General features: G+C 36.3%; 9 protein-coding genes across 12 annotated transcripts in view; 6 read left to right on the top strand and 3 right to left on the bottom strand.

Moving 5' to 3' along the window:
- LOC113775761 (eukaryotic translation initiation factor-like) overlaps positions 1-2,140 on the top strand; it is a 7,123-nt gene extending 4,983 nt beyond the window's left edge. Inside the window, exons 7-9 of the mRNA XM_027320765.1 lie at positions 1-197; positions 297-539; positions 627-2,140. The exon at positions 1-197 is cut by the window's left edge and continues 154 nt beyond it. Of these exons, the coding sequence (XP_027176566.1) occupies positions 1-197; positions 297-539; positions 627-1,676 (1,490 nt within the window). The 3' untranslated portion in view covers positions 1,677-2,140. The remainder of the gene's footprint in view (positions 198-296; positions 540-626) is intronic.
- Positions 2,141-6,373: 4,233 nt separating this feature from the next.
- Positions 6,374-8,632, bottom strand: LOC113773255 (heat shock 70 kDa protein-like). Its single transcript, XM_027317860.1, has one exon. It carries the CDS (start codon positions 8,558-8,560, stop codon positions 6,593-6,595), a length of 1,968 nt encoding a protein of 655 aa, XP_027173661.1. The 5' UTR covers positions 8,561-8,632; the 3' UTR covers positions 6,374-6,592.
- Positions 8,633-12,179: 3,547 nt separating this feature from the next.
- LOC113775836 (translation initiation factor IF3-4, chloroplastic) lies at positions 12,180-17,482 on the top strand. Its single transcript, XM_027320862.1, has 9 exons — positions 12,180-12,533; positions 12,748-12,787; positions 13,120-13,179; positions 14,043-14,095; positions 14,570-14,625; positions 14,738-14,771; positions 15,392-15,464; positions 15,547-15,639; positions 17,114-17,482. The coding sequence occupies exons 1-9, from the start codon at positions 12,277-12,279 to the stop codon at positions 17,255-17,257; spliced, it is 810 nt and encodes a 269-aa protein (XP_027176663.1). The 5' UTR covers positions 12,180-12,276; the 3' UTR covers positions 17,258-17,482.
- Positions 17,483-19,139: 1,657 nt separating this feature from the next.
- Positions 19,140-25,154, top strand: LOC113775987 (cellulose synthase A catalytic subunit 7 [UDP-forming]). Its single transcript, XM_027321053.1, has 13 exons — positions 19,140-19,276; positions 19,388-19,583; positions 19,744-19,943; positions 20,131-20,230; positions 20,325-20,445; positions 20,792-21,058; positions 21,772-22,117; positions 22,214-22,477; positions 22,677-22,889; positions 23,064-23,274; positions 23,379-23,575; positions 23,844-24,197; positions 24,348-25,154. Exons 1-13 carry the CDS (start codon positions 19,202-19,204, stop codon positions 24,927-24,929), a joined length of 3,126 nt encoding a protein of 1,041 aa, XP_027176854.1. The 5' UTR covers positions 19,140-19,201; the 3' UTR covers positions 24,930-25,154.
- A 771-nt stretch (positions 25,155-25,925) lies between these two features.
- LOC113775660 (pentatricopeptide repeat-containing protein At4g30700) lies at positions 25,926-28,480 on the bottom strand. Its single transcript, XM_027320625.1, has one exon. The coding sequence runs from the start codon at positions 28,478-28,480 to the stop codon at positions 26,099-26,101; it is 2,382 nt and encodes a 793-aa protein (XP_027176426.1). The 3' UTR covers positions 25,926-26,098.
- A 12,872-nt stretch (positions 28,481-41,352) lies between these two features.
- LOC113776151 (secoisolariciresinol dehydrogenase-like) lies at positions 41,353-42,422 on the top strand. Its single transcript, XM_027321251.1, has 2 exons — positions 41,353-41,435; positions 41,526-42,422. Exons 1-2 carry the CDS (start codon positions 41,398-41,400, stop codon positions 42,298-42,300), a joined length of 813 nt encoding a protein of 270 aa, XP_027177052.1. The 5' UTR covers positions 41,353-41,397; the 3' UTR covers positions 42,301-42,422.
- Positions 42,423-46,331: 3,909 nt separating this feature from the next.
- LOC113773661 (secoisolariciresinol dehydrogenase-like) lies at positions 46,332-47,248 on the top strand. Its single transcript, XM_027318291.1, has 2 exons — positions 46,332-46,369; positions 46,474-47,248. The coding sequence occupies exons 1-2, from the start codon at positions 46,332-46,334 to the stop codon at positions 47,246-47,248; spliced, it is 813 nt and encodes a 270-aa protein (XP_027174092.1).
- A 13,435-nt stretch (positions 47,249-60,683) lies between these two features.
- On the top strand, positions 60,684-64,212 carry LOC113773019 (protein DETOXIFICATION 16-like). Of its 2 annotated transcripts, none has more exons than XM_027317532.1 (8): positions 60,684-60,977; positions 61,581-62,125; positions 62,216-62,302; positions 62,384-62,440; positions 62,920-63,158; positions 63,551-63,669; positions 63,797-63,883; positions 63,965-64,212. In XM_027317532.1, the coding sequence occupies exons 1-8, from the start codon at positions 60,810-60,812 to the stop codon at positions 64,019-64,021; spliced, it is 1,359 nt and encodes a 452-aa protein (XP_027173333.1). In that variant the 5' UTR covers positions 60,684-60,809; the 3' UTR covers positions 64,022-64,212. The 2 variants fall into 2 exon arrangements, with proteins under 2 accessions (XP_027173333.1, XP_027173332.1); XM_027317531.1 differs by having other exon boundaries at positions 60,685-61,076.
- Positions 64,213-64,393: 181 nt separating this feature from the next.
- LOC113775824 (AUGMIN subunit 8) overlaps positions 64,394-70,083 on the bottom strand; it is a 6,578-nt gene continuing 888 nt past the window's right edge. The window contains exons 1-7 of one of the 3 annotated variants that reach the window (XM_027320843.1): positions 69,251-69,619; positions 67,691-69,148; positions 67,299-67,418; positions 66,641-66,757; positions 66,478-66,567; positions 65,793-65,900; positions 64,394-64,755 (exon numbers count right to left, since the gene is read on the bottom strand). In XM_027320843.1, the coding sequence (XP_027176644.1) occupies positions 64,675-64,755; positions 65,793-65,900; positions 66,478-66,567; positions 66,641-66,757; positions 67,299-67,418; positions 67,691-69,007 (1,833 nt within the window). In that variant the 5' untranslated portion in view covers positions 69,008-69,148; positions 69,251-69,619 and the 3' untranslated portion in view covers positions 64,394-64,674. Of the gene's footprint in view, positions 64,756-65,792; positions 65,901-66,477; positions 66,568-66,640; positions 66,758-67,298; positions 67,419-67,690; positions 69,149-69,250; positions 69,621-70,083 lie in introns of those variants that run through there. The other 2 variants (XM_027320844.1, XM_027320845.1) reach the window with 2 other exon arrangements.

Genomic DNA, 70,083 nt, shown 5'->3' with positions numbered 1-70,083 from the left:
ATATTTGCCAGGAGGCCTTTGAGGGTGCTGACAATTTAAGGGAAGAGGTTAGGCAAATGACTGCTCCTGAGCAAGAGTTGGAGCGCAGAGATAAAGATAGGATGCTCAAGCTCCGCACTCTTGGGAACATCCGTCTAATTGGTGAGCTTCTGAAGCAGAAGATGGTTCCAGAAAAGATAGTTCACCACATTGTTCAGGTTCTAGATTCTCTCTTCATCAGAAGGAAAAAAATATAAAGCTGATAAAAAGTAGGTATGAGGACATATATTAATGGTTTCTGATTCACATATTAACAGGAACTCTTGGGAAAAGATACAAAGAGTTGTCCGGCCGAAGAAAATGTTGAAGCTATATGCCAGTTCTTTATCACCATTGGCAAACAGCTTGGTGAAAACCAAAAATCTCGGCACATAAATGATATGTACTTTAACCGATTGAGGGAACTAGGAACAAATCCTCAACTTGCCCCACGCCTGAGGTTTATGATTCGTGATGTTCTTGATTTGCGTACAAATAATTGGGTTCCCAGACGTGAAGAGGTGATTTTAGTTGGAAGCAGTGCAATTCTTTTTTATTGTGTTTGTGGTTGGTTTAATTTTAACTGTTTCTTTGCGCTGATTTCATAGGTGAAAGCAAAAAAAATTACTGAGATTCACTCAGAAGCAGAGAAGAATTTGGGATTGCGGCCAGGTGTTACTGCAACTATTAGAAGTGGTCGTGGCCCACCTTCTACTGGCCAGGGGAATATTAGCACAGGAGGTTTCCCAATAAATCGGCCTGGTACTGGTGGTATGATGCCTGGAATGCCAGGAACCAGAAAGATGCCTGGGATGCCTGGAATGGATAATGACAACTGGGAGGTTCCTAGGTCGCGCTCAATGCCAAGGGGCGATGGATCAATGATTCAGCCTGCTGGACGTGTTCAGCCGCCACTGGTGGGCAAGTCACCATCACTGAACCAAAGGTTTCTTCCACAGGGTAGTGGTGGGCTGATTAGTGGTAGGACTAGTGCCCTCTTGCAAGGTAGTGGTGCGCCTCCTGTCCGCCCGACTTATGGCTTTGGAATGGAACCTACACCAGAGGTTTCTGCTTCAGTGAGAGCGCCACCAACACCATCTGTGGCTGCAGTTGCTGATAAACCACTAGCTCCAACAGTAAGGATGAATGCAGATGAACTCAGAAGGAAAACAATCTCATTGCTGGAGGAATATTTCAGTGTGCAACTATTAGAGGAAGCATTAGCATGTGTGGAAGATTTGAAGTCCCCAGCTTACCATAGTGAGATTGTCAAGGAAGCCTTATCCGTAGGATTGGAGAAAAGTCCACCTTGTGTTGAACTAGTTGCAAAACTTCTGGAGTACTTTTTTACGAAGAAGGTTTTTACTGCCAGTGATATAACTCTTGGTTTCCAGCGTTATGCAGAAATGTTGGATGATCTTGCTATTGATTTACCAAGAGCACCTGCGAATTTTGGTGAGATTGTGGGAAGATCAATTTTGGCTGGAGAATTGGACTTCAAGGTGGTTTCCGAGATCCTGAAGAAAGTTACCGACGACTATTTCCAGAAAGCCATATTCACTTCCACATTGAAGGTCGTTAGCTCTAGTCCTAATGGGAAATTGATTCTGGATTCGCAGGCACTTGATATTCGGGCCTGTGAAGCCCTGTTCCAGTAAGCTTACTCCTCGTTAGCAGGAGTTATTGTTCTTGTACCCTCACAGCTAAATATGCTCATTCTCACTTGTCGTCGTCCCTTGTGCTTGTTGCGTGGGAGCTGAGCAACTGTATTTCAACTTGAAGACAAGGTGGAGCTGCGGGAGAACAGGTTATTTTAAGTGAGCTGTATATTTTCCCGAGGACATGGTAGTGTGTTCATTAAAGGAGAAAGAATCAGACATAAGGATTTTGGTCTCAAGTGTGGCCAATCATATGCCCTAGCAGCTTGAGATTAAGGGCCTTTTACGGGACCCAGCTGTTTTGTATTTCATTAGTTTTTTTATTTATTTTGATTTTGTTGACTAGTTAATTTAAATTTTTGCGAAACTTGTGAGCTTATAATGTGACTGTTGAAAATCGCTGCACCATTTTAAAGGAGGATGCTGTAGCATATCTTGCTTTTTTTATTGTCTTTCTTGCCATACCTTGTAGATTTTCTGTTGTTGGAAGTCTTTTTTTTATCGATGCATCTGTTGTTGGGTACCAAATTAATTGTCATGTTTGGCAGAAGGAGCTGCAGGGTTTTGTTCTGATGGGCTTGCTCCACCCGCATGCTTGTTAATCACTGAAGGGTTTGCTTGACAACCTGAATCTCATACCTACACAGAACCTTTTTCTTGAGCTGGGGAATGACAGTTTTTGGTGAAGTCATTAGTGATACTACTTGTCTTCAACATGGAACCGTTTCCAAAGGGAGATAGATGGTTCTTGCCGGTTGCATGTTTTACCGTCTGATTATATAATTTCAGCTGATAGTGGTCTTAGCAACAAGGCTGTGGAGATCTCTACATTAGTAGAAATTCGAAAAAAACTTGATGGTAACTTGGAACATCGATTCAAGAAACAAGATCTACCTACAGCGTATGTCAGGGAGAAGAGAAACACTTGACACTACTATTTAGTATTTACTACAAGCCTATGAATTTTGACTTTCGCAGACATCTCGAGCAGATTAAAGGCAATATTAATGCCAGCAAGTTTTTTTTTTGTATATTATTACTGTGTGGTTAACTACTGTTCAAGTTTTTTGCTACCATTGTGATCTCTATGTCATGCTTTTGTGCTTAGAAGATTGCTATATTAATCAATACGCTATTAGGTTGCGTGAACTTTAAAAGCCAAGTGTAATGGAATGGTTTTATTGTGAAATTGCTTTAGAAATACAAGGTAGTGTTTTGCTTCAACTTTTGTGCTACAGCTCGAGGGGGGAATCTTTAGCACGCTAAGGACTAGTGTTCCATTTGCTTAGGGAAAAACATTGAAACATGTTGCTCTTTTTTGTGTCAAAATTTCTCCATTTGTTAGCAAATCCGAGATGAAGTAAGAAGGTCAAATTTCTGCACCAGAAGATGAGATGTCGAAATGTTCTTTTGAATTGCAAGCATAGATTTTAAAAATAATTGCACCGTATAGTGTATGAAAATAGCATAACAAGTAGAGATATTAAATCAACAAATGTAGATATTAAAATAATAATATTTAGAAATACAATAAATTTTCTCTCTTATTGATATTTGTATCCAAAAATTTGCTCTTTTTCTTCTTCTTTTTTTTCGCTTAATTTACCATAGATCAAATGGATTTTTCATTTTTTAAAATGTTAACATCGTTGACATTGATTGATATCGATTATTATATAGTTTGAACATCTCAAAAATCAATATCAGATTTTATTTATACTCTTAAATCATGGGTTGTTTTTAAAGAGCCCAATCCAACTCGCCAAGATCCACCACAACTAATTGTGTTTTGATGGTGTCAGCAATTCCACAACTAACCATTGTAATGTTCATTATATTTAAATTACTGTGGCAAATAAATGAAAAAGGCTTCCCAGCCTAAAACTCTTTGTCTAACCTTGATTATATTTTTGTCAAGATTTCATATTTCAATACCAATATTTATATGCCAAAAAGATGCTCCTAATACTTATAGTACTTTTATGGAGACTTTTGGTACCAATATTGTAATTTTATTTCCGTTTGAAGTACTCTTTAAATTTGGACATTTTGGGTTGAATTCACCATTACTCAAAGGGATGTTTCGAAAGTAAATTTTAACATGATTGATATCGATTGGTATTGTAATGCAATGCAAATTATCTAATTATTAGAGAGGTGAGTAATTTGAGCTTCATAAAATTATGATCGAATTTCGGTTACAATCTTAATGACCAAGATTCATGGTACTTATATAGGGAATACAGATTAGATTAGACTGATCGATGGTTAAAAATCAATAATAGAAAGACTATTTATAGAGCTCTATTGAAAAATGCTGGAGCGACTTATCTTATCAGAGCTCTATACCAGATTCAGTGAGTTTCCTTCTAACATTTTGCAATTCCAAGTTAATGCTTTCACACAATAGGAATAATTTGCTTAGCACTATTCTTTTACTATTTATTCCATTCTGATACCTTATGTTTTTTAGTTTTCCACTCTCCTAAGTTCTAAAAACTATTCCTCCCTGTTAACTCGAGTTTGAATATCTCTTGAAACATTCGCCAGTCGCACAGGACTTACCTAGTGCCTCTTATCCCTATGTGTGGTTAGCGGACTATTGCACTGAGCGGAGCTTACTCAGTGCGAACTTTCCGATAGCGGCTGTGGGTTCCCTTGTAAAAAAACAAAAAAAAGTTCTAAAAGCTATTTAGTATTAATGAATATCTTGGAAAAAGCTTTTAGGTTCATAGAGTTTTGGGCGTATATTATTTGGTGCAAATATATAAGCTTTTAATTTTTCATTATGTAACACTCAAATTTTACTGAATTATGTACATTCCTCGTAAAAGATCATGTTTTGGCGTTTATGTTTTATACCATTGAGATTTTGTTTATCACATAACCAGATGTAGTGGTACTAGTCTTTTTTCTGGTCTCATGGATCACTAGATGATCCTTTTTTTTTTTTTTTAGCATTAAGGATGAGAATTTTGTGGTTAATTCATGAAATAAATCTGTTCCTCATTGTGATTATTTTTTAGAAGATACTTCATGTAGTACGAGTATTAATAAAAAAAAAAACATGAATGTATTTTAAAAAGAAACAAATTAAGAGATAATTGAAAGAAGAGTGCAACGAAGGCAATTTGTTGTTATTGTATGAAAGAATAACTTTAGAATTTGCAAAAATACTCCTCAGCTTATTAAATTGCTATGGATTTAACTCCCTTGCATTATACAATTGCTCAATACATCCCAATCATCCCAACAATTTGACTATCCCTATCCACTTAACTAGCTCTATCTTCTTTAGACAATCACCAATTGAACTCTGCTAAAAAATGCTGCTGGATCCTCCTATCAAAGCTCTGTGCCCTTTCCAGTTTCCACTCCCATAGATAAGGACCACGACCATATCATCATTTTGACTTGCCCAATTGGGCTTCTTGCAGGTGTCTGTTTGTTTCCTCATTCACACATTTCCTTTCTTCCCTAGCATCGTTTGACTGTTGCCCTTAATCCTTGTTGAATTTCTTGGGTCTTGCGACCTCACGAGTCAATGGTACCGCGGCTGACCTAAAATAAGCATCTGGCCACCAAATTTGGCTAAGCTAATTGGCCTCAAGGTTGCCGCAGCTTCCTTTGGTTGTAGGGTCCTGATCATTACCCAGCACATGACTCAGTTTAAATACACTTGGCTAGCTAGTAGTGGCCACGATCCAGCAAATTCTTCCGATTCAGAAAAAATGGCTCAAATGAAATGCTTAGTATCTCTGTCCCTCGTATTATCTCTGCTCTTGCCGTTCCAATGTTTTCTAACCTCAGCCCTTGATCAAACTGTCTCAGATTTACCAGATGAAGTTCTTGTCCATAAATCTTTAAAACAGCAGCGGGGAAAACAGCTTGGGATCGGCAAACATGATAGCATTGGCATCCGGAAACTGGGTGTTGTAATCAAAGCTAGGAGAGGACAGCGTTTTATACCTTCGGGTGGTCGTGCCAGTAGTACAAGATCATCAGCTGCAACTGGCAAGGAATTATCTCTGTCCAAATTGCCTGTTCTTTTGCTTCTCCCATTTTCTTGTCTGTTGTTCTTGCTCTAGTGCTTCTCATGCTGAGGTTAAATGTAGCCCTTTAGCTATCGGCTTCTCCGGAAAATATTTCCTTTATATTATTGTAAGATAAAAGAAACATTAAATCTCCTCTTGGACATTATTGTATCTTCAGCATTTTAATGTTCTCAGAATTTACTCGGTTGTACATCATTGAGGAATTACTTGCCATGTACTAATCGTTTATTGATTCAATATTGTGTGATAGTCAGAGAAATCTGGTATGAATTGTTTCGTGGCCTCTGCTGTGATGTTTAGGTGCTGAAATTGATAAGAATTCATTTAAGTAGAGGCAAAATATAATCTGAATGAAAGCTTCTTGCACAATCTTAATCAAACCGATACGTTCGAACAGGTGCTGCTGAGCTTCTCATTTAACTTCTTACTCACAATTAAAAACCAAAATGAGCTTCTCATTTGTAGTTAAAACTATGAACATAGTTACATGTAAATATTTCAGAAATTCCTGAAGATGGGAAGCACCAATCATTTTTTTTTCAAACATAACATGCATTCATTGTATTTAGGATCTAATTTATCTCAAGAGCAAGTGCACAAGTGCAAGTGACAAAGAAGATTGTGGCCTATTCCAAAGCCAGATTCAGAAATTTTAGACTACTGCTACTACCATTTGCTCAATTTACATGGTCACAAGCTCCAACTAAGAGCAGAAGAAAGATGAAAAAGAGAGAGGACATTCAGAAACTGATACTACAATCTAAAAGTGAACGGTACAAACCAAAGCTCACCCCTAGCAAAAGAAAAAATAACCCAAGGCAAAAATCTATGCAAAGCCTCTAGCTACTCCATTAACATCATTTAGTCAACCTCTTCAATCTTAGGACCAGCTCCAGTACCATCAGTAGAACCTCCACCAGCACCAGCACCACCACCATGCATATCATCTCCCATAGGACCACCACCACCACCACCTCCTTGATACACTTGAGCAATTATAGGATTACAAATGTTCTCCAGTTCCTTCAACTTGTCCTCAAGTTCATCCACTTCTGCCAACTGATTCCTGTCCAACCACTCAATAGTTTCCTCCACAGCTTTCTCAATTTTCTGCTTATCATCCGGTTTTAACTTGCTATCAAACTTCTCATCCCTCACTGTATTCCTCATGTTATAAGCATAATTCTCTAATGCATTCTTGGCCTCCACTTTCTTCTTCACCTCTTCATCTTCAGACTTGTATTTCTCAGCATCTCTCACCATCTTCTCAATGTCTTCCTTACTCAATCTCCCCTTGTCATTAGTGATAGTGATCTGATTCTTCACCCCAGCAGTCTTATCCTCTGCGGTTACGTTTAGAATCCCATTAGCATCAATGTCAAAGGCCACATTGATTTGAGGCACCCCTCTAGGAGCTGGAGGGATGCCAGAAAGCTCAAACTTCCCCAAAAGATTGTTATCCTTTGTCCTTGCTCTTTCGCCTTCATAAACCTGAATAAGCACCCCAGGCTGATTATCTGAATAGGTTGAAAAAATCTGCTCTTTTTTAGTAGGAATTGTTGTGTTTCTTGGAATCAAAACTGTCATGACCCCACCAGCTGTTTCAAGGCCAAGGCTTAGAGGTGTGACATCAAGCAATAAAAGGTCTTGAACCTTGGAGTCTCCTTCACCTGTCAAAATTGCTGCCTGGACTGCTGCACCATAAGCCACAGCCTCATCAGGATTGATACTTTTACAGAGCTCCTTCCCATTGAAGAAATCCTGCAACAATTGCTGAACTTTCTGAATTCTAGTTGATCCTCCAACTAGCACCACTTCATCAACTTTAGATTTATCAATCTTTGCATCCCTCAAAACCTTCTCCACAGGTTCCATACATTTCAAGAACAAATCCATGCAAAGCTCCTCAAACCTCGCCCTTGTAATAGTTGCATAGAAGTCTATACCTTCATACAGAGAATCAACCTCAATCGTAGTTTGTGTAGTCGATGAAAGGGTTCTCTTTGCCCTCTCACAAGCCGTCCTTAGCCGCCTCAGCGCCCTTGCATTTCCACTAATATCCTTCTTATGCTTCCTCCTAAACTCGGAAACAAAATGATTGACAAGCCTATTATCAAAATCTTCACCACCCAAGTGAGTATCACCAGCAGTGGCTTTCACTTCAAATATCCCTTCTTCTATAGTCAACAAAGAAACGTCAAAAGTTCCACCACCAAGATCAAAAACAAGAACATTCTGCTCACCTCTTTTTTGATGCTTCTTATCCAAACCATAAGCTATAGCAGCTGCAGTTGGCTCATTAATAATCCTCATCACATTGAAACCCGCAATCGAACCAGCATCTTTTGTAGCTTGCCTTTGAGAATCATTGAAATAAGCAGGGACAGTAATAACAGCATTATTCACCTTATGACCCAAGAAAGATTCAGCAATCTCCCTCATCTTTGTCAACACCATTGAAGAAATCTCCTCTGGTGCAAATCGCTTTTCCTCGCCTTTATAGGTGACAACAATCAGAGGCTTGTCACCTGGACCAGGAACAACTCTAAAAGGCCACAATTTCATGTCATCTTGAACAGAAGGGTCCGAATATCGCCTCCCGATCAGCCTTTTGGCGTCAAAAACAGTGTTGTGTGGATTCATGGCCACTTGGTTCTTAGCTGCATCACCAATCAGACGTTCAGTGTCCGTGAAAGCCACATATGAAGGCGTGGTTCTGTTGCCTTGATCATTGGTTATGATCTCAACGCGGTCGTTTAACCACACCCCAACACAGCTATAGGTTGTTCCAAGGTCTATACCTATAGCCTTGCCTTCCTTGGTCGCCATTGAACGGAGATTCTTAAAACAGAAAAAAGTACTCAAGAAAGAAAAGAAGCGTTTACTACTAAGGTTTCTTGGCACGGGGAAATGAAAAGGGGTGCTCAGAAAGTCCTGTATTTTGGTCGAACAAGTAAGGTTTCCTGGTTATATAAGTACTAGGAGAAGCTTAGAATATTCTAGGCTGATCTAGGCCTAATCGGTTGATTTTTGAATCTTGCTCATGTTTCAAGAAGAGCCATTGAATCAAGACAAATGTCAGATGATTCTAGCGGCGGGAATAGTGAACATTTTTACAGAAGAGACCTGATGTAACGTGGGATTTTACTGGATTAATGTTTGGATATTTGAGTGGGTAGAAATGGGGTCGTTGATGAGTTGCGAAGTTTTAACATGTTGGAGCATCAGAGGTGAAGTTTTCTTGGCTTTATCATAACAATTCAGACGGTGGGGGGAGGCGATGTGGGGGAGGTGCTACAGAAGTAATGATCTCAGAATTTTGATGAGGTGTCTGATTATAGGAGGTTTTTGTTACACGTAGCTGCAATTAATCTTCATGCAGAAAGTGCAAAATCGATTCAACTCTATCTCAAAAGAAGACTGGAGAGTCGCCTGGAACTGACAAACGAAACCTCGATGTTAAAAAAACAATCTTTCGACCAAAAAACAACCTACACAAACATGAAGAACCAGCAAGTTAATCTAAGTTGATGAGATACTTTCATTGTCAAACGATAGATAAGTGATGGTGTGACCATTCATCAGTCCAACATATTGATTGGATAACACATAATAATGTCGGCTCAATCATGTAAAATAAGTTGACAAACATTATATTATATTCTCCCATCCTCATCAGCTTTCTAAAGTTAATCTCCACGCTGAAAATAACTCTTGAGAAACTTTACCCGAAACATATACCTGAAATAACCTAATTTTAAAATTTATTACCTTTATAATTCTTTTTTTTTCCATATAGGTTGCATATGTGGTAGGATAAAGATAGAGGCACATTCTATCTCTCTTTCCCAACTAATATCTTCCCTGATTCTCTCTCTGAACCTTCCCACTCTTTTTTCCTTTATTATTTTGTGTCCTTTCGTTATTTTTCCTTGTCAAATGTAATTGTTAAAAGCCAATATTTATGTTAACAACATCTAAAACTTCATTATCATTCCTGATATTATATCTGTAGATGAAAATATTCTCCTTGAATTGATAATTTCAAAGTAAATGAAGATTATTCTCTTGTCTTTTTTATTGTGCAGTTTTTGGAACATTCCTATGGCCTTTAAAAAATTTTGAATACTAATTGTTTTAACAAATGATTTCTCACACCGTGTGTTTGATAAAATGTCTAAAAGGAAAACTACGTAACAACATAAATTCATGCTCAATATAAGCATGTTCATTTGTAGTGCCTCTCTATCACATAATCAAATAATCTCGTATACTTGAAGTATTTTTGCACATTTATTCAACATCAATTAATGGCTTGTGTTACTTTTGAGAAACTTTAGCATTATCTTAATTGCAATAGTTTGATTACTTTTTGTAAAAGTTCTTTTCGAGGAGTAGGAAGCATAACATAAACAAATATGATAGCCTTGAAGTTTTTGTAACTTTTTCTTGTTATTGCTTATAATGTTCATTGCAATTTTTGTATTTTGCAAATTTATTTTTGAAAAAATATATGCAATAAGCTTGATACATTTAAAAAAATTGCAGAGAGCAATAATAGCAAGGTCAATAATGGTAAAATTTATTTTAAATAATTATAACGAAATTATCAAAGTTATGTAATTTTCTTGTGCCTCTATAATAAAACAGTTTAAATTTTTAGTTTTTATTGGAAACTATAAACTAGATTAAAGCTTTCCTTTCTTGTTATCCTAGATGGCAATCAGGAGTATTAGGTGGCAATAATAACATCGATTTGGGAATACAATTTGAAAGTGATTCACATTGAAAATATTTTTTAGAAAGAGAGTTATTTTGACAAAAAACTCGAAGTCCTTAGCGTTCGCTGGAGGAGGCCTATTTTGCGTTTGATAACTTTCTTCTGCGGACAAACTTCATGACGAATCGAGAGTTATGGATCCAAATTTAGTGCGTGGATACCATATCGATCTTACATTGCTTGGGCTTATCGAGTGTTGAAGTGGTTGGGTTGGTACCATTTATCTTGAGAAGATGCCTTGTGGGCTTTAGCAGTCAATGACTTCCAATTTACCGATATAATCTGTTTTTTTTTTCTTCCAATGTTGTTAACCTCAAATCGGATAGCAGCTCGGCTAAACTACTAGGTAGATTGATCAGATCGATCAAGACTGTTCTAAAAAACTTGCTGCTGTCTGATACTATAATTATTTATATTTTTATAAGTTTTAAAGATATTAAAATTACGTTCTTAGTTACATTTTGGCCAACTATACAAAACGTGACAAAAATATTACGCTTGCAATCAAATATACACCTAAAAATTATATATAAAAGTGTGAATTCATGTATGAAATATGTCCATTCTCCAAAACTACTTAAAAATAAAAACAAATCATACCTAATTCGAGATCTTTTTATTCCGAATATGGTTTTTCTAATGCAAGTTGGAATTGCTGATAATAAATTGACAAGATGATAGGGATAAGAATTTCTTAATTTAGAGATTATTTAGGCATATGAATGATTTTGGCATTTATACTAAGTGGGTGATGTTTTTTTATTTCTATTAATAAAGGAAAGTTTTATAATTTAGGTAACTCAAATTATATTTGGAAAAAATAAGAAAGAAAAGTTAGAGAATCTGAGTCAAGCAATTGAATTGGATCACTAATTTGGCTGATTTTTGACTATTTTCACTGATTTTTAACTGAAGCAGTTTTGTGCTATTAATCAACTTAAAAGGAGGAATGGTTCATGGTTGGATCGACTGGTCTAATCCGCATCTAACAACACTGTATTTGTCGGCTCCAAAAACAGTTCATTAGCGATATTATTTGTTCATTGTTATTCTTATCTAAGGACCCCTTAATTTCACTTATTCACTTTTTGCCCAAAGAATTTCATCATATTCACATATTAATGGCGAAATTGATATGGGGGTCTATTTAGAAATAATACATGATAAGAAGAGAATTGGGCTGATTAATTTCTCTCGTTTACGTTAAAAAGTGAATTGATTATTAATTCTAATGAATTCTTATTATTATACACGTAACACTTATACTTATATACTTTAAGTTGATCGATCATTTTTTTTTTATGTATACATACTTTAAAATAACTCAAAAAATTTATCAATTAATTTTCCTATTTATATACACTTTAAAATAACTCGAAAAATTTATCATGGTACGCGACAGAAAGAAAGTGATACAAGAAGAGAGACATAAAATTCAATCAAACTTTTATTGAGCGGAGAGAAAACAAACAAGGAAAAGATTTTTTGTCATCCCATCTCCAAGCCTTGGAGTTGGGACTTGGAAGAATTTCAATAGTACTAGATTTCAAATTAACTAACACGAGCAATAGCCAACAGAATGAACCAAAATTGGCATTAGCCAACACAGGCTTGGGTGACTGGTGACATAGACACAACTCAAGAAAAGATGAAAAATTATGGATAAGAAGCTCCAGTGTTTAACTCCCCCTCCCAAAACATCCGAGCTTTCGATCACCTGCCAGCAACACCCCAAGCCCCCCGTGCCTCCGTCTCTTCCTCCCCAATGGCTGGTCTCACCAGCACATTCCCCATGAGGCCCAGTCTTTACAAAACCCGAAGTACCTTTTTCCCCAGTTCCTACTTCTTTGGCCTCCGCCTACTTCACCACCACCCTATCACTTCCGCTACCACTATTCCCGTTTCCCTCGCATCCCGCATCACCTCCATTTCTGCCCGCTCCGGCGGCGGGGGCGGAGGGTATTACAGGAGGTCCCCGCCTCCAGTTGAGGAAGATCAAGCTCTTGATATCTCCTCCATTGGGTATAAATTTCTGTTTATTGTTGTGGGGTTTTGATTTTTTAGCTTATAGTGTGAGTTTAGTTAGTAGGCTAGAGTTCTTGAACTAATTCTGGCAAAAAGTTGAAATTTTTATCATAGCAGTTTTGGGTTTTGTGAGTTACTAAATTTATTAGTTTGCTTATTTCTCTGTTTGAATTGTTATTGATTCATAGTTTGATGCGGTGGTTTGAAATAGGTCTGATCAAGTAAGGCTTATTGATGAACAGCAAAACATGGTTAGCTGCTTTACTCTCTTAATTTCTAGAGCCTCTCTGAAAGTAGGAAAAATGTTTAGGCAGACCATGTCTACCAGTTTAATTTCCATAGACCATGTTGTTAGGATTCAGGCACACCTCGCATAATATGGTGGTACTTTGTTCTACGCTTGGACTAAATGGTGGACAATGTAGTTCAAATGTGACAAGATGGTCCATGGACAGCTGGTAGACTGATTCTGCTTAACTGTTTTCCCGGACTTTCCCTTTCTCTGTGTCTTTTGGTGTGTGGTTGTATGTGGTTTCTTGTGCTATGAGCATAAAAACTGGATACTGCTGCTTGTGCTTTGTAGGTGGGAATAGTTTCAAAAAGTGTGGCACTTCAAATGGCTGAAGATGCAGAACTTGACTTGGTATGTTCTTAAATTGGGTACTGTCTATATGATCTGCTTTATTTCTTCTGTTATTAATGTCTAAATGGCCTTTATTGTTCTTCAAATTTAACATGGGGAGATGGGCCAAAAGGATCTCTATATTGTTAATCTGAATGCCGGAACTTTGACATTTCTTGCTCCATTTCTTTTTCTATTTTTAAGTGCTTTTTTACTGTTAGCTTTGGTTATGCATGACCACCAAGTGAAAAGTGTAAACCTTGAATTTCAGTGGTACATACTAGACAATCTTAACATGTGACCTCTTGCAAGTGCAAATTCTTGCCTGTTAAAACTTTTCATTTACCAATGTACTTCCATTTATGTGTGCTTCTCTTGCTATGACCTGATGCCCAGAACTGAAATTGAAATTGAAATTAAAATTTTGGTTTTAAGATTCCAGTCAAAAGTTTTTGAACCAGTCATTTCAGATGTAATATTATTCTTAAGTTCATTATCTTCAATTGGTATGTGTATGAAAATGGTGATGCCAATTCTCTATCCATAACCTTTCACCAAAAGAGAAAGACCAAGTAGTTTTGAAGCAACTATTGGGCATCTTTTGTTCTTGTCGTTAATATTTGATGTTTAGGCCCTCTTAAACCTCCACATATGTCTATTGAAGCATGAGAATCTTCGGTCACAAAGTACCTCATGGTATGATGAATAATCTCTGCAACCTTAAAATTCTTATCTTATTGAGAGCATGGAGATTACTAATCTTGTTCAACACACAACTTTTTTGTTAGTAGGATGTGATTACCGGTCTTTATAGCTGCATGTAGATTATAGTATAATGCCAATGTAATCATTAACCAGGCATTGTCCTGTGAAATTTTTTGTAGGTCATATTGTCTCCTGATGCAGATCCTCCAGTTGTACGAATTATGGATTATGAGTAAGATATAACTTTTTCATCTTTTCTTTTTTTTTTAATTTTTATGGCTGAGGTAACAGCTTTCATTTATGTGAGATATAACCCTTTCCTGGCCATTGTAGCTCAAAAACGTTAGAACAAACTGTGTTTATACATATTTTCTGTTAGTTATTCCCCTTTTTCAGTATCTGTTGTTTCAAATCAATTGTTCATTCCGTTGTGAAAGTTTTTAACCTCTGTTTTTAAATAGGTGTAATGAAGTTCTGTTGACCTTATATTCTAAGAACAGTTTCTATTGTTCTTGTGTTTCTCTGGGTCATTATAGTCATCAATGGAGATATGAACTATTTCACACTACAAAATATTAACATTTCAAAATATTCACTTTTCTCGAGTCAATATTGTTTGATTATTCTTAATGAAACATGTAAGGCTAAATTTTATTACTAGTTGTATTTTCTAGGTTTGTGCTGATTAATTTGAAATATCCTACAGCAAGTACAGGTATGAGCAGCAAAAGAAGAAAAAGGAGCAGCAAAAGAAAAGTGCTGGTGAATATCTCCTTTTAGTGAAGTTGGTATTGTGTATCTGACTATCTGTTACTGTGCGTGTATCTTAATCTTTATTTCATAACATTGACCAGAATTTTGGTTTACATGACAGCCAGCCGTATGGATTTGAAAGAACTCAAGATGGGGTAAGATTTAATATTCCAGATGTGAATTTTGCACTAGACTAGAAGTTTGGTTTTAATTAGCTCCTGATCTGGAGTGCTGCCATGCAAAACTGAACTGCTGTTTCTGTATCTAATGCGTGGTGATCTCCTACTTTTGTATTAAGCAAATAAGATGATTTTGTATTAAGCAGAAAGAGTATTTTAGGCTAATAGATGCATGGCTAGTTTGTTTACATCTAGTTTATTTGCTTGTGCTAAAATCACCAGGAAGAACTTTTCTGTGATATTAAGTTACAATTGGTTAAAGAGATTTGATTTTTTTTTCTTTAACTGTCTTGGGTTGTATGTGTGATTCTGGTGTTGATTTGGGGTTTGATTAGGATTGTTTAATCTGCTAATTATGTTTACTAATTTGAATCTTTTGAAACATGATTGGCTATATCAATTTGGTCCATTGGTGGTCATCCACATTTTACTTTGACAATCTATCTTCAACTTTAATTCTTGTATTTACTAAGATATATGGATGCATCTTAATCCCAAAGTTATTTTAATCTGTCTACTGAATGAAGTTCCCTTGTTGTCACTCATGCTCCCAAGTAATTTTGTTGTTGTAACAGTTATGAGTAATTTGATGACAGGTATAACATTGATGTGCATGATTATTCTGTGCGTTTGAGGCAAGCACAGAAGTTTCTGAGAGATGGTGACAAGGTTGCTTCCATTTCTCTATGAGTGCATGAATACATTCTCTTAGGTCCGAATTACCCCGCTTACTATTTGATAATTTTTAAAGGTCAAGGTCATCGTAAACTTGAAGGGCCGGGAAAATGAGTTCAGGAACAATGCTATCGAGCTTCTAGAACGCTTCCAAAGTGATCTCGGAGAGGTAGGTGATTAGAGGTAATTGTAATGGTGAAGGGCATAATAGTGATGGATAGGAACATAAACATGATATCAGAAAAATTTATTATGTTGCAAACAAACTTAAACTGTCTGTTGTCTAAATGTTGGTTCATATTATTATGTATGATTGCTGGTTGTGAACAGAAAGAACTGAAAAATGTTTGTAGCATAGTCAGGGTCTAGTTTATCGGTATTTGTAACCTCTCTAATTTGGCTTAGACATAAATTCCTTTTTTATAATGGTTAGAACCTTTCCCTGAAGTCTACTTGTTTTCTGATGTTCTGTTCATTAATTTCCTAAATATCTTGATCAATGGTTGAGTAAGGTGCAGGCAGAGTTGGTTTATTATGTTATTTTTGATGTAGCTTACGAGTTGCTATACTTGATGTGTGAAATAATGCTGATGTATATTATCCCTGATTGGTAGAGAGGAAACTTAGCTGATACTTCCATTCGAGGAGGGCATTTTTCCACTATGCATTTGTTTATTGTCGAATACGTGTAACAGCCATTAGCTTAGAGAAGTTTTGAGCTTCCAGCTTTTATTTATGGGAAAATTGCACTGGTGCCCTGAACTTTTTGTCCAAATCTGTAATTCTTTTTCCACAGTTTATTACGAATAGTCAGCCACCTATACTCTTTCTCTCCCCTCTGATGAAATCCTTTGTGGTTGTTCCTTATGTGTGCTTAAGTATACGTTTATAAGTGATGCAGGTCTGGCTTGTGGAAGCTGGCCAGAGACGTGAGATTAGGGGCAAACGCCTGATGGGGCTATATGTGAAGTTTTGGGTGGCTTAGGTAGGAGTAGGGATGGACTGTTTTGCAAGGGAGCGGCGAGGGGAGGGGAGGATAGGGAAATGTGGTGCTGCCTATGTAGGAAACAGGGTTAATCGTAGGGGAGAGCAAATGGATTCAGGAGCTTGTTAGGTGTCAGTGGAAGGGTTTGGGATGGCTGCAGGGGTTTTTTGGTGTGGGAGGGAGTTGCTGGGCTAAACAGCTGGGGAAGTGTAGGCTGGAGGCCCTCTTTCTTTACACCTTACCATTGTTTTTTTGGTTGTGGAGGGGGTGGGGTGGGGTAGGGGGCAGGCGGGATAATTTGAGCAAAATTTAGTGGAGCGTTTATGAAGCGGCATAACCAGTAGTTTAGTTGGCTATGTGTGATTTGCCCCTGATGCCAAAGAATTATTTTCTTCTTTAAGGTATAAACTTACCTGCAACTTGAGAGCTGTTTATGATCAAGCTTTATTCCTTCAGATAATGGATACAGTCACATGCTAATTTTTTGCCTTTTGTTCTGTTTCTGTAGATTCTTGAAACTAACTGCTGTAATAATTAACAGTTAACATCATTCGTGTTTTTGCTCATTACTAATTTTAGCGATCATGACTTTGAGTTTGAAACCTTTATTTTATACTTCTTTTTCAAGTTGGCTAAGTTTGCTTGTCCTTACGTACAGCTAGCGACTCGAGAGAACAAAAACTTCAAAGACAGGAATGTATTTATAATTTTGGTTCCAAACAAGGTTGTTGTACAGAAAGCTCAGGAAGAGCAAAAGAAAAAGGATAAGTCAGTGGCAGCTGAAGTCTCAGCCAGTGTCTAGCCTTATTCCAGATGTGATGATCCTTGAGACAGGAAGTTAGCTAGTAGCATACGCGTTTGTATACAGCTGATATCAGGAATCTCACTAGGATTTATTGTTCTTTGTATAGAAGTAGTGATATATACTGTTATGAGTAAATAGCTTTGCTGCATTTTCAATAGCAACCCTTTGAATTTTTTCTCTGGCATCTTTCTATATGATGGTTATTCTAAGCTTTTTCTTGTAGCCAATGTTTTCCTTTTCATCTCCTTTTGATGCTAGCTTTAAAGAAAACTTCCGTGTTAAGTCTTGCTGTGCAATTATATGTATCAAAAACTCAAGATTTTGAAGCTACAATTTGCTTTTGCATTCTGAATTGTTTAAATAGCGACTGCAATTCCAGCCTTAACGGCAAAGCAATCTAGCAACTCTTAAATCTGATGATGACAAGGAAATTTCTCCTATTTATGTTCTTTCAAAGTTCTGATGATCCAAATGTCGATGAGGGGGTCTCTTGGCATTAAACTTGGCTCCAAGGAAAATCCCCGGATGTGTGTGGAACTATACAGCCTACCTGATTCACCAGACTAGGAGAAACTCTTCTTTCCAGATGTGGAGTTGCCAACTGACAAAACCAACTTTTTTCTGCAGTGTACTGGTGCATGACTTTCTTTGCAAGTTCTTCAAAACCAAGCATTCGCATGCATTTCCCTGCAACACCTCACCTTCCAGTTATTAAGGATTAATTCTGCATTGCGGCCTTGAAACATTATTGTCATTTTAGGTTTTAATGTTACAGGGAAATGTCCTCGCACTATATTTAAGCTTAATGCCACTCTGAAAACTAGACAAAGTATTGCTCGAAAATGAAAGTTTGATTTTTTGCTTCTTGCCCAATAAACTCTTCAAGTAAAAGAATGTTAATTTGGGTTGAGACCTGAAATAAATTCTACTCGATTTATTTGATCATATATAAGCTAATGAAATAATTGCTATATATTCTGCAACAAGATTCATAGAGGCGCAATGGATTATATGAACAATTGGCTACTGTGGCACGTGAAAGCTCAATCACTAAGAAATTTGGTAAGGGATCTTTTGTGCAGGCATAGCAATTCAGCATGATTTCACTATACCTACTATGAAGTAATGGCCAAACTAAAAAGGCTTGAAAGATGGACTTGGCTCTACAAATTAATTTGCCCCTCCCTCAACTTCTTCAGATAATGCAGTGGTTATTTTTTTCAACATTTACACGTATTTACATTACTTAATTTTGACTTTTCAGTTAAAAAAACTTGAAATGCTGCTCCTAATTATTCTTGACATCCATAATTATCTTACTAATCATATTTGAAGAGACGACTAATGTTTAAAGGATCATGAATGCTATGAATAACATCTGATTTGCAAATGCTCAGGCAATTCTATGTTTACGTTATTATACTTGTACTTACCCGGAGTGAATACAAGAGATAATAACGTGTGAATTCTGCTTATGCAACGTCCACTTCAGGATCAAGATTGCTGAATCAATAGTAAATAATTCGGAAATTGAATCCAGTTTGGTAAGAAGACAAGTAGCCAACAAATGTAACATCAAAATTTTCCCCAACAAGACCATTTCAACCCCGGAAATAAACATAAATAAATAATGCATAAAAAAAAAGTGTGTCAAGAAAAGCCAGGAAAGAGAATGTACATGGTGGTTGAATAGACGAAGCTTTGCTTCAAGGCAATGGAGACTCTGCAACCAACAGCGTCCTCTTAATGTGGACACCTAATAGGTGCGAAAGATAGAGAGAGAGAGAGAGAGAGAGATGTTAAGACAGATACAAAACGATGCCTTCCTCGTACCTTAAAAAGAACTCCTCTTCATACCACCCTTAGTCCTGTTCCTAGCTAGACAAACATTTTTACCACCACCACCCCCACCCCCTCCTTCATTGCACCCTCATCTCCACCATGGAAGCCAGCGCAGGACTTGTCGCTGGTTCTCACAACCGGAACGAGCTTGTTGTCATTCATGGCCATGAAGAGGTAGATACACGGAGCGATTGGAATTGTAAAGTCTAAGCATTAATTTTGCTTAGTGTGATTAAGTATGCTGTGTAACTAAGTTTTCGTTGGTTTTTATCATGTTCATTGCAGCCTAAGCCCTTGAAAGATTTAACCGGTCAAGTTTGTGAGATATGTGGTGATGAGATTGGCCTCACAGTCGATGGAGACTTGTTCGTGGCTTGTAATGAGTGTGGTTTTCCAGTCTGCCGGCCGTGCTATGAGTATGAGAGGAGAGAAGGCACTCAACTTTGCCCTCAGTGCAAAACAAGATACAAACGACTCAAAGGTAAAGGAATATAGACTTGTCATCAAAGAAAACTCAAACCCTATGCAACAATAGCATTAACACATCCTAATGCTTCAACTTTGCCACTCTCTTGAGATGAAATCTATTCAGGATTAATTTGACCTTTCTCTGACTTTTATTTTGATCTTCTTTCTTGAAGGGTGTCCAAGGGTGGAGGGCGATGATGATGAGGAAGATATCGATGACATTGAACATGAATTTAACATTGATGATGAACGAAACAAAAATACTAAAATTGCTGAAGCAATGCTACATGGAAAGATGAGTTATGGACGAGGACCAGAAGATGAAGAAGCTGTCCAATACCCTCCTGTCATTGCTGGTTTCCGCTCTCGGCCTGTAAGAGAAAAACATACTTCTTTATCAGAGCTTGCGTATCATGCATGAAGTAGTTGTACCAATTTACAGTGTACATTCATGATATCTGGTAGAATGAGTTTGCTTAAAGTACTAGCATGGTTTAGTAAAAACTTGCTGTGGTGATTTGGAAAAAAAAAAAAAAACTGACATGTAGTTATGCATGCAGGTGAGTGGTGAAATTCCTATATCGACTCATGCTAACGGAGAGCAGATGTTCGGCTCCTCCCTACACAAACGTGTGCACCCATATCCAGCTTCTGAGCCTGGTATACTCCACATACGGCCCATATGATTCTCTCGAACTGATGTATGTACCTTAATCTTATTATTGACATTGTATTCAATGAGATGAAAATACAGGAAGTGCAAGATGGGATGACAAGAAAGAGGGAGGTTGGAAAGAAAGAATGGAAGATTGGAAGATGCAGCAAGGAAATATAGGGCCAGAAGCTGATGATGCTGCAGACGCTGACATGGCTATGTATGTATCCAACTTCATCTTAACGTAGTTTCTTATGAATCTCTGACCAAGAAAAGCACAATAGCCATTTTCCTTTGTCTTACAAGGGGAAAGGTTATATTAAACTTGAAATGCAGTAATTGTGGCTATGGTGTAAAAACCAACTACCACACCGGAGTCCTTTGAATCAAGCAGACATTTTTATTGTTATTCTTAGATGAACAACATCAATTTTCCAGATCTAATTGTATTCAAAGTAGTTTGCATGACAGGAAGCATTGCATAGATTTTTCAAAAAGTGTAAACTGTTCCAGTTGCTGGCGAAGGATGTCTTTGCTCATGTTTAAATATTTTTACAAAAATGCAGGGTAGATGAATCGAGACAGCCACTGTCAAGGAAAGTACCAATCGCATCAAGCTTGGTAAATCCTTACCGGATGGTGATTGTGGCTAGGCTCGTGGTTCTGGCAATCTTCCTCCGATATAGAATCCTGAACCCTGTGCATGATGCACTTGGCCTCTGGCTCACTTCAATTATATGTGAGATCTGGTTTGCCTTCTCATGGATTCTCGATCAGTTTCCCAAGTGGTTTCCAATCGATCGGGAGACTTACCTGGATCGCCTCTCTCTCAGGTCGACATAATTATGTACATAATATTAGCAGTCAGAAATTTTACATTTTTCAGTTCTGATCTCATTTAAATGCTTTAGAATAAACTTTAATCAGTTGTAATATAAAGTCCTAAAAAGGAATCAGAGCTCCAGATTAAATTTCTTCAGTAACTAGAGCTCAGAAAAAGAGTGAAATTGTAGGAGTAAAGAGAAAATTTGGTTTTCAAAAACTAAACTCGTACAGCATTGGTTCCTTAAGTTTGTGCTTATGCTGGTAAGGATTTTCTAGAACCCTGTAGCGAAGCAACTGACATCAGAGAGCACGAAAACAGGAGATGTTTAAAGAAGTTGGCACAATCACCTTTGGTAAGAAAATATTGTGAATCTTGGGGAGAGATTACCCCATAGTCGTAATAATGTGAAAGAAAAACAGCTGTAATGAATCGACTTAAATCTGTCAAAACCAATACATAATTATATATGAATCACAATATCAATATTCCTGTTCAACAAAAATGTCTCCGTAGTAAAGGAGACGATTAAGTGAAATTTATAGTTTTACAGACCCATAGAAAATCTGAATATTTATACCTTTAATTTGGATCAGATTCAGAGCAATAATCCCTCTAAACCTCACAGCGTTTCTTTCGAAATATTCAAGAAGACAGGAATGCTGCAACAGATACAAATTTTTCACTGTTTGAAGCTATAATGTTGGTCAATTTCTAATGCAGGTACGAGAGGGAAGGTGAACCTAATATGCTTGCCCCCATTGATGTCTTTGTCAGTACCGTGGATCCAATGAAGGAACCTCCTCTTGTTACCGCTAATACAGTTCTCTCAATATTATCAATGGACTATCCCGTTGAGAAAATCTCATGCTATGTATCTGATGATGGAGCTTCAATGTGTACCTTTGAATCACTATCAGAAACTGCAGAATTTGCTCGAAAATGGGTTCCCTTCTGCAAGAAATTCTCTATAGAGCCTCGAGCACCTGAGATGTACTTCTCGCTGAAGATTGATTATCTGAAGGATAAAGTGCAGCCGACCTTTGTGAAGGAGCGAAGAGCCATGAAGGTATAATTTTAAACACTTAAAAAGAGGTTTAAAAGAAGAGACGAAAACAAGAGGTCATGTATTTTGAACTTAACATGTTGTATTGTTTTATGACAGAGAGAGTATGAAGAGTTTAAGGTTAGAATCAATGCTATGGTGGCTAAGGCTATGAAAGTTCCTCCAGAGGGGTGGATCATGCAAGATGGAACACCATGGCCAGGAAACAATACTAAGGATCATCCTGGTATGATTCAAGTCTTTCTAGGTCATAGCGGCGGCCCCGACGTTGAAGGAAATGAACTTCCTCGGCTTGTTTATGTTTCCCGTGAGAAAAGGCCTGGTTTCCAGCATCACAAAAAAGCTGGTGCCATGAACGCCCTGGTAAAGATCACAAAGATCATCAATGACCTTGCACATAACTAAATACAACCATCCTGCATCTTCTTCTCTCCACCAATATTTGTCTTTGTCCAATGCATTCTTGTTTGAAGATAATTTGACCATTTAAATTTACAAAAAATAAAAATCTCACATTCAGCCATTACGTTCAGAAATGTCTCACTTGAGAAAAACTTTACAGGTCCGTGTCTCTGGTGTTCTTACAAATGCTCCATTCATGCTGAACCTGGATTGTGACCACTACGTAAACAACAGCAAGGCTGTCAGGGAAGCAATGTGCTTCTTGATGGATCCACAACTTGGAAAGAAGGTTTGCTATGTGCAATTCCCACAGAGATTTGATGGAATAGATAGACATGACAGATATGCCAACAGAAACACGGTCTTTTTTGATGTAAGTCCCAGCAAAACCATAATTTTAACACATTATCATTTTTGGCAAGTCATGAGAAAAGTTCATAGCTTCAGCTTCTACGATATATAGGGTACAAACAAGACAACCTCCAACACATGTATTTGTTCCTCATGCCTGTTTCCTTCTTGATGTACATATGTTTCTTCTCGGCAGATTAACATGAAAGGGCTCGACGGAATCCAAGGTCCTGTCTATGTTGGCACAGGATGTGTCTTCCGAAGACAGGCTTTATATGGCTATGAACCACCAAAGCGTTCTAAGCGCCCAAAAATGGTGAGCTGTGACTGTTGCCCCTGTTTTGGGCGGCGTAAGAAGCTTCCCCAATACACTAAACATGGTGTCAATGGAGACAGTGCAGTTGAAGGTGCTTAACATTCTTTGCCTCTCATCTAACTGCTGGATTGAAGAATATATTTCTAATTTAAGTTTCACCTGAATTCATAAATTATTATTATGTTTGTTCCTCAGGATTTGATGACGATAAAGAGATACTGATGTCTCAAATGAATTTTGAAAAGAAGTTCGGACAGTCAGCAATTTTTGTGACTTCAACTTTAATGATTGAAGGTGGCGTTCCACCTTCATCCAGCCCAGCTGCGCTGCTCAAAGAAGCTATCCATGTGATCAGCTGCGGCTACGAAGACAAAACAGAATGGGGTACTGAGGTAATGGCTTAACACAGCCAAGGCTAACCACATCTGTAACCCAAAAGTTCGTACTCGTTAACTAATTGATGCATGAACTCACATCAATGAATTTCTAGTAAATCATGCAATTTATAAATCTTTGCAAAACCCTCATTGCTACATTAACTTTCCATGTGGATGTGATGCCATGTGTAGCCAACCATCTAGAACATAGCCATTTGATTTTCATTGATGCGTCTTGCTTTTACCACACATATATTAAGTACAAGGGCTTTGCAACATGCAGTTGGGTTGGATTTATGGCTCTATCACAGAAGATATCCTAACAGGGTTCAAGATGCATTGTCGTGGTTGGAGGTCAGTTTACTGTATGCCAAAACTAGCTGCATTTAAGGGCTCTGCTCCGATCAACCTATCAGATCGTCTCAACCAGGTGCTTCGGTGGGCTCTTGGTTCTGTTGAGATCTTTTTCAGTCGACATAGCCCTGCCTGGTACGGCTATAAAGGAGGAAACCTAAAGTGGCTTGAGCGATTTGCATATGTTAACACAACCGTCTACCCCTTCACCTCTTTACCTCTGCTTGCTTACTGCAGTCTCCCCGCAATCTGCTTACTGACAGGAAAGTTCATAATGCCAGAGGTAATAACGTCATGATCCTCATCTCTGCTGATAAAATTTATTAACTGCAGGCAGATGACAGAACTAGAGCTCCCAAATGATTTTCATTTTACAAAGTTCATATGCTTCCTTTTGACTGCTGCAAATATGTCTTCGTTCTCCTTGATTCAGATAAGCACCTTTGCAAGTCTATTCTTCATTGCGCTCTTCCTCTCAATTTTCACTACTGGCATCCTTGAGCTAAGGTGGAGTGGAGTTAGCATTGAGGAGTGGTGGAGAAATGAGCAATTTTGGGTTATTGGTGGTATCTCTGCTCACCTGTTTGCTGTCATACAAGGTCTTCTAAAGGTTTTGGCTGGGATTGACACCAACTTCACTGTCACATCTAAGGCATCAGATGACGATGACTTTGGTGAGTTATATGCCTTCAAATGGACTACCCTGCTCATCCCACCAACCACTATTTTAGTAATCAACCTAGTTGGTGTTGTTGCTGGGATCTCCGATGCCATAAACAATGGATATCAATCATGGGGTCCTTTATTTGGAAAGCTCTTCTTTGCCTTCTGGGTGATTGTCCATCTCTATCCATTCCTTAAAGGTCTCATGGGTAAGCAGAATAGGACGCCCACAATTGTCATCATCTGGTCGGTACTTTTGGCTTCTATATTTTCCTTGCTCTGGGTCCGAATTGACCCGTTTATACTGAAAACCAAGGGTCCTGACGTAAAACAATGTGGCATCAATTGCTGAAACAATCTCAATTTTCAAGTGAATGCTGCATTTTGTGGACAGATGCGTATACAGTCTGCTGTTGAAGGTGTAATGTATGACCAAGCAAAGAGGAATTACAAAAGAAAGAATAAGTCACCTGTGAAATTTTTGTTTAGCAAAAGAATGATACTCAATTTTGTATATGACAAACATAGGCGTGCTTAAGAAGTTTTCTATTAAAAAAGTTTGCAGCTTGGAGATCAACGTGTTTCCCATTTCCCCTTTTCTTTGTTTCTTCTATTTCCTCTGACCTTGAAAATGAAACTTACTTTAACAAGTCCTGTGAGCAAAGAAGGCATGATGATATTCAGAAATTCTTTGAATGTTTTTCAAGGAAAATGACAAGCATGTATAATAAGCAAATACATAATTGGGATCACTGCCCTAAAGAAATATCAGGTACTAATTCTGTGATTTAGCTCATATTCATGGGAAAAGAGATCTTTGCCTAAAGAACAATTGGGAAGTTTTTCAGCAAAGACATCAAAATTTTATGAAAAGAAGATATCTATCCGGAACAAATCAAAGAAAATTCCTCTAGAGATAAAACTTCCAACACGACAGATGCATAAGACCCAAATGCCAGGATAGCAGCTAACATAAATAATCTACCACCTTTAATTCATTCAAAATCGAACATCTACTCATCTTGAACCAACAGCACTACGTTAATGTGAGTTAAGATGTACACGATAAGCATTGTTCCTGAGAGAAGTACTTTTCCTTTTCTATTGCGAGCCTTCTTCATGTTCTTGCAAAAATTGCTAGATGCTTCCTCTGAAACCAGAGTCCAAAACAGATTAATTCTTAAGAGAACTAAGAAATAACACCATCAGAGTTTTAAAGTTAACTGATTAATACTTTCACTCAACTGTTGTGTACAGGAAAGTGAACATGAAACAATTGTTCCATCCCGAAGCTTCATGTGAATAAGGTGATCAGATAATCATCATGTTATTCTACACAATATTAGTGGATTTTCTTTAAAAAAAAAATATGCATGATGCCAACAACAAGAAGAAAAGATTTACTCACTATGTACATCTGAAAATAAGCACTGGAGGATGACGCACTCCTGATTTAGCACTTCTGTAAAACAACCTCCCATGTGCCAACCTTGCAATCTTTGTGGGCAAATGGGAGGTGGTTTACCAATAATCACCACATGAACACAGACCATCATTAAAATGATGAAATCGGTTAGCATCCCTAACAACAATGAGTCTTTCAGTGATTTTCGATACAAATTTTGTGAAATTGTGGCAGTCTAAACAGACCCTGAGGTTCTTGATAATCCTGATCTCTGCTCCTGGTTGAGATGTTATGAGTCCAAAAGCAATAGCCAACTTCTCACTGTGGACCTTCACCATCAGTTCCTTCTCTTCATCCTCCACATCATGCAAAGCTATAACAGTGTCCGTCTGAAATCCTGCTTCTATCATCTTTCCCATTAACTTTTCCAGCATGGCATAAATTGCAGCTGTCTGTGGATGAGACCGGTCACTAGACTTAAAAACATATGGATGCCCATTCACCTCAATCAAAGTACAGCCAGGGGTCTTTGCAAGATTCCTTTTCTTAATCACTTGCCTCACCGATTCAGCTTGAGGATAATTACGGTCAACTGAGTGCAGATTTGAGAGTAAGACATAGTATCCTATGCTTTCAGGATCCAATGCAAACAACTTATCAGAAGCAAAGCGAGCAAGGTTACTGTCCTTGTGAATCATGCAAGCACCTAATAGTGCACCCCACTCAGCAGGACCTGGATGAATAGGCATCTGATTTATAAATTCCAAAGCATACTGTAATTTTCCAGCTCGGCCAAGGAGGTCAACCATACAGGCATAATGCTCAGCTGAGGGCGTAAAACCATGATCATGGACCATAGATTCGAAAATTTTTTTGCCTTCTTCTACCAAGCCGGCATGACTGCAGGCATACAAAACTGAAAGGAAACTAATTCCTGTTGGTGTGACTCCAGAATCTAACATCTCATGAAATAGTGATATTGCTTGATGCCCATGACCATGAAGTCCATATCCAGAAATCATTGCATTCCAGGTCACATCATTCTTCTCAGTCATGGCATTGAACAACCTCCGAGCCTCTTCAATGCTTCCAGACTTTGCGTACATATCAACCAGAGCAGTTGAAACATAGATGTTAGACTCAAAATTCTCCTTCTTTATCAGATCATGGACCCATTTTCCCAGACTTGGAGCTCCCAGTTGAGCACATGCTGAAAGAATGCTGGTGATTGTAACTGGATTGGGATGAATGTCAAGCATCTGCATTTCTTGGAAAAGAGATATAGCCATTTCCGTTAATCCATTCTGTGCATACCCAGAGATCATTGCATTCCAGGATGCCAAACTTCTATCAGGGGACTCATCAAAAAGTCGTCGTGCGCAGTCCATCTCATTGAGCCTCGTATAAATAGTTAGCAGTGCAGTTGAAACAGAAGAATTAAAAACCATATTAGACTTTACACAGAACCCATGGATTGTCTGCGCAAGCTCCAAATGACCAAATGGAATAGACACAGGAATCAATCCAACAATGGTACTCGAATTAACCTTTTCACCCAAAACGAGCAGTTTTTTGAAAAGCCTTACGGCAGATTCAGTCTCGTTATTACCTGTAAACCCAGAAATCATGGCATTATATGCTATCAAATCTGGCTTCTTTAAGAGTCCAAACAACAATCTAGAAGTTGAAACATCTCCACACTTTGAGTAAAACGAAACTAATCCCGTAAGAACATAATCATGAAAATGACACCTAACCTTCAGTGCCAGAGCCTGAATCATCATTCCAGTTCTCAACTCCTGCAACTCAGCAGTAGCTGTAAGGACCACAGCCAATGTAGTTGAATCAAACTCAGTCCCCTCCACAACCATATCGCGAAAAGTACAAACCGCCTCATAGAAAAAGCAATTCCTCACCAACCCAGAAGCCAGAGTGTTCCAAAGGACAGTATCCCTCTTAGGAATTCCTTCAAACACCTTATACGCGCATCTAACTTCCGAGAAGCCCATATACATATCCACCAAAGCAGAACCCACAAAGGGGTCCGAGATAAACCCAGAAACTATCACGTGCCCATGAAGCAAAATCCCAACTTTTTCGAGCCCGGGTGAAGAAACAGCCGAAACAACGAAAGCATACGTAAAATTATCCGGTCTAAGGGTGGTTTTTTCGCGAAGATGAGCATAAACAGACAGAGAATCAAGCGGGGATTTGTTCTGGGAGAAGCCTCTGATAAGCACATTGTAGAGAAACCTATCAGGCGGGATTTGGTTGGAGAGTGAGGTGAAGAGAAGCTTGGCCTGGGATATGGCTTTGACGTCGAAGAGTTTGTGGGTTAGCTTGGTGATGGCTATGAGGTCTTTGCTCAGGCCGTTGAGAATCACCTGGGCGTGGGTTTGGTTGAGCTGAGAGAGATTTGTGGCGCTTTTGAGTAGGCTTAAGAAGAAGTTTCGGTCACGTTGAGGTGCGGCTGCTGCTGCAATGGCTCGGCAGATCATTTGGTCGAGGTGATTTCGGTGTAGAATTGTTGATGCAAATCGTTATTTACAGTTGCAATAATTCACTGGTCCGCACCATTCTAAACTTTGGCGGGAGCTTCCCTCCTCAAGGATTCCCAATTTTAATATATATATATATATATACATATTAAAGTGTGCCACTTTGTTTATTACGGGTATATGTTAGGAAAAATATTTGGAAGACTGTGTTTTAAAAATTTTTCCATGAAATGTGATGGTGAAAATTCAAAATTGAGTATTAGAATCAGTGGCAAAAGTTGCTATTGGGCTGAATCTGAATTGCAAGATTTATATTTGGTTCTTACAAGAATAGTTAATTTTGGGGAATTTGAAGAAATGATTTCTACCAAGTTACAGTCTTACAGAAAGGTTTCATCCAAAACTTGGTAGACACGTACAATTATGACATGTGTGAGTTTGTACAATAAAAAATATCTATTCAAATAAAATATAAATTTTATATACAGTATTAAACAAGGTCGAATTCACAGGAACTGAGAAAATTTGTTTCTCCTTGAGTTCAACGTATGGGGGATTTTATAAAAATATAAAATAAATAATTAACTAAATCAAAGCAATGCACGAAAATAAATATAAATGAATCAACAATAGATACGACTCTAGCCAAAGGTGCAACTTTTTAAACACACTCCATTCAACTGATTATCGATGCAAAGATAATTCAATTATTCATTAATAGATTGGTTATAGTTGCCATACACGCGATAAACAACCAACTTTTTCTTACTTTTTCGATAGTCAAGGTACGACCGTTAACTATTTTCCTAACCAAAAGATAACTCTCGGTATGATCGTAGGATTTAATTTTTCGATTACATTAAGAATTAGAAAAACTCAATCTTAACTAACAAATACGCTACAAGGGTTTGTTTAAATTAGATTATATGTTTTCCTAACATGAAACAAATCACACTAGTCGCCACTGGTATTGACCAATTAAACAATTAATTTGGCAGTAGATTATTAGATTAATTCGAATATTGGTTCCTTGACATTCAAATAACAAAACAATCATAATAAGTTAAATCAGAAAATGCACGAATACCAATGAATAAAATAAATAACTAAAAATAATTCGATTTCACAGATGTTTGGAACCACATCTTCAAGTTAATTCTTGACTAGAAAAGAAGATTTAGCTACGCATCCTCAAGGGAAATCCGCAGGACTCCATTGATAACAATTGCGTATGATTTTTCCTCTAAAACTAACGAAAAGGCCAGCAAAAGAAGAGCCAAAACAAGTGACGGCTGTGTATTGTACTTCAAAGAGTCAAGCTCAAAATTGTTGCTGGCCGATTCCTAATCAAACAGGAATCCAGCTTTCCTAATTCCTCTTGTTTCCTACTTAATCTCAACTACTAATAATAAAATATGTTCCCCAAAATATAAAAAGGAAACTATTAAAGATAATATTCCAAGTTTCCTAATCCAATACTAAGACTAATAATGAAAATTAAAGTCTTTAAAATCTTCCTCTAAAAATTGCCCTGAGTTTGATTTGGACTTGAAAACCGAATCCGAATGTGCCATCATCAAATTAATTAAAAAATTGTCCCTTTTAATCATGTTTTACTCCTTTTCTTATAATTAGCAGTATTAACCAAATATAAGTAGAATCCATTAATTAAAATAATATTTGACTAAAATCAAGAAAAAAATAATCATAAATTAAATAGTAATTTTACACACTATCAATTCCCCCCACACTTAGACAATGCTTGTTTTCAAGTATGAAAAACAACAAATGAAACAATCAAGTTCAAATAATGACTATCATTCAAATCATCCATTATCGAAAATGCATTTAAAACACATGTCAAATATTAGTGACTAGTTTCTAAGAGATATCTCTCTGGTTAACTTTTAAAACTAAGAACTCTTCTAATTTCGGGCTAACCAATCTAAGAATATAAAATATTCAATCAAAATTCGCCAGCAAACAGTTCAACTATTAAGCAAAATTTCAACATTAAACTCATGGATCAGCAGGCTAACACAATTATTCACACACTTGCACATATTTTTCACTATTAGCTCATATTTTTTTTTTTAAAAAAATATCCCCATACTTAAACTCTCATTTTTTTTCTTTTTTGTTTCGGAAAAAAGTTTAGTCCTTAACCATTTAAGCCTTTGATGTGAACTCCGACATTTACAAAATGAAGGATCCTGATTACTCAACCATCATCGCTTAAAAATCACATACTCGTAGTTATCGTCACTTTTTAATGTGAAAGTCAACACTTGTGGTAAAGATTCCCGGTTACTAGGCAACGATACTAATGGAATATAGCTAAACATTATTCACAAATAAGTACCCAAAATAAAATTAAAGACCACACAAGCCTATTTTATTTTTCAAATATGGAGAACTAAGATTGATAGGTGAACCAATTTACATGAAAAAATGTCAGGCAAATACAATGCTTAGAAAAGTTAATCAAAAATTGTAAAAGTCACAAAATCTCAAATATTCACCACAGAGACTGTGGGAACTCAAAAATTTTCTTATTTTCTAGGCTTTATTTTATTTAATTTCACGCCTTTTTTATATTTTCTTTCTTAGGAAAAATTTTTCAGGTAATTTTATTAAGTAAATATAGTTTTCAAATCATTTTTCTAGTATAAGTTAGTTCATGAGGGTTTAAGAGTGTATACCGGATGTGGGACCCACTAGTGCTGTAAGTTCGACAAAATTCGACCGATTAGGTTAAGTATAGTATTCAGGGATTAATTTACTAGGTATTTAGAGATAATTAGAGATTATCAAATGGATTAGTGTTGGAGAGACAAAAGGATAAGTGAAAAACCTAAAAGGTGCTAGGTGTCACCTTTCTATTGGACATAAACTTTGACCACTATTTATCACCTTTACTAAATAACCAAAATTGATCAAAAATTCACCATTTTGTTCATCATCTTGGCCGACTCTCTCAAGGAAAAAAAGAAAGAAAGCCTTCAACATGTTTCTTCCAAAACTTGCTCCAATCTTACAATCTAACCGATAGAACTCCAAATTGCTCCATAAAAACCCTTTGCTAAGTAGTATTGAGGAAGTTGGTGGAGTGGTTTGGAAGGATAAGGTGTTAAGTTACTTTTTTTCTTGAGTTTACAAGGTAAGTGACCTAGAGATTCTTCCTTTGTTCATGTTAGTGTTAAATTAGTGACTTGTGATAATTAAGGTGGTGATTTTATGGAAGATTTTATGATTTTTGGTAGAGATTGATGAATTTTTATTTTTATGCATTATTTTTCTGATTTCATATGTTTAGTGTTGGTTAACTATGGATTAATGGTTTGTTATAGTGTAAAATGAAGTTGGTATATGTTGGAAATGATTGGTTGTGTAAAATTGTTGGTTTGAATGAAAATTCCAGCTTAGGGTTTCAATTGACCCTGTTCTGCCCGGTACTATTCGGATAGGATAAAGGCCGAATCAACTTTAGCTTAAAACATAAAAGTTGTAGGAAATAATGTTTTATAGTTTTCTCCAAAATTTCAGCTCAATCGGAGTAACATAGCCTATGAAAAGACGGAATTACCCTGACTGCTATAGGATTAAAGTCAGTGAATAGTTTTGACAGTGCACCAATTTGATCGCAGTTGTTCACCTTGATACGTACTGAATTAGTATTTAACCAAAACATGAAAGTCGTAACACTATATCTTAGCTTTGCAACGGCCCTGAGAACGTCTTAATTGGACTTCGGTAGCCTGAGTTATGACCATTTGAATGTACTGCAGTTAACTAGCCTGTTGGTAGGAATCCGGTTCTGTAAATTGGAAATATGACTTAGATACACTACAAACTGGACTAAGTGGTCTTCATCAAAATTGTAGCCCTCTGTCTTAGCTTCGAAACGGTATAAATTTTACCTCAATCCGATAAGCGTAGCCTCGGTTGTGTCCGTTACGCAAAATAACGTCAAATCTGTCTTTTGTTTCTTGACTCAACCTTCATTTCCGCACATGTTCCTAGCTTGATTTTGTACTTGTTTGACTTGGAACCTATGGAATGGCTATTGAAATGAGATGATTTTATGTGTGCCTTTGGGATTGATTGAGGAATAATGAAGCCATAAATGGCTGAAAAATAGGAAAATACAAAGGGCGTGCTGCCCAAATTTACACTCGAGAATTAGATAACGATTTGAGAGCAAATACCATATGAACCATCTAGAATATTTGCGTCTTCTTTTATTGAGATATATAAGTTAGAATCTGGCCGAAACTTGTACCATTGGAAAAATGAAATTTTCGACTAATAGAAATACGTTTTCTTTGTCACTTCAACTCAAATGGAGATTTTAAAGTTTTACGAGTGAGTCTAAGTGTTACAAATATTTTACTTATATCCTTTGGTTTCAATGTATTCTTCTCACTACCAAAACTTATATTTTGTACTAGTACGTATTCGAATTTTCTTTGAATTACGTAAATCTTTGATAGTTGAAGCATAATGTATTCTTTTGATTATATTAGGGTTTCTTGGTGATTAAGGGTAATACCCGGAAGAACACTTTGGACGTTATTTCGTGTAAATAGGTGAGTGTTCCTTTTTTGTTATATTTTCATTGACTATGTGGCTTGTTCTTGATTATATGACTTGTTATGAACGAATGCCAACATGTTAAATATTTTCAATGACTTGTTATGAACGAATCCATTGTTCTAGGCGAGTGTGTACTTTATCGCACTCGACCTAAATGAATGTGAAATTTTCAAGATTAAATAATTAAATGCTAGTTGCGCATGAATGTAAGCCGTTTGGCTGAATTGGGCCCTTGCCTTTCGTTGCCGGTCGACTCGAGCCAGAAGCGGATTCGGTCGGGCGATTTGGTGACCCTGGGTGAACGTTTGGTATACTCGAGTATTACCTTGTTGTCGGGTGGAGTTTGGCCAACGTCCAGGAGGGGGTGAATGAAATGAACGAATGAATGTCAATGCAAACGAGGGTTTTACTTAAAAAAAATGCATTTTTAAATGATTGGAGGAATAAGGGGAATAACAGGAGAATGAATGAACGAACGAACGAATGAATGGCTCCCTGTGAGCCGTATCCTTTTAATGAATGTGTTAGTATTGCTTTCCATTGTAAATGTTTCGTGAATTATTGATTATTGATGGTTAATGCATTGAACCTATTGTTTGATTATGTGTTCGGAACCTCACTGAGCTTTTAACTCATCTCTTTAGTTTTGTTTTCCTTAACAGGGGAATGCGAGCAAAGACGAGAACTCGGTATAGACTAGCCTAGACTAGTTTCAGATTTTTGTAATGGTTCTCGCCCTACCTTTCGGCACGGGCTGGATGTATGAAGGATTGAGAACCTTTGTATATTCGGTGTTTGTACTCCCTTTTGAGATAGAAATGTATATAAGTTTCGCTTTAAGTTTTGGATTGTTAATATATTTATTCCTGTGATTTTATTCCGATTTTAAGTGAGGACTAAAGTGAACGACTGAGTCCCGGCGAGAGTTGGGCAGGCGGTCCGTCGAACGCTTTGGTTCGCCTTATGGGGAGGTGGGGCTGTCACAGAGACACCTGCAGATTTCACCACATCATATTTGACACATTAGCATATAAAACTTTAGCAATAATACAATTTGAGACAACTAACCATTGCTTATCAAGAATAACCACAAAAATGTACAAGAAGTGGCAAAAATTGGATAAAATTCGACAAATTCGAACAAAAAATTTAAAAAAAAATACTTATACTTGCACTTTTTCTATTATATTACCAATATACTACTCCCCTCTCCCCATACCTAAATCTTACATTGTTCTCAATGTAAGAGATAAAAAATAGAATAGGAAGTAAAAGGGACAACGAAAATTTTCTAATAATTGAAAAGGGTCGTGGACAGCTACGGATGGAAAGGGCAGCGTGAAGTGACAGCGAATGACTGACAAGGAATGGATGGCGGTGGTAGCCTGTGAATGGCGGGAGCAATCCGCGATAAACGATAAACCAGCAATGGACAGCGAAAATGAGTGGCGGCAGCCAGGGTTTTAAAATCGGGTGGCTATGAAAGAAATAGGGGGGAAAGAAAGAAAAAGGAGAGAAAGAAAGAAAGAAAAGAGAAAGAAAAAGAAAAAGAAAAAGAAAGAAAGAAAAAGGAAATAGAAAAGAAAAAGGAAAATAATATTTATGGTTTCCCTAGGATAAGATGTTGTGCATTACTAGTTACCACGTGCTCTCTAGGCGCAGGCGCGTCATGTTGCTAAGTTTACTCCAAAATCGAAATATGAGCTCTCCAAGCAAATAAGCGTAGGCACGTCATGATGGTTCAAATGCTTCTGATGATGGAATGGAAAATTATCGCATTACCACTTGTCCTCTAGGCATGGATATGTCCTATCAGGAGGAAGTCTGCTAATTATTAATAACGAAAAATTAAACCACCAAATGTGAAAAATCTACAAAAAACATATTGAAACACATAAAAAAAAAAATGAATTGGGTTGCCTCCCAATAAGCGCCTTTTTTTAATATCTTTGGTTAGATATGGAGTATCACTTCTCAATCCGGTTGTAATTCGAGATTTCTTGCAATTTGTGGCATCTTTTCAAGATCCAGATCATCATTATGGGCAACCACCTTCTTTAATTTTTTGCCCATTTTTTCATCATAAGTTACTTTCAACTTCTGATGTTTGTTCGCAGCAACTTTCAACTTACGCTGCAATTAAATTTAGGAAATTCTCACGCAAAAGGATCAATAGCATGAATGACAAACACAGAATAAGATTTAACAAGATGTTTCATTATATCAAAAATATTAAAATGGACTAATTCTCCATCAAATTCCATTGTAAGAATACCCTTGCTAACATCAATCTTAGTTTGGATAGTACACAAGAAGAGCCTTCCTAATATAATAGGTGTTGGAATTGGAGCATTTCTATCATCCATGTAAAACACATAAAAATTAGCAGGAAAAATTAGTCCATCTACTTGAATTAAAACATTCTCAATTATCCCATATGGATAAGCAAATATACGATCAGCCAATTGAATTATTGCCCCTATTTCTTTCAAAGGTTCTAAATTTAGGAAATCATAAATTGATTTAGGCATCACATTAATAGAAATTCCTAAATCTAGCATAGCATTTTTAATTTTAGAATGTCCAATCTTACAGGGGATAGTAAACATACTTGGATCCCTGCATTTAGGTGGTAGTTTTCTTTGTAAAATCACTGAGACATTCTCATGTACTACAATCTGCTCATTCCCTCTCAATTTATTTTTGTTGACGCACAAGTTCTTCAAGAATTTAGCGTATTTTGGCACTTGTTTGATCGCGTCTAACAAAGGGATATTGATTGTCACCTTTCGAAATACCTCCAAGATCTCGTTTTCCTTACCTTGCGTTTTTAGTTTCTCTAACCTGTTCGGAAAAGGTAGTGGGTTAGTTCTAACTTTAATTATAGAATCAGGAATTACCTTTGAATTCATGCTTCTCATTCCTTCCTTCTCAAGATCTTTCTCAATCCATTCTTCATTTTTATCTTTCGAAGTCACGAGTTCGGGTCCCTCAACTTCCTTCCAGATCCTTAAGGTTATTGCACTTATATTCTTCGGATTGACTTCAGGTTGAAATGACAATTTTCCTTGAGATTGGGATTCCAGACGGTTAATTAATATTGCCTTCTGATTTATTTGATTACGCATCTCCTGCATGTCAGAATCCATTTTCTATAGGAACCGCATAATGTTTGCAATTAGTTCTTTCATCATGTCTTCTAAAGAAAGACTCGAATTGGAAGAAGAAGGATGCGGTCGAGATTGGTATTGTTGTTGGTACCTCTGTTATCTATTCGGCATGCAGTTCTACTGTCTGTTCTCTCCATAGATAAAGTTCAGATGATCCCTCCAACTTGGGTTATATGTATTAGAGTATGGATCATTCTGCTCTCTTGGTGCAAGCACGTGACTAATCATATTTACCTGTTCAACTCCTTCATCTTGTAACACTGTGCACCAATTTGTGGAATGATTCGTGTCCTTACAAATACTACATGTTTTGGTCTGCTACAAATTTTCTACAGCCAATTGTCAAATAACCAAAGTTAATTCAGATAATTATTGTTGAATTGATGAGACATTTACCTCATTTACTCGACGAGTAAGAACATCCTCTCTTGTGCTAAATTGTTGAGAATTTTCTGCCATCATTTCTATCAAATTTCAAGTTTTTTGAGGAGTCTTATTCACCAAAGTACCTCCACTGGTAACATCTATAAGACTTCTATTTGTATATAGCAAATTTTCATAGAAATATTGAATCAGGAGCTGCTCGATAATCTGGTATTGGGGCATCTAGTATACAGCTTCTTGAATCTCTCCCTATAGTCATGGAGAGACTTCTCCGATTGCTGTTTAACTTCTTCAAACTGACAACTCTAGACGCAGGAAAATATTTTTTCAAAAATTTCTTCTTTAACTGTTCCCAAGTTATTATACTATCTGGTGGCAGATAGTACAATCAATTTTTTGCTACATTCTTGAGGGAAAAGAGAAATGCTTGCATTTTTATCTGCTCCTTAGTAATCCCCGAGGGTTTCGTACTTGTGCATACTACATCAAATTCTTGTAAGTGCTTGTAGGGCTTCTCACCTGAAAAATCATTAAAAGAGGGTAGACTAGACTTTAATTCAAAAGGGGCATTATCATTTAAATTCGGAAAGGTGATGCATAATGGTTGTTGATTTAAGTCTGGAGCAACCAACTTTCATAATGTTTGAGTATTAGCCATTTTCGATGTCTTCTTGATTAGAATCACTCGAGGTGTTACTAAAAGAATTCGTCAGTTCGACTTCTGGATTGTGCCTCTGAAATACAGTGACTGACTGCTCTTTTCTGTGTTGTTTGGTTTCCTTCTTTGTTCTACGCGCAGTCTTCTTTACTTCAGAATCAAAAAATAATTTGCTTATACGAGAAGAGCGAGGCATAAACAAGAAAAATGTCAGAAAATTAAAAATAAAATAAACTCAAAAAGAGACTAATTAGCCAACGCCAGTCTCGGGTAACGACTCCAAAAAATTGACAGGTGTCGAACCTGTACAATAATAAATACCTACTCAATAAAGTATAAATTGTGTATATAGTGGTAAGTAAGGTCGAATCTACAGAGATTGGAGAAATTTGTTTCTCCTTGAGTTCAACGTATGGGGGATTTTATAAAAATATAAAAATAAATAATTAACTAAATCAAAGTAACACACGAAAATAAATATAAATGAATCAACAATAGATACAACTCTTGCCAAAGGTGCAATTTTTCAGATACGGTCCATTCAACTGTTCATCGATGTAAAGATAATTCAATTACTCATTAATAGATTAGTTATAATTGCCATACATGCAATAAACAATCAATTTTTCCTTGCTTTTTCAATAGCCAAGGTACGACCGTTCACTATTTCCCTAATCAAGAGATATACCCCTAGGTATGACCGTAGGATTTAATTTCTCGATTGCATTAAGAATTAGAAAAATTCAACCCTAACTAATAAACACGTTATGAGAGTTTGTTTAAATTAGATCATACGTTTCCCTAACATGGAACCAATCACGCTAGTTGCCACTGGTATTAACCAATTAAATAATTATGGATTTAATCGGTTAATTTGGCAGTAGATTATTATATTAATTCGAATATCAGATCCTTGACATTCAAATAACACAACAATCATAAGAAGTTAAACAAGAAAACGCATGAATACCAATGAATAAAAGAAATAAATAAAAATAATTCGATCTCACAGATGTTTAAAACTGCGTTTTCAAGTTAACCCTTGACTAGAAAAGAAGATTTAGCTATGCATCCTCAAGAGAAATCCGCAAGACTCCATTGATAACAATTGCGTATGGTTTTTCCTCTAAAATTAATGAAAAGGCCAGCAAAAGAGAAGCCAAAACAAGTGACGGCCGTGTGTTGTACTTCAAAGAGTCACACTCGAAATTGTTGCTGGCTGACTCCTAATCAAACAGGAATTTGGCTTTCCTAATTTCTCTTGTTTCCTACTTAATCTCAACTACTAATAGTAGGATATGTTTCCCAAAATATAAAAAGGAAACTACTAAAGATAATATTCCAAGTTTCCTAATCCAATACTAAAACTAGTAATGAAAATTAAAGTCTTTAAAATCTTCCTCCAAAAACTGCCTTGAGTTTGATTTGGATTTTAAAACCGGCCCCGACGTGCCATCTTCAAATTAATTGGAAAATTGCCCATTTTAATCACGTTTCGCTTCTTTTCCTATAATTAGTACCATTAACCAAATATAAGTAGAATCCATCAATTAAAACAATATTTGACTAAAATCAAGGGAAAATAATTATAAATTAAATAACAATTTTACACCCTATCAAATTACTAGATATATTTAACGTATGAGATTGTTGAACATATAAAAAATAATGGTAGACGTACCTAACTTTTAAGAGAAATGATGTATCTATATTTAAGGAACAAGAAAAAAGAATAACAATAGAAAGGAAAACAAAAACAATTATCGATAGTTTAGAATTATCTAACATTTCTAAAGTCGCAATGTATTTTACTTTTCTATATATTTTCCTTCAAAATGATCTCCTAAAAAGACATAATAGCCAAGAGCCATAGTTAATTGTTGTGTCTAGTGGCTGTTTCTTTCTCGTTGTTAACAGCTAACTGAATAAGTATTGGGTTTATTAAATTCGAAGGCTTTAGTTACTCCAAGCTTGATGTTGAACTAGAATCTGGTATATATGATTCAATGCTTGAATAAGGAGCATTTATTCCTAAGAGTTAGGTCTGCGATGTCACCGATCCAAGCCCCCATTCTTGCCCATTTGGCAAAATCAAACAACAGACTGAATTTGTTCAATGCCTTTATGGCAAAAACATGTTAGATTGAAATTAGAGAAGCTTTCTCGATTTCCAGTACTATCAATAATTCAATGTGGCATACAGATCTGTCAAAAACTTGGTGGGCAAATTGTTCAAGAAGTACAAATTTTGGTTAGTTATAATTAACGTATTCCTATGGGAACTGGGAAGGGCCTTCCTTATCAAATATTTGGAAAGAGAAATTACAGATTTCCTTTATGTTTTGTTTTAAATTAGTTTAATTCCTTCGTCCTATTTCTCATTCCTCATTTCTTCCTCCCCTAACTCCCATATTCTCCTAATACCCCCTTTTTTTTTTTTCTTTTTCCGTGTAAATAGGGAAATGATAAAATTTAAGAAACGAGATGGTAAAAAGAGGAATTGAATCCAAAATCCTTTTTCTCCTAATACTAGAAAAATATGTTCAAAACTTAGTAAACAGATGAATCCCATTTAATGGTTAAAAGAAAAAAAGAAAAGAAAAGAATCCCATTTAACACGCTGAAAATAATAATAGATTTGATTTGACTAATAGCCGTTCAACCGCCTAACTTTTGTCGTCACTCTTGCTGCTTCTTTGATATCCAGCCATGACCTAGTTTGGTTGCAATAGAATACCCTTGCATGCAGTCACCTACTTTTGGCTTTTGAACACATTCATCCCTCCATTAGTGCCTAAAATATGATCTGATTGGATTAGTTTCGGCATCACATTCAAATGCCACGGCTTCTACACGCAATCGATGCATTGTATCTCAAGTTCGCTGTTTAATTAACTCATCAGACCATATGAAAGAATGAGTTTCATATTTAGATATCACATTCACGCGAAAGCGGTACAACTATGACTCGTACAACCAGTTGATGCAATTTAACCAGGAAAAGTGTGTTTCATATTTGTTAAACTCTTGTCTTTTTACAAGGAGGAGTTACAGGTTAAGGTTTGAGAATCTTTACAATTAAGCGTACTATGTGGCATGGAACTTGTTCGGGACCGTGTCAAAACGTAATTCCCCTCGAACTTTCTATGGACATAGATTGGACATAGTTTGAAAACCCCTCCAATATATGATAGCACGTGGAAGTGTTATTAGTCCCCATCTCAAGTTGGTTTGGTTGGTAAAAACGAATTATTTTTTCCGCAAAAGATCGTATGTTTGAATTTCGCTGTTGATACTAGAGATGTGTTGGTGAGTAATCTGTAAGAACTCCTACAAGCAATCTATGATTCCAACAGGAGATTGTCCAAATCCATAATAGTGATCGGAGCAAAATTCATCTAAACTTTTTTTTTATAAAAAAGGAGGAGTTATTAGTCACATTGGGCAAGTCAAGGACACGTCCTTTTGCCCAACGTTAAAAATATTGGCAATGAAATTTGTAAGGAGATTGCAAGTATCATTTCCTACTTATTACCGGAAAATGGATCATCAGTGACAACATTTTTAACTGGTAACAAGCATCTCATTTAAGAGGACTTTCACTGACAATATTATGCACGTTATGTTATCTATTTTTTTTTAATATAGTAGTGTGTCAAAAAAATTGTGGAAGTTTAGCGGTCAAAGTATAGGATTTGAGAAAACTAATGGTCCGAATGATGGTAGTTTACATCTCTTCAGTCCAAGACGGCAAGAGACAAGTGTCCTGACATGAGTAGAAGCAACAAAGAAGTCTATGATTATAATACGTCTATGATTCCAGCAATGTGTCAGAAAGCGTTATATTGCATTTTATTAAATTCATAATTATATCTTCTTTTGGGCACCACTTAAATTGAAAATTGGAGCCCGGTACGTAATGGAATCCTTACATCATAATCAAACGTCTAATGACTTAATTAATCTAATAGACCTTTTACATTTAATTCCCAACGGTAGTTAGGTCAATTACTTGGCTATAAAATGGGTCTACATTTTGGCAAAGACATCTAAACTTCATTCCCATTGTCTAGCACAAAGTTTACAAAGGGATAGTCAATATCTGCATAATGGCTGATCTTTCATCAAAAGCTCAAGTGGCCAAAAGGTATTGTTCATGCTGGTAATTCTCATTACTTCTCCTGCATATTCTTCAAGATGATCTGACCTCATTCCTTTTTTTCCTCGTTTTTGAAAGATTGGAAGGTAAAGTGGCTCTGATCACTGGTGCAGCTCAAGGAATAGGTGCTTGTATAGCAAGAGAATTCGTCCATCATGGGGCCAAAGTAGTCTGTGTTGATATCAATCAAGAGCTGGGGCGATCTGTTTGTGATGATTTGGGCACCGAGAATGCTTCTTTTCTCTACTGCGATGTAACCAAAGAATCTGATATAGAAAATGCAATTAATCATACCATTAACAAGCATGGAAAGCTGGATATCATGATCAACAATGCTGGCATAGTAGATGAAGGAAAAACTAGCATCCTAGACAACGATCTTTGCGATTTTGAACGTGTGATGCGGGTTAATCTCTCAGGTGTTTTCCTAGGCATCAAACATGCAGCCCGGGTGATGATCCCAACGCGAAGTGGGAGCATCATTAACCTGGGAAGCATTTCAGGAAGCATTGGAGGGATAACCTCCCATTCATATTCGAGTTCAAAGCATGCTGTTGTGGGCTTGACAAGAAATGCTGCTGCAGAGCTTGGGAAGCATGGAATCAGAGTCAACTGCTTGTCTTCTCATGTTGTTTTGACACCATCGTCTCAGAATTTCTTCAATTTTGGTGAAGAAGGACAATCAAGAGTTTACACAAACCTTGAAGGGATGGTTTTGAAGCCTGAAGATTTAGCCAATGCTGCTGTCTATTTGGCAAGTGATGAGGCAAGGTTCATGAGTGGACACAATCTCATGTTAGATGGAGGATTCACTGTCACAAATCCTGCTTTTGGATTGTTTTCAAGATTCTAGTGCAGACTTCGTCTTTAGAATTATTTATGTACTTTAGGATACGTAAAAAGTAGACGAAACAATAAATTGATTGTAGCTACATATGAATTTTAACTTTTCTGTCTTCGTTTTGGCTTTTTGCACTCATAATTTGCTTCTTTCTTTTTTTTTTTTTGGCGAATGCTGTACACTTAGTTTACATGAATATAGTGCTACAACAATTAACTTACTTAAAAACGATATTGCAACAAAAAAAACTTTCTGCTATGATTTTTAGGCAAATAATATAACGATAGAGAAACATGGTTAGGGATGACAATGGGGCGCAGGCACCCGTCCCGCGGGGGGCTAATGGGGAGGGGGTTGGGGCGGGGACGGGGGAAATTTTTTTCCCCCCGCTTAGAAACGGGGCAGGAGAGTGTACCCCCACCCCGTCACCCGTTTTAAAAAAATAAATATATAAAATATATATGTATATAATTATATATAATATATAATTTAATTAGTTATAAACTTATGATAATGATATTATTAGTTATATATATTATATAATGTCTATTAGTATATATAATATAATTGATATTATTAATTATACTAATAATTATATATATGTACTAATACAAATTATTAATTGGTTATACTAAATTTACTAATACATTTATACTAAATCCCTGATTACACTTAATACAATACATTTTTTTCTTAAAAAAAGCACAAGCACAATACTGAATTAGTGATTGTATTTGTGCCAAAAGTGAAAACTTGACTACTTTAGTTATATTTATTTCATCATGTTGGATTGTATTCAAATAATTTTTATTTGATTGTTTTTATAAGTTTCAATTGTAAAATTACAATGAATAATAATTTGATGATGTGTTGATATTTTAGTACTTGATTATTTGCTAAAATTTAACCATAATAAAATTATATAACAATTTTTTATTAACCCCGCGGGGGAAGCGGGGCGGGGCGGGGGGAGCGGGGGATGGGGGATGAGGCGGGGGCGGGAGGAGTTTGTAGGACCCCTCCCCCATCCCCCGCCCCGTTGCCATCCCTAAACATGGTTCTGGATATTACATAGTTAAAACAAAAATATTAAAGGGGATAATATGCCTTATTTTTAAACTTCGAATAGAAAAATAGATATTAAATCAAACTTGAGGGGGTAATGTGAAAATTAAACTATTTATGTTTTGTTTGGGGACTCAAAACCAAATTTATAAGTTGAGAGACTGAATAAGAACTTTTAAAAATTGAGAGATCAAATAGAATTATTATTAAAATTTGAGGGACTGTCGTAGTCATTTACCGATAGAAGAATAAAGACAAGAATCACTAGGAAAACAAGAAAAGAAATAAATAAATAGAGGAGTTCCAGCATTTTATTGACGCTGGAGGGTTAGTGTTTCAGGAAGAAATGTAATTAAGTCAAAGTCTCAATATATGCGAAAGTAATTATGAGTATGTGCATCTAAATCAAAAGTTATGCGTAAATTAGTTATTTCAACAATCATAAATTGAAATTTCTTTTAACCTCAAACAAAATTATATGATTACAAAGATTTAGTGGCCCAACAAATTTTTTTCTCCCCAAAGGAAAACGCAGAACTATGAATCAATTTCGATCATATCATATTGGTTCCTTATTCTGTCCGATTCTAATGAGCAGTTTTTCTCTTTTAATAGAACTTCTCGGTTAAAATTTTTTTCCTTTGTTCTTTCTCAGATTTCATTTGTCAAATCTAAAATCTTAGATATTTTTAATTTGGGTCTTATGGCTTTGAAGTCGAAATAGAGTTTGTTTGGTAGCTTAGTTCGGATTAGACTACGCAATTATTTTCAAGTAACTTCTGAACTCCTAAAAAAAAGGTCCTGTGATCCCATTTTACACCATTATTGAAGGTGTCGACGACATCTGAACTGGCTTGCAAACTTTCACGTTTGGATATTTTTGGCTTTTCAATAGTTAAGCCAATTGTATATATTTTCCCCTTTTTGAAAATGTATAACTATGGCCGTCCCATCTGTTTCGGTACCCAAAGCTAACGGTTTTTTTTTCCTAGTAGGGGAGAGGTGAGATTCAAGAAATGAGGAGGGGACGAGAGAATTAATTAAAATTCAAGATTTCTAATTTTTGGAACCACAATAGAACCAGCCATTTGCGTGACGAGTGGGTTAAAATTTTAGGGCATTTTTCTCATTTTGGTAAAGCGCCTCAGGATCTCATTCAACATATGAATTGGACCAAACAAATGCTATGAATTGTTCATCGATATATAACACTTGACAACTTAATGCTAATTAGGTTTTCAAAATAGCTAGAAAAATGCTATTAGAGTACACCATTTTGCTGTAAAAATTTGGAGGATTCGTGCCAAGTTCATCACTGATTTGAACTCTCTCATTTCAAAGAATTTTTACTGTAAGATTAAAAGGATTTGGCGAAGGACTTGTACGACTGTGGTGGAATTGCCATCTTCGACTTGATATCTAGCCTTATTTGGCCAAATACAAAGGAAAATGAGGACATATTCGGAATCTACATGGAAATTTGATAAACAATTCCAAGTCGCTTCTCCAACAAGTCCAAATTTGAAAATTGAATGGACCAGTAAGGAATACTTGATCTTATGCAAGACAAATACTGGATTTTATGATTGGGAGCTAGAGGCTCCAACTCTCTTCACAAGCATTTCTATGTATTTGTTAAAAAGAAGTTTTAGTTATTTTATGATCAACAACAAAATATAATAAAATAGAAATATCCTTAGCGAAATTACTTTTGTTTGAACATAACTAGCTGCCAGAAGTAAATAAGAAACATGGGTAACTTGGATGTTGAATAGAAGTAATAGCGAAAGACAGAGGACTAGAAGATTAAAATTTGGCAATAATTTGGAATAGTCCAAAAGCTTGGTAGCTAATCTCCATCTTGTGCATTTGTTTATGTTGCCAGTTCTACAAAAGACATCAATTTCACATGCAAGTGTAGAAACCAATAGATGCATTGCATCTCAATTCTTGACTGCTTAATTAATTCATTAGGTCATCAGGAAGAAATGAGATTTATTTTTAGACATGCGAGTGGTGCAGCTATACAATGACTTCAACAGCCAAGTGGGACGCATTGTTCTCTTATCTAAATGCCTTGGTGCATAATTCATCTGAACAGGAAATATGTGCTTCTTGTTTTATATTCTTGTCTTTTTACAAGAAGGGGGCACAGGTTCAGGTTTGAGGATCTTTCCAATTTGGTATATTATATGGATCTTGCCATGAGATAAAGGTTTTTGGTCAAACTAGTTTCCAACCAGGAAACTCCATGGACATTGCTCAACAACCTTCAAATGTATAATATGATTGCAGGAACCAACCCGAATACTGGAAGTTATGGCAAAGCCACAAGTCACCTTGGCCAGTTGAGGACATGTCCTTTTACATAACGTGAAAACTGACAATGAAATCTATGAAGATTGCAACTGTTATGCAGGCGTACCTATTGAGATATATGCAGTATATTTGACTATGTTAATATGACAAATTAGGAAAATTGGATGCCTAATTGCAGTAAAACTTCTAACTTGAGAAAACTAACAGTCCCAATAATGCTAGAATATTAGACATAGTCTCAATACAAGACTGCAAGAAAAAAAAAAGCTCGTTTTATGGACATAAGGTCACCAAAAAAGAAGTGGGCGAGATATTCTTTTTTTCTTCTAAACTGTTTTTTTTTTTTGGTTGGCAAAAGTGTTACAATTCTAATAGAAAAAACCCACCTATAATTAATACCACTAAAGCATTCTCAAATGACATGTTGTCTCAAATTCAGCATGATCCTTGAAGATGAAGGCCACTTGAATTAAAAAGTAAGCCTGGCAGCACCTCACTGGTGGTGGGGTCAACAAAAGGCAGCTAGTAAACCTCTTATATTTTATTGTTAATGGTAGTTAAGTTGCTTGGCTATAAAATGGGGCTAGGTTTTGGCAAAGACACACACCAACTTCTCTCTCATTTCTAGCTCAAGTTCACAAAGGAGTTATCATCACATAATGGCTAATCTTTCATCAGAAGCTCAAGTTGGCAAAAGGTACTAGTGCTGCCGATTCTCATTCCTTCTCCTGCGTTTTCTTGAAAGATAATGATCTGACACGGCTTTTTTCTCTTTCTCTTTTGTTTTCCTAAATATTAAAGGTTGGAAGGTAAGGTCGCTCTGATCACTGGCGCAGCTCAAGGCATAGGTGCTTGTATGGCAAGAGTGTTCGTCAATCATGGGGCTAAAGTAGTGTGTGTTGACATAAATGAAGAGCTGGGGCGATCTGTATGTGACGATTTGGGCGCCGAAAATGCATCTTTTCTCTATTGTGATGTAACCAAGGAATCAGATATTGAAAATGCAATTAACAGTACCATTCACGAGCATGGAAAGCTGGATATCATGATCAACAACGCTGGCATAGCAGATGAAGGAAAAACTAGCATCCTAGACAACGATCTTTCCGATTTTGAACGTGTGATGCGTGTTAATCTCTCAGGTGTTTTCCTAGGCATCAAACATGCAGCCCGGGTGATGATCCCAACGCGAAGTGGGAGCATCATTAACCTGGGAAGCATTTCAGGAAGCATTGGAGGGATAACCTCCCATTCATATTCGAGTTCAAAGCATGCTGTTGTGGGCTTGACAAGAAATGCTGCTGCAGAGCTTGGGAAGCATGGAATCAGAGTCAACTGCTTGTCTTCTCATGTTGTTTTGACACCACTGTCTCAGAACTTCTTCAATTTTGGTGAAGAAGGACAATCAAGAGTTTACACAAACCTTGAAGGGATGGTCTTGAAGCCTGAAGATCTAGCCAATGCTGCTGTTTATTTGGCTAGTGAGGAGGCAAGGTTCATGAGTGGACACAATCTTATGTTGGATGGAGGATTCACCGTCACAAATCCAGCTTTTGGATTGTTTTCAAGATTCTAGTGCCTTCTTGATGTAGTTCAGGATTAATTATATTCCTTGAAAACGTAAAAGCAACTACAAATTGACACTGGAATTTAGGCAAACTTGAATTCTGATTTTTTTTTTTTTATCTGCAATGTAATTGGCTTGATCACAAGTTACACTTTTTCTATAAGTTGCGTACGTTATAAACACATAAATTAGTATAGTGCCTACAGTAACTTTAACTAAAATACACGTACAATTCTTATAATGTGTAGCTTACGACTATATACTGAAGCAAATTATCTTTGTGATTTGCTAAAATCTAGGTTAGTGTCCATGTTAGGAACACACAAATTTTTTGTATTGTTACATGAATGAACTCATGTAGATTACTTTTCTTCAAATTTCCACCTTGTAGGGAATTATATAGATATTTTGAAATATTTCGAGGGTCATCTAATAATAGACTAAACTATTGGGGGGGGGGGGATGCATCATAATTTTCGCATATTCTTATGCCAGGTATTTATACTATATGCTAATATAAGTGATTATTCTCGTCTATTAAGTTGTCAATTTTCAGCTGACATCAATGTATTCTCTAATTGGCTTGGAGGTAATTTCATGAGAATCTAGCAGATCGATTCCTTTTTAGAACATAAGACAAATTAAACCTAAACTACAAAACTCAGTACACTTGTGCATGCGGAACTATCGTGGTCGGAAACAGGGAGCTGATGATGAAGAGAGACGAATAGCATCCATCGACCATTACGTCCATTTTTTTTTTTAATTGCAAGTTCTCAATCTATTATTTTAATCATGGTTGAGAATTAATTATATTTTCCTTTAAAGTTCAATGATATAAAATTAACATTAGGGTGGTCGCCACGAGACACGAGCTCAAATACTGGTGTACTCCAACTCAAACTCGAAATAAGTTAAGATCGAGCTAATAAATTATTAGATAAAGGATTCTTGAATGAACTAATAATTGAAAATAGATTATTATATCTCACTTAAGCATGATCATCTTGGAGTTAATGTCAAAATGTGTATCCCCTATGATCAAATTTTGAAAAATGACTTTGCTAAGCCAAGTAAACTGATTATACTAGGCCAATCACAAAAGGCACCCATTACCTAAAACAATGCTACCTTTTTTTTTTTTCTTTTTGAAATTTTCTAACGATAAACCGAATTTTAGAAATAAGTATAGAGCATAAAAAATATTATATATATATATATAATAATAATATTTTGATGCTGTCTATTGTGGGCAGGGATGAAAAGGGGGTCAGTGAAGAAACTAGAGGTTATTCGGTGAACAATGATGTGAACTGTGAACAGGCTGCTGGAATAGTACACAGTTGAATTTAGAAAAAAGTTTTATCATTTTTATCCCTAATAATTTGTAAAAAGTTAATTTACATATGTTCTTATAATTAGTAATAGCTCTTTATGATAGTTCTTAACTAAAAAAAAAAAAGACATCACTAATTACATTAATTATTCTAATGATAACTACAAGTACTAGTCCAATGCTTTAAGGAACTTAATCCACTAATGAGTTTGAACTAAACTAGTTAGCGAACTAAATTCGAAGGAACTTTTATCAAATCGAGTTCGATTCAAATATCTGAGTAATTTAATTTATCAGACTGAATTCGATTTAACTATCGAGTAGTTTGATTTCAACCCAACTTTTCACTACATGGAGACGCCTCCACCACAGAGGAATTCATATCTTTTGACAGATGAGGACATACATCAAAGAATACAAAACTAGAAGAGTAATTTATGCTTTTTTGGTTTCGTGACTCTCTGACCAATCATGTGAACCAAAGGCATAAGAAAGCAAATGGGCAATATGAAAACAAAATTATACATGTAAACCGCGGATAAAACTTCAATGCCTTTACCAACTCCCCAGTAAAATAAGTTAATAAATCCTATGTAGCAGTCCACTGATTCCTTGATCATCGAAAATTTTAACAAGTCAACCATTAATTAATAGTAATCTGTAACATGTTTGGAGCAGGAAATGAAATTCTAATGGGATGCCTACTCAGACAACTCTAATGCAGTGCAGAAATTTTGGGAGGGATTTACATCATCCTCGTACTAAAAGAAATTGGTCAAGAAACAAAGAGGTTTCATTATGAAAACAACTTCTACCAAGTGTTCGAGATATCTTAGAAAATCGACCTGTAACCGAGGTTTGAAATTGAAAGGAAACAGTGTTAGATATAAGGAGCAGGATCTTTAGTATGATTTGTAAATTATAATTAATAAATAAATTCTAGATTAACATACCTTGAGATATTGAAGACATTTTGGAGAAGAATTTCACAGCCCTTTCAGCAAGCCTTCCAATCACCAAGGTTGTAAACTATAACCCTTTGCTGTCTAGCCTTCTCTCACCTGACTCTCTATTATGTTATTGTAGTGATGGGTGAAAATAATGAATGTCAGAGTGGTGAGAGGGACCAGGAGCCCTAGAGTATTTATAGAGTCACAATCCCTCCCATCATAGAATTGTGATAGACTCTAATTACTTTAGATATATGATACTTTATTATGATAAGATACAACTTAATAATCACTGTAATTATCAGATAAAAATACCACATATAATACGTCCACATACAACGAATATGGGACTCCCTACTTCCTCCAGTCATCTATTCTCATTAGAATTCTGTAATTAGTTATTCATATTTATTCATATGGTTATTTATCCTTCTAATTAACGGGAAATATCATATGTGGTCATGTAGGCCACATAAATATTCTAACATTCTCCCACTTGGACAAATGACCACATAAACAATAACCGTACAGAATCAAATAAATAAAGTAGAGTGGCCACAACATTTAATTATGTTTATCCTACACTGTCGTTAGAATGAATCATAGCGGTCATATATCAATTTGAATATATTTCCTTCCATGTATCACAATTCTAACAACTTAATGTAGATAAACCTAATGAGGAACAAATGGACAACAACTTTGATGTCCATTTAATGGTCCAAATATTAATCCTGTGCATAATTCTCATGACAATGTGCACAAACAACAGGATTTAATATTTTACACTTATATGTCCAAACATCAATAATAGTAAAACCCCATTGAACTTATATGTTCGCAAAATCTTTTGGCACCAATATTCCATTAATGGGTATGCTCAAATGGACACCTTAAATTTGACATATTTTATAGAACAATGTAATACATGATTCACTTTAATGTGCTTAAATCCATTAAAGCACTTACAGTTCTATAAAGATACAATAGTGGAAAGTCTCAACAAAACATAATGGACTTAATTATTCACAAATAGTTAGAAATATAATTGCAAATATACAATAAGCTAATGAGTTCTTTATAAGTCATATGATCGTAACAACAACTTAGTCGGCATGCTTAAGTTGTAACATTAATGATCATAACTCAAATCTAATGAACTCAAGTAGTTGCAACTATTTCGTCATTAATATTCTAACTTTATGTCAATTTACTCGATTCAACTCCCACTTTTCCTTATATATCTTAATAAAAGTGTCAAAGTTGAATGACCAATAGTACAAAATTGACAAAATATAGGCCAAACAACGAGTACCTAATTATAGTATTATAGCATCCATACAACTTGCAATTATTTCAAAATATAATAAACAATATTCAATCTTAGATTCTTAAAAAAGACTCTTTAGTGAAGGCTAGATGAGATAGTTCAAAACATTCATTTTCTATCTCTATTAATACCAAATACATGAAAGGTATTACATATATCCTTCACTTAATAGTTTTAGATAAGAATTACTTATTATCCAAAATATGGAAGAAATTTTTATCTATATACAAACCAAATACACGTTATTCCCACTAATCTTAACATATAATGATTTGCTAATGTCATTCTTCTTAAAACATTATGAAGAATATATTAGGAAAAATAAATCATTATGATTTCAAGATTTCACTATACAGGAGTAAAGAAAAATTCAAACTGCTATTTATGATGTCCAAAAATGTTCATTTCTTGATACAAACACATAACTCAAAATTTGTCAATTAAGCATTGTTTATTCTTTATCAATGCTATATATCAAGAATTATGCACACAGGACATTATAATTTTATTTTCTACCTTTTATATGTTTATATCTTCATCTCTTGTACAACATTTAAAATACAAGAACAAAGATATTAAATTTGAATGGTTATCAAAAATAAGATAAATAAATATCTTTAACCACTTCAATTTGGCAGAAAATAATTCATAAATATCGTATTATGACTACTAAGAGAGTAAACTCTTTTCGCCATCCATAACAATCTAACCAGTCAACTTTCTGTAATATAGTCTAAACATATGCAATGATAAAATTTAAAATCATTTAGTTTTTATTTTATCTAAATACATTTATGGAGACAAATTTCAATCTCCCATGGCAAACTTAATAAGTTTACATGAATAACACATTTAATGCCAACATTGTGACATAAGACAAATGGAGCTTGTTCGATTTCATACATCATTTGAAAATCTAGAAATATAAATTTATTATTTTAAAACTCCTATTGAATAATCAATATTAAAATTGTATTCAATAGTTATTAATTTTAAAATAAGCGAATTCTAGATTGCGACAAAACATATTTTGAAAACAACTTTCTATTATGGGAAAAAATAATCCACTTGAATATTCATAAAGGCATTGATAATGTGAATTATGTGAAATAAGACAATTTATCTAGTGTCATTCATAGTCATAAAATGAGGGATTCCATTAAATTCTTTCAAAATAATTTTCAATCATAAAGACAAATCTTTCAATGTTTTCCTGACTAGATAAGGACAACATATATTTATTTTAATATATATTTTCATCCTTTATGAAAACATTATTGTCTCTATTTGCATTTCCACATTTATGAGACATAATATTAACTTTAAGTGTCACGTCTCTCAAATTTAAACTACTCTTATTCTTTCACATACACATGGTTAAGTGTGAGTAATAACCATATTCTTCAACGTGTATTATAAAAGATTTTTGAATAGTTCAAAGTTTCAAAAAAGAATTCAAAATGAAATGCTCAAGAAATTATCAAAAAATCAATCACAGGATTTACCATAAATAAATCAGCAGTTTGCACCTTAAATTCAAGAATTAATTCACACTATTTCAAAAGATGTTTAGTCAAAATTATACTATAATTCCACAACCACATTTATGAAAATTTTGACTTTAATCACTTTAAGGGTAATAACCATACATCTTAATGTGAATACAACCATACATTTTAATGTGGATACAACCATACATCTTAATGTGAATACAACATTTAATGAGCATATTAATAATATTAATTGCTCTCACTATTTGTATCCAACCATTATATTAGCACATACACATTAAGGTGAGATTCACACTCACGTGTGCTAATTTAATTTTGCACCCAAAATCAAGAGAGTGGAATAATATGGCCAGCATAAGAAAATAATTACAAATTATTGGAATAAAATGCAAGTTAAAAACAAGAATACTAACATAAGGTGTATGGATGCTATTTTGTCTTACTGTAAAATAGTAAATCTGAACTCATATGCTAAAACAATAAATTAACGAAATAGTCCTAGCCTTTGGGCATAGAAAAATTTCCTAATTTAATGTATAGCAAACCAACTTGTTTAATAGATTTACTAAAATAATTGAACATTAAGTGAGCAATCCATTGCATCATCGTATCCCACCTTTGGGTTGAATAACGACATGCCAGCGATTCACTCCATAAATGAGAACAATTATTCACTTATAAAATCATAATAGAAATATTATATTCAATAGGGCAATTTCACAAGTGAGTAACAATTATTCACTTGTATACATTTAACAAAAGGGTTACATACCTTTGGGTAATATAACAACTATTTCATGAATATAGAAATATAATACCTTTGGGCAAATTATAATTCTATGATTATGATTTCATATAAATAACCATTTAATAAACTTCATTATAATTAGGTCACTTTGGTGACAACTAATTAATCATCACTATCATGTTTATCTAGGTTATTAAACCTCACCCAAGAATATAACTATAATAGTTCAATATATGGTAACTTGAATATTCAAATTCAAAATGGATATGCCATAAAATTCATGTTATTTTAGAATTAGTAAAATAACAAGGCCATATCCAAATTATAACATTGAAGCAACAAATTACAAGTATTTTGATCATTAACCTTTGATTCTAGATCATATAGTCTAAGGTCATATGAATATGTTATGTTAAAATCAAAATCATAACTTGATGCCACATAAGAAACTTCAACTCAAAACATTAAAGGGCTACAAAACATAGTGCCGCATGAACCACAAGGAAGTTTCAAAGTAGCATTAACAAATTTTTCAAAAATATACGGTTAATGCCAAATTAACTTATACAGGTAAGGACAAAGTCATTTATTGACTTAAACAATTAATTGCCCAATCAAATGACCAGTAATGTTGAAGTAAGCTGGCCTTATGAGAGATGCCCACAAACAGGCTATTCAAATATTGAATTTATATGTCTCAGACCATTAAACTAACTCACATGGAATCTACAAGTGAAGATCAGGAACGTCTATCGGGTTTGAAAATCAATTAAATGATTAAAAAATATATAACCTTACATAGTATCTAGATAATTTATAATGCCGATAGACTTAAAACAATTATCAATACCCGATGCCTATTCCTTTTATGAGTCAAAGACGTAAAAGTCGTTCACGTCGCTTAATCAGTACCAATGAAGTGATACAAAATCAACCCATTGATAATTGGTTTGAAATTATGATATGTTAGAACTTCTAGTATGGTGCAATAATTATATGCAATACATAAATCACCAAAAGGCACTACCCCAGTCATAAACAGAGAGCAAAATTCAAGCAGTTCCTGTTAGACATAAGGAAACGAAAATGGATCCTTCAATTCTAGACCAAGTCGTTTTGGTGAAGTAAACAAACAATCAGGTTTACATTCGATTGTATATCAAATTTTATGCAAACCCAATAAAATTACTAACATAATAAATTTACAAATCATAAGCATCAACCCAATGCTCTGATACCACATGTTAGATATAAGGAGCATGATCTTTAGTATGATTTGTAAATTATAATTAATAAATAAATTCTAGAGTAACATACCTTGAGATATTGAAGACATTTTGGAGAAGAATTTTACAGCCCTTTCAGCAAGCCTTCCAATCACCAAGGTTGTAAACTATAACCCTTTGCTGTCTAGCCTTCCCTTACCTAACTCTCTATTATGTTATTGTAGTGATGGGTAAAAATAACGAATGTTAGAGTGGTGAGAGGGACCAGGAGCCCTAGAGTATTTATAGAGTCACAATCCCTTCCATCATAGAATTGTGATAGACTCTAATTACTTTAGATATATGATACTTTATTATGATAAGATACAGCTCATAATAAGATACAGCTTAATAATCACTGTAATTATCAGATAAAAATATCACATATAATACGTCCACATACAACGAATATGGGACTCCCTACTTCCTCCAGTCATTTATTCTCATTAGAATTCTGTAATTAATTATTCATATTTATTCATAGGGAAAAGAGTCCCAATGGCCCTCCAACTCTTACTCAGGTAAAGTTTTGGCCCTCCAACAATTAAAGATAAACTTTTGGCTCTCGATCTAACAAAGTAGCATATTAGTGACCATTCTGTCAAATCCAGCAGTTAACTATGACGGGAAGTTTCATCTCGTGAGACGCGCCACCAAATATGAAGGGCACTATAGTCTCTTTGCCAAGACAGAGTAAAAACAGTTTCACCAACAATTTTTCCTCCAACAATTTTCACCCCCTTTGCTGTAAAACCCCAGTGTGACTTAAATCAGAGTACTCAATCCGGACGCTGCAGCGAAAGTGGTAATTGCCGGCGTGGGAGGGGTTGTGTAGGCAGAAATGAAGTGGCAAATACGGAGGAAAGATGACTACTTTGATCCGTACCTTGTTTACGGTAATTGAAATTGTTGTTTACTACCCCATTTGGGTTTAAGATTTGTTTATATGTTTGGGTAATGTGTTCTGAAACTTATTTGTTTACTATATGCATGTTTAATGAGACTTATTTGTTTATATGTTGGGGTAATGGTGATGTTGGGAGGGTAAGTGGTCCAATTTGTGGTCCTACTTTGGTTGTTGTAAATTGACAATGTCGGACAAAGGAGGTTGTTTTGAAAGTGATGTATTTTAATGGCTGAAAAGGGACACTTTATTTTTTTAGGGTAATTTTTTTTGGCTGAATACTGACCAATTCAGTATTTCATTTGTCAGCTTGTGTGTGTTTTTTGTTGACTGTTTTATCCCAATTGCCATTGTAGAGACTGATTCTAAATGGTTTACTATTTGGATGCATCATGGGGGTAGAATTATGTGGGAACAATATGTATGATATGTTAATGGAGAGGTGGACTATGTAGACCTTTGTGATGCCGAAAGAATGTCAACCATTCGACTAAATAAAATGGTGGAGAAAATGGGACATCGCAATGTTGCCATAATGTATTACTACCTTGAACCAAATAAGGATCTAACAAATGGTTTAAGAGAATTATGCACCGATGATAATGTTAACAAATTTTGTGTTTGGGCTTATAAGTACAAGGTAATGGAAGTCTATTGTAACCATCTAACAGTTGAAGAAATTAATAGTTGCAAGTCTCCCATAGTGATCCAACCAACAGAGAAGAAGAAGACTGGTGTTTTGATAGAAAAGTTGGATGAGGAGGGTAGTGTAGTAGAGGAATCTTTTTCTCGCCTAGTTCCTAAGAGGAGGCTATTAATTAGAGATTCAACTGGAGGACAAAGTCGAAGTAGAAGAACAGCCAAGAACCAGCACATTGGTGAACAAAGTGGTGATGCACAAGCATCTATTCATGAGGAGCATCATGTAGGGTCCTTAAGTGAGCAGCAACATGTGCAACAACCTGAGCAACATGTAGGGTCCTTAAGTGAGCAGCAACCTGAGCAGCAGCATGTAGTGACTTCAATTGGAGGATAAAGTGGTGATGCACAAGCATGTCATAGCCAGCAGCATGTTGGAGAAACTAATACAGCACAAGAAGGATTGAGGTGTCAACAGCCTAATGAAGATGAAGGAAATGGAGGAGATGATGAAGATTTTGGATCAGAAAATGAATGTGACAGATTCAGTGGTGATGTAGAATACTGTAGAGATGAGGATCTTCTTGATGATTTGACATTGGAGCCAACTCAGTGTAGAAGCACATTAGAAGAGGTGCAAACTGGAGGACCTTCACAGCAGGGAGGAGAAGCAACTGAGCAGGCTACTACTGAACAGGCTGCTACCCAACAAGCTGAAACACAAAAGTCCCTAGAACAACAGCAAACACAGCAGAAAAAAAAACAAGTAAGGCGAAGAAGAAAAACACAACAGCAGCAGCAGACCCAAGATTCTGCACCAGAAGTAGATGCGTTGGCAGAAGATACAATCCCAGATCATCTAAGTAGTGATGCTGATTCATCAGAGGAAGATCAAGAAGTTGAGCAGTATGCTGGTAGGTATAAAGATTTTTCCTGAGAAAAATTTAGGATTGATACAAGGTTCGAGTTAGGTTTGAAATTTGAGTCAAGAGCCCAATTCAAAGCTGCTATCCAAGAATATGGAATTAAGATGGGAAAGCCAGTGTACACAAAGAAGAATGAACCAAAGAGGATGAGAGCCAGATGTAAAGATCCATGTCCATGGTATGTGTTTGCCTCAGTTGAAAAGACACTTGGCACAGCAGATTTGGTGGTGAAGACAATGTATGACAAGCATGAAAATTGTAATCATGCCTGGAAAAATAAAAATTTGAAGGCCAATTGGTTGTCAAATAGATATATGGAGAGAATTAGATCAAACACTCGCATGCCAACTCGGGAGATTAGGCAAACAGTGCATGAGGAGTATCAAACCAAAATTTCTAAATGGGTGGCTTCTAATGCGAGAAAATTGGCTATCAAAATGATACAGGGGTCGGCTGAAGCCCAATACAAGAAAATTTGAAAGTATTGTGCTGAGATAAAGAAGACACATGAAGGGAGTACAATGGAAATAATGTTTACTCCATTTAGAGGACCAGGGGGGAATCCTAAATTCATGAGGTTATACTGCTGTTTAGGACCACTGAAAAAGGGATTCGAGGATGGCTGTAGGCCAATAATAGGCCTGGATGGTTGCCATCTAAAGAAAATTTATAGAGGACAGTTACTAACTGCCATTGCTGCAGACCCGAACAATGGATGGTGGCCTATTGCCTGGGCAGTTGTGGAGAGAGAAGCAACTGAGCAGTGAACTTGATTTCTCAAATATCTAAGTGAGGACTTGGAAATCGAAAATCAGTGCCACTATACTTTTATATCAGATCAGCAAAAGGTATGATATGAAACTTTGAAATTCAAAATTTGATTCAAATATGGTAGAAGCTAACAGTGTATCATGATTTCATTTTAGGGGCTAGACAGGGCACTTAGTGAAGTTCTACCTGGATGTGAGTACATGTATTTTTATCAAGTTTTTTTTTGCATTATAATTTTTCAATTGTTTAATAACGACTTAAATGACTTTGTAAAAACAGGTACTGTGTGCAACATATGTACCGTAATTTCAAGAAAAAACATCCTGATTTGGCTCTTAAAGATAGGATGTGGAATATAGCATGTTGCACAATAGTGGAAATGTACGACAAAGCAATGGAAGAACTTCAAACTTTTGATAAGGATGCATATGAATGGGTCAAGAAAGCTCCTCATCCTCGACATTGGTGCAAAGCATTATTTCCAACTCACGTGAAGAGTGATATGATAGTGAATAACCTATGCGAGTCATTCAATGCCCATATTAAAGATGCAACGGACCAACCTATCATCACAATGTTGGAACTGATAAGGGAATATCTTATGGACAGGATCCAAAGAAGACGAGTTGCAATGGAGAAATACAAGGGCTCCACTAGACCTTTAATTAATGAGATTGTTCAGACTAGGGTCAAACATTCAAGTCAGTGGATGCCCATTTGGAATGCACTGGATGGCTATCAAGTCAAGGGTCCAAGAGGGGCCCAATTTGTAGTAGATATGCAAAAAAAATATTGTACTTGCAGATTATGGGAGGTTAGTGGAATTCCCTGCTGTCATGCAATTGCTGCTATCTTCATGCGAGAAGAGGATCCTTACAATTATCTGGATCGTTCTTATAGCAGAGGCCTCTTCTTCAAGATTTATGAGAATGTTTTGCAGCCAATTAATGGCGAGGATCATTGGCCCTCATCCACCATGCCTGTGTTGGATCCACCAATACCAGTTACTCAACCTAGTAGGCCTAAAAAGGCCAGGACAAGGGATGTGTCTGAGGGGAGGGATCATGGTAGAAGGTTGAGGAGGAGGATTGTCATTCATTGTAGAAAATGCGGTGAGGTTAGTCATAACGCAGTTACGTGCAAGAAGCCTCCCAATGAAGAAGCACAACAAGGTTCTAACAAGTCATCCAAGGCTCAACCGAGTAATCAATAGAGGCAGTAATCAGTAGAAAAAGAGAGGCAAGTAAGTGCTTGCAATTGCTGTTAATTTTTCACTATTCTGCATCCACCATGTATTTACACGTGTCATTTACAATTTTGATAAGAATAAGGAATCAGGCCAGTCTTCTCAAAATTTGCAGCAACAAACGCAGCAGGCTAGCGATGAAACTGGACAACAACATCCACAACAGAGCCAACAACATCATCATTCACAGCGAAGAAAAAACTCAGCTACAAAGCCGCTTACTGATGCAGAAAAAGGAGTCATCAATGTGAACTATGCTTATTTGGGTAAAGAACCCCCATTCACAGTTGGCAACTGGAGGGGGAGATGGAGTGGAAGAGGCAGAGGCAGAGGCAGAGGCAGAGGCAGAGGAAGAGGAAGAGAAAGACAAGGTGCCAGAGAAATGGGAGAAGGAACAACCACTAGAAGAGGAACTCAGCCATGATAGACCCATTTCCTTTTTTTTTAATAAACTCTTCTTGTCTTATGTTGTGTAAACTGATGATGACAATTCATTACCATATCAGAACATGTTTTTGTGTCTAGCAGTTCTTCTCTGTTTCTTTTTGTCTAGCAGTTCTTCTCTGTTTTTTTTTTGTCTAGCAGTTGCTTGTTGGATACATGCTGAGCAGCAATTTTGTATTATAGCAGTTCCTTTTGATGCTCATTGTCAAGTGATTATTATGATGTATACAACATGGCTTTATCTGCCTTTTCTTCTTACACCATTATTATGCCTTCTTTCTAAGCACAATACCAAACCAATTCATTGATTGAGTCGAACAAATGAATTACAACACTTTTATTTAATAAAAAGAGATGAACAGATATTTCATTGGAACCAGCACAAACACAGATTTGATTACAAGCTTTGCAGATACATCATACAACTATAAATAAAAAATTTACATTAAAATGAACAATTTGGATCATCTTCTTCCTCTGCAAACTTCAACTTGGAAAGGGCCAGGTGTTTTCAAGCACCTTGTATTTGCCGAAAACTGACAAGGTTTCCATTTTTTTGGCCCCAACTCATCAAAATTAAACAAATCAATATCCATGTTAAAAAAAGCAATTTGACCAGCAACTTATTAACCTATTTCTTGCTGCGAATGTCTTTCTCCAATTCTTTAACTTTTTCCTTCAATTTTGTTACCTTTCTTTCATTTCTTCTTGCCATTTCTTCGTATTCATCTCTGTTCTTTTCAGTTGCATTAATCTTTCGAAGAAGGCCAGGTATAATTTCTGTAGCTCGTCGGCACATCTCCTCATTGATCCATGCCCAATATCCGCAGCAACCTTCTGCACACACAGCAAACCTTCGCCCAGGATTTTTTGAAATCCATGAAGTAATCACCCTAGTCTCTTTCTCACATCTGCACACCGGTAGAGGGGAACTGTTCATTCTTCGCATTTTCAGCTCCAACTTTGATTGGATGGAGATTTTTGTTGCTCTAACTTAAGGTAAGAGAAGAAGCAACATTTTTTACTCTCTCTTTGCTTGGTCAACCATCCTTTAGAGACGATAGTACCCTTCATATTTGGTGGCGCGTCTCACGAGATGAAGCTTCCCGTCATAGTTAACTGTTGGATTTGACAGAAGGGCCACTAATATGCTACTTTGTTAGATCGAGGGTCAAAAGTTTATCTTTAATTATTGGAGGGCCAAAACTTTACCTGAGTAAGAGTTAGAGGGCCATTGGGATTCTTTTCCCTTATTCATATGGTTATTTATCCTTCTAATTAACGGGAAATATCATATGTGGTCACGTAGGCGGTTGGCCACATAAATATTCTAAGTAACAGTAGCAACAACATCCGGCGCATGATAGTATTGCATTAATGAATTTACATAGACAATGATGTTAAGATCTCTTTCATTGACAACAATTCATAAATCTGAAGAGGGATGCTGAGTTCTTCACAATCTGATCCTTGTGAGAGAAGAGTTGAGAAAGGGGAAATATGGATGAGAAAAACATAAGCCATGGACTGGAATCCCCACTTATTCCAGTCTCATTAGGAGTTCAGGGATCCAGTACAAAGCATTCCGATTTCTTGGCAGAAGTGAAGAAGCTCTTGGCACTAGCAGGGCCTCTGATCTTGGTCAACTTCTTGATATTTGCTTTGCAGGTGATCGCCCTCATGTTTGTTGGCCACCTTGGAGAGCTAGCTCTTTCTGGTGCTTCTTTGGCTACTTCATTCGCTTCAGTAACTGGTTTCAGCTTGTTGGTAAGTGATAATATACTTGTTCTACAAGTAAAATCAGCCTTGATTTTTGAATTTTATTCGGTGTAATCAAGTTGTTTGAGGTTCAGTTTCACACCTGAAGCTTAATCGGTTTCAGGAGGACAATTTTTTTGGAATAATTTCCAAATTAACTCTGTTGTATTGCTGAGACAACAATTGTTACTTGATTTTTGCTGATGTTCTCATGTTGTTTAGGTATTTGAGATCTGATTTATCTCTGATAATTTGAAAATGCATCGATATTAGCAGCATCAAATCCAATTGTTGACAACGAAAAAAAAACTGTTTTTATGGTTGTGGAGAAATATTTAAAGGTAGATGCCAAGTATGAAACTCAAAACTGATATGCTTAGGAACTGCAGGCATAATACATTTACAAAAGCTAGTTGAAGACAAATGAGCCTCATGCTGTGCATATCTAAGTGTTTGATGAACTTCAAAATCATATTTTATATGCGATCATGGCTTACCTTTTTTTTTGGGTAGAATGGGATGTCTGGTGCATTGGACACATTCTGCGGTCAGTCCTATGGAGCAAAACACTATCGAATGCTGGGAATTCATATGCAGAGAGCTATGGTCGTCCTTTTACTTACCTGCATCCCTCTTACATGTATTTGGGCAAATACAGGGCGTATTCTTGCGTTTGTGGGGCAAGATCCTGAAATATCATTTGAAGCTGAAGTGTATGCCCGCTTTCTGATACCAGGCATCTTTGCTGTTGCGCTCCTATACTGCCAAATCCGATTTCTGCAAGCCCAAAATAATGTCTTTCCTATGATGTTTACTACTGGAATTATAACATTAGTTCATTTACTCATGTGTTGGCTTCTCGTATTTAAATCAGGCCTCGGAAGCAGAGGTGCTGCTCTGGCTAGCTCCGTTTCGTATTGGATCAATGTTTTGTTGTTAGCGTTGTATATTAGGTTATCTCCTTCCTGTAAAATGACTTGGACTGGATTTTCCAAGGAAGCATTTCATCATATCTGGAAATTTCTTACACTGGCAATTCCTTCTGCTATAATGACCTGGTAATTCTCTATTCCCCTTGTTGCATGCACGTCTCCTCCTAATTTCAACTCTTACCCATAGCAAATAAATCATATCATGCTGTGAAACAGCCTAGAGATTTGGTCATTTGAAATGATGGTTTTGCTGTCTGGTCTTCTTCCAAATCCAAAGCTAGAAACATCAGTTCTTTCCATCAGGTTAGTCCCTAAAAATTCCATTGAAATTTGATCAGCAATGAGTAAGCAACTTTTTTGGACTTACAAAGGTGTGCATTGCAGCCTTAACACATGTAGCATGATTTACATGATGCCGCTAGGACTTGGTGGTGCCATCAGGTGATTTAACTATTCTCTATCCCCGGGGGCCCCTCCCAACCATGGTTCAAAGAATCGGCCGAGTGGTCACCAGAGCGAGCTCTCGGTTGCGATACCGGGATGAGATGACTCTGAGATACATAGATTGCCGAAAACTTGGCCGAGAAGTCTTTGATAAGGATAGAAATGGCCGAGTCATACAGAGTCATCTCGAGTCAATTTAAATCCAACAAAAAAAGTGCATTTTACAGATTTTCTTTTACTAATTTTTTATTATTTTTGTTTAGCACATTGTTTTATATTATTCACAAATTTTAAAATATTAAATACTTCAAAATTTGCATCTTGTTGAGACCGCGACCGATATGCCGAGACCAGTGTGGAACGGTTCGAGCCGTAACCGTGACCTCGACTGAAACTTTGAACCATGCTCCCCACCCCCACACACACCCCTTAATAACTGTCTACTGAGTTTGGAAAGTTTGGTTCTTCTTCTTCAGTACAAGAGTCTCAAATGAACTCGGGGCTGGTAGGCCATATGAAGCTCGTTTAGCAGCATGCATTGGACTTTTGGTTGTTTTGACGGAAGGTGTTTTGGCATCAACATCCCTCATCCTTTTGCGCAAAGTATGGGGCTACTGCTATAGCACAGAAGAAAAGGTAGTGAGATATGTAGCAGATATGATGCTTTTGCTTGCAGGATCACATATTCTAGAGGGCATTCAAACCGTACTTTCAGGTCTGTCAATATCTCCATATAATAGTTCTAATGAAAGGTGTTTCGCAAGTCCATCTCTTGACATTAATTCTGATCTTAGAATGCAACTTATTAAAAAAAAAACCCCCCAAAATTTGTAGTTAACTAGACACCTTCATTGACACCAGAACTTCCAATTTTCTTTTCAGTCATGGAAATTTAGAGGTTTTAAGGGTAAAACTATGGTAAAACTAAACTTACAGAAGTGCAAGCAATATGAGTTTTTAATCTGCATGAATCTCTGTAAATTTCACTCTTTGTACATTCACATTTTTGTCATTTTCATCTCTAAGTCAAGGGCTAATATGGCTTTAGATCATATTCTCAAGGATAAAATGATCTTTTATCAAAGCTTCTATCCAAATGAATTCCAGGCACTGCAAGAGGATGTGGCTGGCAAAGGGTAGGTGCAATCATCAATTTGGGAGCTTATTATTTGTTGGGAATACCTTCTGCTATACTGTTAGCATTTGTCTATCATGTTGGAGGAAAGGTACACTTGGACTGCATTGCTTCCATTCCTCCACATTTCCTCTGTTCCACAACAACTTCCAATAAAGTACCTAGCCACAGGAAGCTAAATGACAAATAATCTTGTCTGATCATAATATGGTGCACAGGGGCTTTGGATTGGCATTATTGTGGCGCTTGCTGCACAAGCATCACTTCTTGGAATAATAACTGTGCGAATGAATTGGGAGAAAGAGGTAAAACAGTTTCTTCTGTAATTTTCTGCAATTTTGCTCAAGCGGTTCCAATATCTCTTTTTTATTTGGCCCCTTTTGTAGGCAAAGAAGGTTGCTGATAGGGTGTCTGGCAAAGTGAATCCCAGAGAAGCATCATAGTATGGAAAAAGGAAACAACGGATCAACTGATCTCAAAGAAAATCAAGAGCTTTGACATCCTAATTTTGTTAAATTTGCCTGTCTTGCAGGGCATGTAGCAGTTTTTAACCTTTTTTCAGAGTTCAATTTACAGCTACACTTTCTGTAACACATCTATTAGCCAACTTTCTGTGCATCTGGATTTTCACACATTCATGCGAACAAAAAGTCATACGATCCACTCGTTCATCCCAAGAATCACGAACCACGTTAGTGATAGAAAATAGTACGTGAAGGAAAAGAAAATTATATATCAGTACCTTCAGAGGCCAATATTATATAAGATGAGAGAAGAAGACGTATTATAGATGAACTGTTGAGAAAAATTCTCTCTAAATTTAACCCCTCTTCTTTGTTGCATTTTCATTCAATCACGAGACAAAAATTACATGAAAACTGATAGAGCAATTACAATTGCCCCTTCAGTAAAGAAGTAAAAATTGAAGAAAAAGATAATTACTAAATTACACAATTCTACCAGGGTTAAAAAGAAAAAAAGATGCCTACATAAATTATATATTTCATTTTACACTCTCTAATAGCTATGACGGCAGTATCACTTTCTTCCTTAAGAAAGTTGTTAGTGTTCCTTGTGGAAGCCTCCGTTGGTTTCCTTAATTCCCAGAGATCAATTGATCATTTATCCAAGCTTCTTTCAACTGTACAAGATGGGTTCTAAGGCTGTATTCCTCTACCTACATTAAGACCAACATTATAGATATCAACCCGTATGTTGTACAAGTATACTTAAAAGAGACCTTACAGAAGATATTCCGCAAACCAAGTTCTAAAAGAGAGAGAGAGAGAGGACCTGTTTACGTAATCTAGGGGATGATGTGGTGATCTCCAGAAACCAACATAAGGAAATTCAAAACATTCTTTCTAGATGGAGTTGAAAGGAAGAAACGAAAAGGGGAAGGGCAATGGAGATGGTAAACAATCAAACCATCATTTTGCGAAAAGGAATAAAGATCCTTATCCAGTGGGATACATCAGATTCTCAAAAATAATTAAGGCCATCGAAAAAACAGTTGCCAACATCAATCACCATGACATACCTTCATCTTCCAACTTGGTATAACTACCAAAACAGAAGTAATAACTAGAGAATAAGAAGAATACGGCTGTTGCAGCAGTTCATTATGTCATGAACCTTGTATGGCATCAGGACAAACAGGTCTTATGCAAACGCTTAACAAAAAATGTTCAGCCATCGCTCAAATGGCATTTTACACCTTAATCACGTGGGATTTTAAAAGAGACAGTAATGAATATGAAAACTCATCCTGATTAATACCTATTGGTTGATTTTCATGTATGAAGAACTAAATAACATCCTAGTTTCATCCTGAAACACTAAAAGTCAGTTTAATGATTCTCATTTACTTTATATCGATTTGTGGTTATGTGCATTCTTTTATCCCGTATCTCAGAAATAATAAGCTTAAAATGTCGTATGGCATGAATCTGCCATTTGATAAGGGACAATTATTCACAACACAAATAGTTTTTATGTACTTTGAAATGGTCCTCCAAGCTTCACAAGAGGTACAACTTTCATTCGGTCCACAAACTAAATGAGGAAGGTGTGGCAGAGGAAGAGCTGGCAAGGAGGTAAAAAATGGAAAAAGAAAGAGGGAATGGAAATTGGAGAAGAATGCAAAATGCACACTCAGTGTATATACGGACTCCACACTACAGCTAATAACATCACTTAGAAACTAGACTTTACCTGCATTGCAGATGTTGACGCAAAGAGAGCCTCACATAAATCAAGCATTGCTCTTTCTTGAGCTACCACGTCAGCAAGTTCAGAAACCAGGCAGTTCATTTCCTCCACCTGAATGGATAAAAGATGAAAGTTCAAGACTTAAGAGCATACCAGTTGTTTACATGACAGTATTGAATCAGATTGCAGAAGCAGCAATAAGATCAGATGTTTAAAAGCATATTTCTAATTAATCTATCTACATATGGTTGAGATTGCTTTTACATTTCTTTGTCAGAGCAATATGAGCCTATAACATGTTCTCATGGAATCTTCAAGAAGAAGACATGTCATCATGTACATCTTTGTCAAAACAAATTACACCTCATCACAGGATCCATCTTAATAATAAACAGCATGTAGCATCCCATTAAGCTATTCTCGAACAAATTTATCAAAAATAACCAACTCAAGGATTATGTGACTCAGAAAATCAAGGAAAAGGTCTGTTGCCAAGGTACTTAAATTTGTTATTGTTTTCAGGTGCTGTAACGTGAATTTATGCGATAAAGCTAATAATACCAGATGACCAATTAAATAAGGTCCAAACGGCCAAGGGAAATCCAGGAAATATGCAACTTTCCTAATGAAACCCAATACATTTTTGCCTTAAGAGCGATTAGCATCTACAAGCCTTGATGAAGAGTACCTGTGACAGTATAAGACATATGGAGGATCCCATTGCCTGCATTATATCCACTGCTGAGCAAACAGCTGCCTTGACAGTTTGGATATCTCCCTGTAAAATGTAGAACATGTTAACAATCATCTTCTAGTGAAATGAGCTTTAGTAACTCATGGGACCAACATACCCTTGCCCCTCCAGTGACTGGAAGGCGGAGAGTGCTTGCTTGCAGATCTGTGATAGCCTGGGATAACGATTCAGCATGATCCCTCTCAATTCCTGGCCACTCATCAAGGTAGGCCAGCTGAGATGTCAAAACTTACTTTTTAGCGTCAATTTACTAATCATTGAAAAGGATAATGAAACACCAATGATGAGTTGGGTATAAATGAAGAGATAACTTGAAGAACTTTGAGCATGATATATCTAAATTCCAGGCTTGGACGATGAAGTTCATGAACATTGTTATACTTTCATAATTCAAAATGCTTCAACTGCGAGCAAAACATAAGAATCAATTTGAAATAAATTGTCACTGTTATTAGGCAGGCCATGCAACTGCAAAGGCAAGTCTCTTGCAAAAAAATCATTTTCATTTACTTCTGCATCCTCATCAGCTATGCATAGCAAAACTCAATTACTGATGTTATGAACGTTTTAGTTGCATTATACTTGAGTCAATGACAACACTCAAAGCTTCTTTCCAGAAATTGTATATTTCATTTGCTTGATTCTAATTGATAAGCTTTCAAAGTGAAATAAATGATGGAAACCACATGGAAAGAGTCATTTAGACCCATGCACCAGAAACTAATGCAAGTTTCATTTTAAGGCATGATGAATACCTGTTCATTCAAAACTGCGTACAGCTTCAACTTCAATGTTAGCTGTTGCAGTTTTATTCTCTTTTTGATTACTGAATCTCGCAAATCTGACGTACTTCTCCAGACGCTATATAACGTTAGCTGCATCATCATGTTTCTCATCAGTGAAATCTATATTAGGTCAGAGTCCACATTTTAGCAGGTGACAATGCATTTTCCATGACAAAAGATATGGAAACCAACAAAAGGATTGATGTCCAACAAGCTGAATGTAGCATTATACACATGGAGATATAAGATGTTCATATTTGTGTTATTCAATGATAGCTATGTTGGATTTCTAACTTTAAATAGTATGTAACTTGACAGCACATATAAGGCATGTAAAGTTCCACAAATAAGAGAAGACAAACCTCAGCTTTTTCTTTTTGAGAACTCAGCACAGCATCTGCGGTAGCATTAGCATATCGCCACTGCAATTGTCTATTGTACAATAGCCGCAGTTGGTGAGCATCTTCAATGTAATTCACTGTCTTCTTTCCCTTTTTGATATCAGCAATGAAACTGAGAACAGAAGTTGGATTACTGGACTGTCTTGATGGGCTTGATGGTCTTGATCGTGATGGACTTGGCCCTCTTGATGGAACAGGACTCACTCTTTTCGCCCTGGATGGACTGACTCCTCGTGAAATAGTGGATGAGGTCACTGACGCTTTATTCGGTGATGGGGGACGAGAACTGTGAACAGGTAAAGACTGAGATCTAATTGCAGCGTTCATTAGCTTTGATCTTTCCAAAAAACTCGAAGAGACAGGCTTATGTAAGTGCAATGAATTATCATCAGCTGAGCAATCACCAATCACTTGTTTCCCACCTTCATCAGATGACACTGGTGCCAACAAGTTGCTGGCGGATTTTTGTAAAGGCTTAGTCATACCATCCAAGGACCATCTCCGTAAGGAAGGTACCCCAGATCCTGACTGTTGCAAAGATGAACTCCTACCGGCCTTGTCACCAAGATCAATACTTCTATTTACTGTATTTGCAGATAATTTTCCACCTGCTCTACTAGGCCATCTATGCTGCTCTACCAGTCGAGAATGCACACCTTCAACTGGTCTAAAATTCTCAGACTGATTAGCAGAATTCTTTCCTTTCAGTGGACTCCTTTTTCTCTCTGGTGTAGGCTTTCGTGAAGCAGGGGTTATTGTTTCACTCTGCTTATGTGCTACATTGGATGGTGGCCTCAGAGTCCGATCAGCAAGAGCATGATTAACTGGTTTTTCCCTCTTACTAATAGGCAGAGAAAAAGTATCAGACTGGAAAGAAACACTAAGACTCCTCATCGTAGACGGCCATAACGACTCAGGCAACTGATTGCCTGCTACCTTTCTTGATGCCAAAAGCACATCTGTCGATGTGTCCTGCACTGGTGTTGATGGAGACGGACTTGGTGGTGATGGTGGCGTTGAGGGCCGCTTTCTCTCAGCAGATATAGCTCTTTTTGGTACTGACACATTTGAATTTGTTGTTCTTGTGACAGTTGGGGAAGAGCAACGCCTTGGACCAGAAGATGCAACTGGAGTAGGTGACTTGTATCTAGAACTAACTTCTCTTGTTCGAGACCGGCGAGTGGTTCCATTATTCTTGTCTGCCGGAATCAATGGTGGTCTTGGGGTGTCCACTGTAAACTGTTTCTGTAATACTCGCTGTAATTCACATAAATCCATCCAAATTGTCCAAATTACGTCACATTGGAGCTCCCCTTCACAACAGAATCAAACATATCTTTGTAAAACTTTTATATACCCACATTGAACTCTCATGGTCTACTCCAATTTCTTTAAGAGACTATGCTTTACTCTGATAACCTGTCATACATCAATAGCTAAGAGTAAGATATCACAGATAGGAAAAAGAAGAAAAGAATAACGCGTGAGCAGAAAAAGGATAAAGAACTATCAAAAGTATACATCTTTACAGACGGTTGGATCTGAACAACTGAGAATTTCATAATCTCAGGGAATCAATGCAAAAGGGTATTCTGCAATTAACACTGGCAACCCAAAAACCAGGTAGATCAGACACAATCAAGCTTCACAAGAAGAACCCAAATGTGGGCTAGAATATACCACATTCAAAGATTCATTCAAATTTGAATTGTAAAGTCTTCTGAAGCATACAAGAAGAATGAAACAACAAAAGGATAATCCAACCCCCTCCCTTCAGGAATTGAAAAGAAGGTGTAATGAAGGTAGGAATATAGAAAGAAAAAGAAACGCAAAATTTGGATTTGATACATGCTATTATTGATTCTTAGTTCTTTCTTTCTTCCCTCCTCATTTCTTTTTCTTTTTTTCTTCCCTCCACTATTCTTTAATTTGTTTCTTTATTGATTTACCATTTCACTTTGGCCCCTCCACCTTTTGTCCCATCTCACGGGAGTGCCATGGTCCTTCTGGCTGGATATAAACAACACACACATACAGTTCTTTCTCTCTTCCTCTCTCACTTTTCTCTCTAAGCCCCTCTGGCCTGTTTCTATTTTACCCACTCAACTCCTTTTCATGAAAGGGAATTCGTTGGGACTGAAAGTTACAAGAATCTACTCTCTACCCCTCTCCCAACACTTACACCTACATCCCCCACACGGGCATCCATTCTAATGAGTGTCATTTCTGACTCTAAATACATTCATCCAAATTCTTGAAACTCTAAATTTCAAATAGAGAAAAAATACAGCAGTTTTTCTCATTCTAACCATGTCGTGGGTTTTTCTAAATTGCATCAAAGAATCAGCTTCTCC

The sequence above is a fragment of the Coffea eugenioides genome, chromosome 6, assembly GCF_003713205.1.
Source record: "Coffea eugenioides isolate CCC68of chromosome 6, Ceug_1.0, whole genome shotgun sequence".
In the NCBI taxonomy this organism is placed as follows: domain Eukaryota; kingdom Viridiplantae; phylum Streptophyta; class Magnoliopsida; order Gentianales; family Rubiaceae; genus Coffea; species Coffea eugenioides.
Note: the sequence above shows the minus strand (reverse complement) of the source record. Positions and strands in the feature narration are given on the sequence as shown.

What these genes read in the sequence shown, in the direction of transcription:
- LOC113775987 (XM_027321053.1), top strand. Translation starts at nt 19,202, where the DNA reads ATGGAAGCCAGCGCAGGACTTGTCGCTGGTTCTCACAACCGGAACGAG. An exon ending in GCAGACGCTGACATGGCTAT is followed by an intron (nt 20,446 to 20,791) that starts GTATGTATCCAA and finishes ACAAAAATGCAG; the next exon opens with GGTAGATGAATCGAGACAGC. An exon ending in CTGGATCGCCTCTCTCTCAG is followed by an intron (nt 21,059 to 21,771) that starts GTCGACATAATT and finishes TTTCTAATGCAG; the next exon opens with GTACGAGAGGGAAGGTGAAC.
- LOC113775660 (XM_027320625.1), bottom strand. Translation starts at nt 28,480, where the DNA reads ATGATCTGCCGAGCCATTGCAGCAGCAGCCGCACCTCAACGTGACCGA.
- LOC113775836 (XM_027320862.1), top strand. Translation starts at nt 12,277, where the DNA reads ATGGCTGGTCTCACCAGCACATTCCCCATGAGGCCCAGTCTTTACAAA. An exon ending in CTTGATATCTCCTCCATTGG is followed by an intron (nt 12,534 to 12,747) that starts GTATAAATTTCT and finishes GGTTTGAAATAG; the next exon opens with GTCTGATCAAGTAAGGCTTA. An exon ending in TCCAAAGTGATCTCGGAGAG is followed by an intron (nt 15,640 to 17,113) that starts GTAGGTGATTAG and finishes CCTTACGTACAG; the next exon opens with CTAGCGACTCGAGAGAACAA.
- LOC113773019 (XM_027317531.1), top strand. Translation starts at nt 60,810, where the DNA reads ATGGATGAGAAAAACATAAGCCATGGACTGGAATCCCCACTTATTCCA. An exon ending in TAACTGGTTTCAGCTTGTTG is followed by an intron (nt 61,077 to 61,580) that starts GTAAGTGATAAT and finishes TTTTTTGGGTAG; the next exon opens with AATGGGATGTCTGGTGCATT. An exon ending in ACATCAGTTCTTTCCATCAG is followed by an intron (nt 62,303 to 62,383) that starts GTTAGTCCCTAA and finishes TGTGCATTGCAG; the next exon opens with CCTTAACACATGTAGCATGA.
- LOC113773661 (XM_027318291.1), top strand. Translation starts at nt 46,332, where the DNA reads ATGGCTAATCTTTCATCAGAAGCTCAAGTTGGCAAAAG. An exon ending in GAAGCTCAAGTTGGCAAAAG is followed by an intron (nt 46,370 to 46,473) that starts GTACTAGTGCTG and finishes TAAATATTAAAG; the next exon opens with GTTGGAAGGTAAGGTCGCTC.
- LOC113776151 (XM_027321251.1), top strand. Translation starts at nt 41,398, where the DNA reads ATGGCTGATCTTTCATCAAAAGCTCAAGTGGCCAAAAG. An exon ending in AAAGCTCAAGTGGCCAAAAG is followed by an intron (nt 41,436 to 41,525) that starts GTATTGTTCATG and finishes CGTTTTTGAAAG; the next exon opens with ATTGGAAGGTAAAGTGGCTC.
- LOC113773255 (XM_027317860.1), bottom strand. Translation starts at nt 8,560, where the DNA reads ATGGCGACCAAGGAAGGCAAGGCTATAGGTATAGACCTTGGAACAACC.